At 36.0% G+C, this 72,089-nt stretch overlaps 3 protein-coding genes across 4 annotated transcripts; 2 read left to right on the top strand and 1 right to left on the bottom strand.

Moving 5' to 3' along the window:
* Positions 1-1,334: 1,334 nt before the first annotated feature.
* Positions 1,335-4,712, top strand: LOC100370119 (G2/mitotic-specific cyclin-A-like). Of its 2 annotated transcripts, none has more exons than XM_006820447.2 (8): positions 1,335-1,765; positions 1,896-2,130; positions 2,633-2,784; positions 2,940-3,163; positions 3,356-3,560; positions 3,758-3,877; positions 3,993-4,126; positions 4,248-4,712. In XM_006820447.2, exons 1-8 carry the CDS (start codon positions 1,556-1,558, stop codon positions 4,297-4,299), a joined length of 1,332 nt encoding a protein of 443 aa, XP_006820510.2. In that variant the 5' UTR covers positions 1,335-1,555; the 3' UTR covers positions 4,300-4,712. The 2 variants fall into 2 exon arrangements, with proteins under 2 accessions (XP_006820510.2, XP_002738046.2); XM_002738000.3 differs by having other exon boundaries at positions 1,348-1,765; positions 2,636-2,784.
* Positions 4,713-6,295: 1,583 nt separating this feature from the next.
* Positions 6,296-40,205, top strand: LOC100370861 (polypeptide N-acetylgalactosaminyltransferase 10-like). The gene is made up of 13 exons (XM_085498063.1): positions 6,296-6,451; positions 11,788-11,985; positions 17,943-18,066; positions 19,499-19,643; positions 21,660-21,826; positions 22,161-22,346; positions 23,790-23,979; positions 24,820-24,937; positions 33,621-33,725; positions 34,451-34,672; positions 35,920-36,030; positions 36,916-37,059; positions 38,091-40,205. The coding sequence occupies exons 2-13, from the start codon at positions 11,848-11,850 to the stop codon at positions 38,262-38,264; spliced, it is 1,824 nt and encodes a 607-aa protein (XP_085354189.1). The 5' UTR covers positions 6,296-6,451; positions 11,788-11,847; the 3' UTR covers positions 38,265-40,205.
* Positions 40,206-45,828: 5,623 nt separating this feature from the next.
* On the bottom strand, positions 45,829-54,751 carry LOC100378311 (transient-receptor-potential-like protein). Its single transcript, XM_002733719.3, has 7 exons — positions 53,708-54,751; positions 52,862-53,228; positions 51,788-52,274; positions 50,688-50,886; positions 47,471-47,680; positions 46,846-47,024; positions 45,829-46,241 (listed from the first exon to the last, which is right to left on the bottom strand). Exons 1-7 carry the CDS (start codon positions 54,749-54,751, stop codon positions 45,866-45,868), a joined length of 2,862 nt encoding a protein of 953 aa, XP_002733765.1. The 3' UTR covers positions 45,829-45,865.
* Between the last annotated feature and the right edge of the window lie 17,338 nt (positions 54,752-72,089).

The following is a 72,089-nucleotide window of genomic DNA, read 5'->3' on the forward strand; positions in this document are numbered from 1 at the left end:
ACTGCGATGAACGAGTGGTTCTGCCATTTCTCGAAGAACGATATGATCCCGGATATCACTCCCCCAAACTACCTCCAATTTATGTTCAATTATCAATCACACGATATGAATGCCTGAAAATGTTACATTTTCAACGAGAATGTCATGTTTCATTTTATGAATGTGGGGGATTTTGTCCAGAAAACTTGTGCTGGGTTGTACTCGCCTGGATTTAGCACAAAATGTTGATGGCGCTTTTGACTAAAAAAAATGAGTTTTTCGCCAAAAATAAAAAAAACTTCTATAAATATTGCTAAAATGACCGAAAAGCTTAAAATTGGAAGGTCAAAAAGACTGGGCCATGAAAATCGGGGAAAATACAGTGGCACATACCCGTACACTTGGAACCATGGAAGCATCCTGGGTGTAATTCCATTGTGCGACCATGGATGTACATCCATGGTGCGACTGAACTGTATTCGCTCCTAAAACGCAGTATTCAATTCAAGTTCCAGATTTCAAACTTTTTAGCAACCGATCTGGCATGTACAATGATTATACCCTTGTGTGATAGCTCCATGTTCCACGAAATGAAACATGCTTGAGAAATGAAAAGCTGCCGCCTGGGCTTTCGGCGACTTGCCCATTAAATGAACGGTTGGTGAAACCATGGATGTACTAAGAACATACTTAGTACATCCATGGTGAAACTATCGTAGATTTGGATATATATGTACCGTACTTGAAAAAATAATACATGTATTTATTACCAACAACGCATGGACAAAAACAGCATTTAGAGAGCGACTCGTTGGTACATTCATGGTGAAGTGAGTTCTTCAAGTTGGACATTTCCGGTCCAGTATGTGGCCAGACTGTAGAGACCACACTTTCAGTCAAAGGGACATCGAAACTACAAACTTCAGAATTGGCAGAAATATGCGAAGTGAATAGCATTCCAGGTGGTATTTTCGAATAATAAAAAGAAACAGTTGCATAATTCCAAAATTCCATCCACCTGTTGGTTACGTCATGCCCACAGCGTCTGTGACGGTTACGTTCATTTTTCGGTCAATGGGTAACCGATCGATGTTCGGCTAAACTGTGTCGTATAGTAGTATAATACCACATAAAGTCAACAGAGTGGCATAATTTATATTTAAAATATTTATTCAAGCGTCGTTAACAAAACTACAAATTAGTTCTCATGTTTAGGGAAGTGATCCCACTTTATGACAGGCATGACCCCTGCTGTGGATGGTATTCACCATTCACCCACGTGACTACGTCCTGTAATCTTATTGGTTGATGTCAGTTGCAGCGGGTAAATTGAATGATTCCACACTCGTTATAAGCTTCAGTGTAATCAACAGTCATTGCTCAGTTCGAACCTTGTAAATACTGTACCAGCTCTCGTTTTAAAATCTTTCGTGGCACGTTACCATCAATTCGTGTGCACGTTCAGTAGATATTCAAGCAACTATTCAGGAATTTTCCATCGACTTCCTTCCCGGGATTTTCGAGCATAATATAAGTTATTCTACTTAGACTAGAGCCGTTACGATCTTGGTGCAACATGTCCTATTTCGGAGGTGCTAGTTCCAATGCCAGTGGTGTTCTCGCAAGTTCAACAGCGACGTCGTTCGAAAATCAAAACCCCATGGCAAGGAAAAACAAGCGAGAAGATGGACCAAGCAGGATTACCGCCCCACATGCAAGCAAACGAGCCGCTTTGGGGACAATAACCGGTAATACAACAAGAGTACAACCGTTCCGCGCGGCAAAGGTCAGTTTGAATTGAATAACAATAAACATGGCTGCCCAGCTGTTCACATTTCGTGTATTTTTGTAGTTATCGTAGCTCGCTAAAAACGTTAATTTTAAATTCATGTTAACACGACTTGTTCTTTTTACAGGCCACAACGTCAGATGGTTATTTTAGTACTGTACAAACTGAGAACTTGGCAAATCGTGCTGGAAAAGGAGGAGCGTTTGAAATAGCAACTGCTGATCAAGGATTTTCAATTCATGTCGACCAGGACTGCTTTGGATCCGACCAAGTAGACAGTGCTCTTCATTTGAATCCTGCGGTAGTAAATCTAAGAAACGGAGACTCGTTACAATGTGCATTCCCGCCAGTGGAGCCAGAGGGTAAGGTTTTATTTTTGCTAACTTGTTGCGACAAAGATTCGAAGTTGTTGTCACTTTGTTTCAATTTGCGTCACGCAACGTAATGCGTAAAAATTAGTTTTTTTTTCCTCTTCTAGATTAAACCCTATCTAATGTCAGTTGTATTTTATCGCATTTTGAAAACTACGTCTTCCTTGTCGAATCCTTTCAAGATTACAAGGAAAAAACGTGTTGCGAACATGCTTGAGTCAAGTGCAATTGTTATGGTAGCACTAATGTTTGATAGCTAGTCTATCGATAACTAGCACATAATTAAAAAAAATAACGTTTTGTGTTATGAAAAATTCAATTTGTTTTCTAGATCGTTGACCCCCAGACGTATGATTTGTCAAAACGTGTACAAGTCGCAAGGACTTTGTCCTCGTGAATAAATTTGCACGCCTTACTTTTGACAAAGACACTATTTTCTAGTGTCTTTGCTTTTGACAACAAATTGACACCTTTTTCTGTTCTTTCCTTGAAGCAGAGTCGCCAATGGTATTGGACACCTCCATTGAACAAATATGTGAAACTGACAGACTAGGAATTGAATTCGATCTTGACGCAAAGGCTGATTCACAACTTTTTGTACCAGACTATGCAAAAGATATATTTAGTTACTTGAAAGAAGCAGAGGTTGGTATACTGTAAATGCACAAGTTTTAATTTTAACGAGAGTACTCACTTCCTGTTAATTCTTTAATTTCGGTATTGGTCAATTTAAAATCAAAAGCAACCAAATACAGTAGTAAAAAAATAACCTTAATAAATTCTTCATTTTTTTTTTATAGCAAAGAAATAGACCTAAAGCAAATTACATGAAGAAGCAACCAGACATCACCACTAGCATGAGATGTATACTTGTAGATTGGTTGGTGGAAGTAGCAGAAGAGTACAAATTACACAACGAGACTTTATATTTAGCAGTAAATTACATAGACAGATTCCTTTCTTCAATGAGTGTTCTCAGAAGCAAATTACAACTAGTTGGAGCTGCCAGTATGTTTCTTGCTGCGTAAGTATCTAAAAGTGTTTCCACAAATATCACTAGACTGCTCAGTATTGTATTACAACCATCTTAAAAAAGAGTAAACAGTTTATTTCTAGTATACTTTTATTGAAAATGATGGCAACTTGAAGATTGTGCATCTTTCATTCTGGATCAGCAAAAACTAATTTTTTTTCAATGTTTTTGTTCATTTTGTAGCAAATTTGAAGAAATTTACCCCCCAGAAGTTGGTGAATTTGTGTACATCACTGACGATACCTATACTAAGAAACAAGTTCTACGCATGGAGCACCTAGTGTTGAAGGTCTTATCATTCGATCTTGCTATTCCTACCATAAATGTGTTCCTTGATAGGTTCTTAAGGGCTGCAGAGGCTGACAGTAAAGCAGAATGTATGGCCAGAGTAAGTGTTTAAACAGGACCTTGCTATCCGAATAGTTGGTCCCAATTAATACGACCCAGTACATTCAATGCACTTTAGTGAGAGTTAAAAACTTTTCTGCCTTTATTGAGAAGGCCTAAATAACGCGTGTACATGCTTAACATCACTATTTTATATGCTTATTTTTTTTAATTGCCTGATTTTACTTTTTTCCTCAGTTTTTGGCTGAACTAACACTTCAAGAGTATGACCCTTACATTAGGTATTCTCAATCTACCATCGCAGCATCTGCCGTTTGTTTAGCAAATCATACACTTCATCCCAACCAACAACCATGGGTAAGTACTTGTGTTTTTGATACAGCAATCGAAGTTTTTAATTTTATAGTAAATGTATATTGCCCAAGTAAATCCAGTTGGTCCTTGTACTAATTTTGTATTTGGTTGGTTACAGACTGCTACATTAGAACACTATACTAGCTTTACCTTTCAAGACATCCTACCATGCGTTAGAGATCTACACCATACATTTGTCAACTCTGTGAATAACCAACAGCAAGCAGTTAGAGAGAAATACAAGACTCAAAAGTAAGTAATCTATCAGTCCAACAATGGGTAATTAAATTGCCCCAATTTAAAGTTCACAATTCTTCAACCCAACTCCAGCAGTTTTTCAGTATAACAAATGTGATTTATTTTCTCATTTCAGACTTCATCAAGTATCATTGATCCCTGCTCCACCAACGATACCATCTCTATAACTAGCAACGTAAAACTTGTTAGTTCCATTGCAAGTTGATGGGACGCGTAGCTGTAGATCATCCAATCATGTCTGCATTAACCAATCCTGTAGATAGAAAAAAAATTTGAGTAAATTTGAAAATAGATGATAGTGTAGTTTTAAGTACAGGATGCAATCAGCATGCCTTGTTGTAATCATGCTTTGTGCAATGCTATAATTATTCCTAAAGTTCAAGGTTCATTCTGACAACATTATCTAATGAATTTAGACAAGGCCACGACTTGAACTTGCTTTATGGCATTTTTTAAAGATTTTAGTTCCAGTAATTACATGTTTTTAATTGTATATCTTTTTATCTGTGTAATTTAGTTTTATATGTAAATAATATCTTTTTTGTCAGTGACAACTTATTAAATATTTTACAATAATGCACTTTTCTTCAGTCTTATTTTAATGCATGTATTTATTTTGGAGATAGTTGGACCTTTTTAAACCCCCCCCCCCCCAAACGAACAACTAATAGTTGCATCACTGAACAATAGGTTTTTCAGAGCATGACTTGGCTACTTGGTCTTCCTGCTGTCCTAAACTGCTTAGTATGCAATCTCCAGCCCCACACACGCACTATGCAACTTTTTGCATCTAGTGACAATTTATAAACGGCAGTTCTCTCGACAAATTGTCCCCTTGTGTATATTGTTTTATTCTTGCATCCCAGTTCCCAAACAATATTAAAATTTCACTATTTTGTGAAGATTAATTTTTCTCAAATTTCTGCCACTCCTAAATGTTGAATGATCAATGTTAATGAATATAACATGATCTTCTTGCACACATCAAGATTAATTTGATAAAATGTACATTCTAGGCCTTTTAATAAAATTTAATCTGCAGCATTGAACAATATTAAAACTGCCCTTTATCCACAGCCTTTTTAATCACAAAATAATTCCATTTAGTCTGCATTTTTGAATATTGGGACAAACTAGCCAAATCTTGAGTAAAAACTAAATTGTCTCGTCTCCAAAATTAGGGTAAATTCCCAAAAATATTGAAAGTCTGGTGGTGAAAAGTTGCTTAATATTTTCTCCAAATGGATATGCAAGAATTGACATGTAAAGACATGTTCCATCATTAAACCTTTTGTAACTTTAATAAGGTTTGACACACATGAATAATTAACTATCCTAAAGGACCACTAGTTTATGGATTTTGGTAGTCCTTTCTAAAAGTTGGTCAAAAAAAAGATTTTATTTGGTGTGCTGGTGACTGCAGTAAAATTCCTCTCATTCGAGTGCTGAAAACAAAACTCATTCACAATTATCCCTCAATTAAAGATTGCACAGTAAAGTATCCCCCTTTAAACCGTTGACTTCGATTTTATTTTTCAAAATATAGTTCCAAAGACATTGTTTCATTTCTTGTAATTTGAAAAGATTTGTTGCCAATAGGCAGTGTTTTACTTTCCCCCATAGTTCCTTGTATCATCAACTTTGTGAACCAAATCTGTTTTATAAAAAGTAAAGACATTTAAAGGAATTCAATTTTATTCACAACGTAGATGAATTAGATAAGCAACTTTTCAATAAATTTTGGTAGAATTTTTTTTTTAAAATTTATGAGAATTATGTAGAAAAGTTTGGCTGTTTTTTTCTGTAAATTGTTTATGGAATATGGATAGGCATTAAATAGAATTATTCAGTTTTGGCCTCTGTTCGTTTCCATGGAAATTGTATTAACTGGTATATTTATATAGAAATGCAGTAATATCAACTTTTCAGAGAAATGTTATTTCATTTAGACGTCTGCAAATTCTGGTTGTCCAATACATCCATCTATTGTTTTTGATACGAGTCGGGAAGCCCACACATGACTTTATCTTACGAAGTTCTTCAGGTCTCGTCACAATGATCCCCCCCTCCCCTTTTTAATTACTGTTTGATTTTGCCTGTCCCCTCGATGAATATACGGCTACAAATGTTTACCCACGTGACATATCACGTGTTTGGTGACCTTTGACCTTATATGCGATTTTGAAAGGATCAGCGGCGAATTTAGAGGAAAGAAGGTTTTTTACCATCTGTTATTGTGTATCTGAATATTGCCCTCGTGAAACCTGGTCATAAAGAGTATGAATTAATCCGGAACACGGTGGGGGCGTTGACTAAACGGTAAGTGCAACGTGTCTTTGTTTTGGAAGACCGTATTTTCTGACTTTGTGACATTGCTATGGATAAACACTACACCGGTAGTTGCACATCTTATATTGAGAGGGATCTACGGTACATTCATTGAGGATGTATATAATTTTTATGCGAAATTATATGATGGATGGATCATTATTTGTTTTTGCATGATTGGTTATCTGGGTACATCAAAAAACTTGTTATGTTTTTGTTGCTAATGACGTTGATATCCAATCAAGCCTATATCATGTACTACACTCTCTGGCCACTTATCAGACATTTATGTGAAATTCACAAATTATATGATTCCATAGATCCATAAATCCATGTATGGAAAATTCTTTCCAATATATTCCCATTCCTAACTCTAACCCTAACCCTCAGCTTTTAATTCAGAGGCGGCGACACCACATTTTGCATGAAGGGGCGAGATCTGCTCCACGAGTTCATTTGTCCATGGAGGTAAAAAGAGAAGGAGTCACAGCCAAAATAATCCTCCTTAACTTCTTTTGTTTTAGCCAAGTTTAATCCCATTTAATCTCTTTTTACCTCCATGATTTGTCCAAGGGTTCATTAGTCTGAGGGTTCATTAGTCAGTATATTTTTTTATTCCAAGAAAATCATCAGACTATTTTAGAAGTTAGCTTGTTTTTATGTGTTTATTTTTCGTGCGTTTGTTAGCTAAATTAGTAAAATATTATTGCCCTAATAATGTGACCAAGCTGAATATGACCGTGGGGAGATAACACTGGATGAGTTGTGGAATGCTATGAGATACCATAATGCTACATTCATTTAAAATGTTGCTTATATTAAGGTAGCAAGACTATTATTTGTGTTGAAAATTACGATTTTCACATTTATTTATTAATTGATGAAATGCACTATAAACTTTCATCTATCATATCTATGGATCATATCATATCATATGGCATGGATCATATCTATGGAAATGAAATACCCCCAAATCCAAAATGGATAAGAAGTTTTATCAAAATCAGTAAAGAAAATGAAATAAACATGTTTACACAAAATTTAGAAAAGATGAAATCATTAAAACACTACTGTTGGATTAAAAGAAACATTAAAAAAGAAAATTACATAATGGATCCTTATGATCATCATGGTATCTCCCTTGTCTTTAAAACTAGGTCAAACTCTTTAGATCTTGAAGGTAACAAAATGGGATGGAAAAATTACAGGGGTAATGGAATTTGTGGAGTCTGCAATCAGGGCAAAGAAGACATTTACCACTTTCTTTATCTTTGTACGTCATCTAATCATATTAGAAAGGAATTTTATTTAGCATTAGAAACCTCACTGAGAAACAATGTTGAATCTTCATCACTAATGAATAGTTTTCTTTCAGGGGGGTTGAATTATAGGTTCAATTTCCTTTTTGGTGATACACTATGGAACATAAATGAAAATGTGGGAAATACCTCATCAGCTTTAATTAGGAAATATGTAACTGATTTATGGCAATATAGAAAAGAAATGATGAATGTCATTTAAATATATGTATTACTGTTTTCATGCTGCCGATACAAAGGTTGAATAAACATTATTATTATTATTATTATTATTATTATCTGACAAAGTCAGCGTAACCTAGAATGTCATGTAAGTTGGTTAAAATGTAGATTTTCTGAAGGGAAGCAAGGCAGCTTCAGTAGCATTTTCTAAAATCAACAACACAGGTTTAATTTGTGTGCCTATAAGTTTCAAAGATAAACTCAAGACAAAGCATTGTTAGGATGTGTTATCAGTAGCTATCTGACACACAATGAGTGTTTCCAAACATTTGAGTGGTTTGTCTCTGCCCCTGTTTATTTCCCAGATTAGTCATTTGCATATGAATGTGTCAGACACAAGGTCACACAGCCACTGAAAAAAATCATCGATTTTAGTGTTTTCATCTGGCGATTTTATCGAACTATAGCTATCCCATTCCTTTTATTTTTTTGGTTTCCAATAGCCTTACACATTTGGATGCCCCTACACATGTTAAAACAGACCTTGATGGGAAAACAAATCGCTTGTGCAGATAAATAAGTTTGAAAATCTTTGCTGTGACTTCATCAACGTTTTCTAGGAGTTTATGTTTTTCAAAATGCAAGGTCTTTAACAAAAAATAACGTATACTTATTGTCGTCGGATTAACACCAAATTTCCACAGCTTTAAGGTGACAATGAGAGGAACTTGAATGTGTCCAGACAAACTATTTCATGGATTATTTACCAATGTGTTGTGGTTTGAGTTGGGGTCAATGCGACTAAAACAGAAATTAAAATTCAGGACACTACTTTTTAAAACGCGTTACTTGAATAAAACTGACCAGACACATTCAATTTACCAGACTATTGAACAACTAGGAAAAGTGAAAACAAAACTTCTTATCACCAGCATAAATGCGCAATTATTTTTTTTCCAAAAAAAGTAATTTTTCACTTTTGATTAAGTAACGCACCGTAGAATGCAGATACGGGAATGACAAACACACCTTTGTAAAGCTTGAAGTCTGGCGATTCCAAAAATATATACTTTCCTGGGTCTATTTGTAGTCGTTTGGTCCCAATTAGAAGATAAAAACAAGTATGCAAATAATAGTCCTGCTACCTTAAACTAGATGGTATGACATAGTTTTGCAAAGATAAACCACATAACCGACTCCACAGTGAGAGCAGTTCAGTTCAAGTTGGGAAATGTCTAAGTTACGCATCAAACTATGGCCACTTTTGCCCAAACTTCAAATCAAAGTTTACTGAGTACTTTGCACAATTTTGAATTAGTTATATCATAGAGATGCTGTTATAGTAATATACTGTACTGGCAAATTGTTTATAATTATTGCGGTGCATTTTTCTTTCAACTTATTAATGCATCCAATCGTGGGTAGGCGCATTCGCCATAGAACTGAGTGTGAGTTTGAATCTCACATTTGAATGTTTCTTTGTTTGTTGGGTATGTTTCTCGCACCTGGTTATATATGTGTTTTTTTCAGCACAGGCTCAAACATTCTGAAATTGGGCATGAGCAACCTTAAGCCACACGTAGACCATTTATCACACCAAAACTGGCACGGTATCATTAAAACTCGCATAAAGTTTCAGACTTATTGTGCACAAAATCTTGTATCTAACAAGGAAGAAATATTAATTTGGGGTATATACAAACTAAACACACTAAAAATACTCGAACCCACCCAAAAATTGCATTAGAAGTGACTGAATCGATATGGCAATTTTTTGCCATTGCGTTTTTTTTTTTTTGCTTTTTGTTGGGTGTAATGATAATCACATTACACAATACTGTATTACGTCATTTGAGAAGTTAATTAGAAAATTAATTAACATAAAGTACTTAGATTATTTAACCCTTGGACAAATGAACCCTCGGAATATTAACCTGTAACCTGCTCACCATCCCTCGTGCCAAAGGAACAATCTTACTATGGGGTCAGGGGTCAGCATTTTAAGGAACAAATTTTGCTGACACAAGGGGTTTCAGCTTGATTGGGGGGACATTTTTTTCGAGGACGACGACTTGCCTCAAATAGGAGTAGAGGTAGAAAATTATCCCATGTAGGTCCATAATCATTCAAAACCACTCATTTGAATTAGAAAGAATGTTCCACTTGCATCGTTTGCTTAATATTGTCGAAATTGATTTTTACTGGCAGTCTATATATACATTTACATTCCTATGTTTGTGTGATTTGACTAGTGAGGGATTTGTTGAGTCACATGACTTGGAACTATTTATCACATGATTGCTATATTGAAGGTTCTATGGTATGTTCCTTACCATACAAAAACCCTCTGAAGGTTTTTAGTAGTGTAATGAAGTTATTATTATTATTATTATTATTTTATGTAAACAATGTTGTTTATTTATGTTTTGTTTTATTTATTTATTGACACAATACTGACTTTGGAGAGAACAGCAGTAGGGTTGCTAAAAAACAAAACATTTAACAAAATATCACCAACCATGTCTTGTACAAATAATATATCCCAGAAATGCCCAGATGTCAACAATTGTTTTTCTTTATTTTTTTCATATCCATTATGCTTTGTTTTTTGATCGCGGACATTTCGTCTGGTTGCTGCATGCTAATTGAGCGGGGAAGATTAGTCAAGGTCAAGTTTTTTTTCTAATAATGTATGGTTTGACTATTTAAACATTTAAGAAAATATTGAGCAAAATAGTTAGTTCATTAGTTATATATTCATTTTATTAGATGCTGAATTCTGAATAAGGCCAAAAAAACAAACAAACTTACCAGTATGTTGCCTTCAAGTTGGAAAATTGAAAAATAGGGTCACTCGGTCGGTCAGATTTTTTTTTTTTTTAACTCGTGAAAACCAAGGGTATCATAAATAGTGGAGGGGGTATATGGACTTCATAGTATTCAGAACATGTCAGAGAAATACAGATCAACCCGACTTTCAAAGTCGCCACTTATCCCCTGGGGACCCTGGGGATCAAACAACAGTCTGGGATCGTTAATTGTTAGAGGAAACACTTTTTTACTATTTTACTATATTTTAATATTTGGGCCTATTAAAAAAACAAACCGCGACCCGATATTTAATATTTTTCAAATTCTCCATCATGACCTGGAGCACTGTGCGTTATTGAACACCAACATTATCGTTCTACTGTCACCGCCATATTGTTCCAAACACCAAAAACAGCAACATTGAGGTCATAACATGTTTGGAACAAGTTGGATCAAACCAACTTCAACAGGAGACATCAAAGTAATAGTGGGGACTCGGATACATTGAATATAAAAACATGATGCAATTAATTGCCTTTCAATGTATTTCATTCAATTGTATAAATTTATCAAGTTATTATCACAATCACTGGGAGTAATATCTTGAACATATAACCTACAGAATAGTGAAAAATAAGCAGAATTGACATTCTGTGCATTATGTTACATGTGTCAGTTCAAAAACATGAAATTGATTGGTGTGTGATACAGCATACTGTACATACATGTACATCAACTCATCCATTAAATGCAAATAAACATAATTTTTTCCATATTTTTTTTTTTACAAAAAATTAGGAAATTATGTATATTTATTGTAAAATTAACTTAAAATAAATGGTATTTTAGTACAATATCTGATAAAAATTTATTTTATATGAATTATTTTATTCATTAATTCTGAAAAAAAAAATTTTCATTTCAGGATTCAAAAATTGTGGCGACTCTGCTGATGATGTTTTCAGCTAGTGATGCTACTGATGCCAACATTCTTTTGTCTCACACTACAGCGTTATTTTTTCTTTTTCATCTCAGGTTTGCTGACTGTAAAATATTCAGAGAATGTAATGCCATAAAAAGAAGACACTATTAATTATGCGAAAATCAACAAAGTCTATTTTGAAGTACACGTTGGTTGTTGTGATATTTTTGACGTGTGTACCAATACTTCTTCAACGGTTGTCACCAGACAATGGTCAACTCCAACAGATTGGAAGGGAAACTAACATAAAGGCAAGTTGTATGTTAATTGAATCTTTTCAAAAGCATTTTCCAACAAACAGTATAATCAGTTTTTAAATAATGTAAAATACTTATAATACTTGAATAATTTTTGCTATTTTTACTGTATCATTCCAGCGAATATACCTTGTTACCTACACTTTACATTCAACTGTTCAAAAATCAATGAAAATAAATTCCATACAAAGCACTCAAAAAAACTTTTCAGCGAAAATTATTTCCAGCTAAAATAAAGTATTTTACAGCAACCTTGAAACCCTGTTTACTTCATACAGGAAATAATTTGCATGGGTGTATAAGTCATACAAAGTTGTATTTCCAAATCACCATTCACCATACAGTAATGGAAATCCAAAACTATAGTTCCTACTTACAGTGTTGATGAGTTCCATTGTGCCACCATACAGAGTAGGATTTCCAAATACAACTCTCATCATATGCTAATTTACCAAGTTCAAAATTTTATACCGGTATTTGATAATGGAAATCCAAACTAGTTCTGATTCACGGTGTTGATGAGCTCATTCCTGCCATCATCCTTATTTAATTTCAGTAATAACTATTTCATACTGGCCCAATTTTTTTACCATATACAGTCAGAATTCCAAGTTTTTCTAGTCATACTGTTGGAAATCCATGTTGTCCGGTATGTGGCGAGATAAACTAGGCCATATTTTATTTAGTAGCCATAACTGCCTGGATTTCCAGGAATTTTTTTTCCATACTCGTCTGGATTTCCAGATTATGTTTCTCCATATACAGTTGGAATTCCAGGGTATTTTCCCCATCATACAGTGCTGGAAATCCGACCACATCAAGGGGGGGGGGGTGCAAATATAAACTGGAATGGCCCAATGTTTTGAATCACTTGACTAATATAGCTGATGAATCAGCATTCCACAATGATCACTTTACATGAATGCCCTCTCGTTACATATTTGACCATTAAATTACTTGCTGCTAGTCTTTGCTTATGGAATAGAAGGGAGGAACCTGTAAACTATAATCAAAATTAAACTAAATTATTGTTGTTTTTTAAAAAAAGGATTTAGAAAATGAAAATTCAGTCATTGAAAGCTCAATGTCATTAGAGGTTGGAATCATCAGCTAGCTGATGTTAGCACAAAAATACATTGCAGACCAAACAAGTATATGTATATTTCCTTTAGAAACTCATAACACAACATTTAATATTTTTATGCAGCATGGACTTTTACAAATGAGATGCTGATTGTTTGAGTTACGGACATCGAGTTACGAAAACACTGAGTTACAAAAAAGACCACGCCAAAATTGTAACTTGATGTACAAATAACAGCTAACCGAACTTAAAGTTATGGGCAACATGGATTTTTTTGTTTTGTTTAATGTCCACATTAAGTAACTCAAACTTTACAACTTACAGTTGACCAAACTTAGATTTTTTTATTTTACTTTTTATGTTGCCCGTAACTCTGAGTTCATTAAATTTTGAATTACTAAATGTGGACATTCAACAAAAACAAAAATGTATGTTGCCCGTAATGCAAAGGTCTGTCAACTGTTATTTGAATATCAAGTTACAATTAGGGTGTGGTTTTGCAAAAGTGGGCGTGGTTTCAGAAATATAGATGTGGTCATTTTTGTAACTTTATGTTTTTGTAACTCAATCCTCATAACTCAATGTTTGTAACTCAAGCATTTTAGCATCTCATTTCAAATTTGGGCAATGTTCACATTTACATGCCCAGGTGAGTGGATCACACCAACAAAGTTATTTAAACAATTTGGTTGAAATCTATTCCATGGTTTTAAAATTATCGTCTCAAAAGATGTACATGTTGAATTACCAGTACCACAGGGTATAATAAAACTAATCAAAATAGCATATAAGTGAAACACAAAAAACATGCGGAGCAAGTTTGGGTAAAATTCATTGAATGGATCGCAAAGTTGTCTGTAAATTAGAAAAACAAAATATCATTTGCAAGGAAGACCAAGTTCAGACTGGCAGCCGAGTGCATCAGCACATAAAGTCAATAACATATTCCGTTTTGTCTAACAAACCAATATAAGTTTTATAAAAATGCAATTTAATCTCAATTCATATTTTATATAATTCTATAAAAGTGATTATACCCTGAAAATGTAAAAGGAGAAAAAAAGAATTATATGCAGATTTTCAATAAATTAAAGTGTAACTGAATTGGGACAATTGACTTTTTTTGTGTGCAAAATTTATTTATAAACAACATTATGAAAAAAAATCAAGTGAAAAGGGTATATAAATTGGGTAAACAGTCAATGATATTTCGAAATCGCGCCACGCCCCCCTCTCCCATCACCTTCAAGTTTTTTCGGCATTACGAGTGTAACCGAAATGGCGCCACCAACGGGAGCATAAAGCATGAGCTAGCTAGCAGACAGGATTGTTTATCATTTTCCATACGCACGCGTTTCGTAAACATATACAACGAGTTACCAAGATCGAGAATTCTTACGAGTTACCATCATATACAACGAGTTACCACGATCGTTTTCATGGGGAAACGCTGTGTTGTTGGCGGGTGTAGTAACACACACGGCGATCGCGTAAGTCTTTATGGGTTCCCAAAAGATTCGAATTTATGACATCAGTGGACCAAAGCCGTCAAGAACACCAGGAAACATTGGGATGGACCTTCTCCATATACCGTTATTTGCAGTGTCCATTTTACGCCCGAATCATTTGTTGATCCACCATCTGGATTCGTTATGAATTATTTGGGTTTCGGGAATAACTGTGTAAATAACCAGAAGAATAATATTTTCCATGTAGAATATGAATATTAATTTGCTTGAAAAGTTTAGAATGTATTCATGTTATTATGCCAGAGTCGAAATAACTAGATCGATCGTGGAACAACAACAACAAAACACAAAATGGCGATTGGAAAATGTAAGCACTGGACGCATTCACCGTTCACGTACTTTGTGTCTTTACATGATTTCTTCAGAAGATCAAGAAACTGAAAATTGCACACTGATATGTGTTTAGAATTTGGATGAACAAAAGACAGAAACTGGAAACCAAGCCGGTCACGATGTTCAAACTCTGTGTCACGGTCATTTTGGGAAGGTACACGATCACCCACATCGCGTACTTTTCTTGCAGGTTCAAACCTGTATGGGCCAATTTGTCCCTGGCACTCTAAAACAAAATCGTGACATCTCTCATTGTCATCATACTCTTCGATTTCATAACTCTCGTCAGACGATAACATAGATTCCGTGTCGCTTTCCGAGCACTGCATACGTATAGCGGCCATTGTGAGACGATGACAAGTTCCCCCCGTGACGTCACAAAGTACCCTTGTATGCTAATTAGGTACTCTAGTTGGAGCCTCGCTCTGAGTCGACCAAGAAACTGAACGTGGGCGTGTCCTTATCCAGAACATTATTATTGATCGTTTACTTAATTTATGTACATTTTTCACTTGATTTTTTTTCATAATGTTTTTATAAATAAATTTTGCACACAAAAAAAGTCAATTGTCCCAATTCAGTTACACTTTAAGTCATTTGAAAATGATGGTATTCTCATGATGCACCTTGATTGTGTGGAACAATAGATAAGCTCTCGGCATTGAAAGACAATGGATTATTGTTTAAATAACAGTGCAATATTCTTTAGACATGATATGTAAGAAGCATCATGGGAGTTCTATTACATACTGGTTATTAATGCAGTATAATGAATATTTTTTTTTGTAAAAATACATAAACTAAAATCAGGTATTTCGACAACTTACTAGATCACAAGCCGATGTTGATTTCAAAATGTTATTGAAGATGTCTGACCTTTTTTTTTTTGACAAATTCTATTTCAGACATATTGAACATTATTTCAGTTGTTAAAAAAAAATATAGCTTGGTGGGAAAATTAACCATTTTAGGTAGTTGATGTACGTCTCTCTGATTTATAAATTCAACTCAACTCTATTCTATAAATGGGCATTGTATGCCATTGACAAAAAAAAGATTCCATTATAGAAGAGAACTATTTAGTTTAATATATTTTTTTAACAATATGTTGTTCCTACTACCTGTTGTACTGGTAATACTTTTTATTATCAATCTGACCTGTACCAGTCATATCAAGTTAAATAAATAATATGAATGATACAGCTGTAAAGAATTTACAATAATATAGAAGTAACACCTGTTAGATACATATTCATTCCCTAATAGCTTTCCTCTAATGCCCTGCCCACTGATTCGGTTAAGACACACCCACCCTTTAGGGTCACCTCTCTATAGTGGTCCACTGGGTGGCCATTATAGACAGGTTGGACTGTACTTTAAATGTCCGATTATCTATATTTCAAACTCATGTAGGAAACAAAATATATGTAGTTTGATTTTGGTGAAAATTACTCATATTACATCATTTCAATAATTTCTATCAGGTACATGTGTTCTCATCATAAGTTTAATATCATGCATACAAGCTGTAAGCCTTGTGTACTGTAATAAATACAACAGTTAGGGTATATGATTCACTGTTCAATAATCCAAGATTGGATTATATTACAAAATCAGTATTCAAATCAATATAAAGTAAGGGGTGGGCTTATACTCAAGGACTGCTTCAGAATTATTGGGGGGGGGGTACCATTGTATTCATCTTACCACCCAACAAAAATATACGAGTTACATCTTTCGTTTACCATGCGTGGCTTTTGAGGGTTATTATGTCCTTTTGAAAATTTGAAAAAAAAAAAAGTGAAACGAGTTGTCATTGAATTCCACATTTTATTACAATACGATTTACATACTGTCTGAATTCATGGTGTAAAATGGCACGGCCTGCGGGAAAACAGTCAAAGGCAAGATTATCTTTTTTGTGGGATGTTTTCGATGGTATGCAAACTTTCTATGCAAAGCAATTTCTGCTGTGATGTTTTTCAGCATGATTCGACCTGAAACAATGTCAAGCATTTCATTAACCAATCAAAATGCTGTGTCAAAGTTTCACTGTGATGTCAAGCATTTCATTAACCAATCAAAATGCTGTGTCAAAGTTTCACTGTGAAGCATTTTCTATTTAGATTAGTCTGAGATGCACATCACAATCTTGAGTTATTTGCTCAATAGCCATTAGGATCCTCACTTTTGAATTACCGCAATGTCTGAGTGAATGTGGAACATTACCATTATGTACTTCCTATATAGGTTAGCTGTATTTAGTGTGTACTTAAAGCAGAATTCAAAAAGCAGTGCATCACAGGATTTATTGAAGTAAAGACAAAAAAATAACATCTGAATTGATAAATCAAAACCTGATGCATTACATCATTTATTGATTAATTTGTCACATTTATCACAGAATATCACAAACTACAATATAACCTATGAGTATAGTACTTGTATGCAAACTTTCAACTGAGGCAATGCAATATGTTAGTGATGAATTGGCATTGGTTATGAATAAAAACAAAATGGCTGCCCATCTGCCATTTTTGTTTGAATTCTAAAAATAAATATGACAGGCATCTGTGACCCGGTAATTGGGTATGCATGATGGTACAAAGTTTGAATGATATCGCGCCAAGTTGATCTCCAAGAAGTGGCTCGGATATGATTAAGTATCAGAATTTAGCAAATTTGGGGAACAAAATGGCCGTCACTAAGCCATATTTGAGAGGTATGGTAATGAAAATCGACATGCATATGTAACACATCATACATAGTTTGATGTAACCCGTTATAGCATGTCTGAGAAATGACACCAGACAATGTACATATAGACACTGGTCAATGATAATAGAAACATTCCATTCTGTAAATAGGTGGAAAGAGCAATAAATAAAAAAAAAGTATTTGCATGTGTGACCAAGCTCATTAAATATGAATAGTTTGATTTAAATGTATGTATGTATAATAAGTAATTAATTTGCATATTGTTTATGGTTTTTTTTTTCTGTTAGGACCATGCCATAGCTGCGGTAGCTCCAGTAGCACCTCATCTTGTCCAACATATTGACTATGCAAGCCTACCCAAGAAAGACTGGCATGACTATGCAAGGATAAAATCTGATGCTGCTAGAACTGGTAAATAATGCGCTATCATTAACCTGATATTAGTGCAATATTCTTAATATACTTTGTTATAATTGTTGTTTTGGACAAAATGAATATGCTATTGTCAACATATCATGATTAAAATTACTACTGTGCAGGTTTATTATGTAAAAGGTGAAAATTTTACTTTGACATTTAGTATTTTCAACCACTAGAAATATTCACATTTTGATAATTCAGTAGGGTGATATTTTGTAAAGGCACTGTAACTCTCTAGGACCCCAGTGACAATCACTGTGACTCCCTAGGACTCCAGTGAAAATCACTGTGAATCCCTAGGACTCCAATGAAAATCATTGCAACTCAAGGGCTGCTGTCCGGATATATAAAAGGAAAGATGGCCGCCAGTTTTCAGTATGCAAATGAAACATCGCTTTGTTGTGCTCTGCAAAATCACTCTTTTCAGAAATCTTAACGCCTGTGGTGCTTTATTTTCATGTCATACACAAACATGAATACATCCACAATACAATTTTGACATTAATTTACAAGTTCAAAGCGATGTCAGTGTGATTTTGATTGCTCAAAATGACTGTCTGTCATGGGTTTATGCAAATGTGAGGTGTTAATCCCGAGTTGTTTGTTCAATCAAAGGTAAGCTAGGTCGAAAAGATAAAATGGATAGTTTTTAACCAGGCTGTGGTTACTGCCCTAGATTAGTTTATTGGCAGATGTAACTGGCCTGGCTGGTCATGATAATAGCGAGGTTCGTTCAAGGGGCTTGTCAACAAATAATTCTCTGACAAATGTGTCTCAAAATATTTCGCAACAAATGTTATGTTCCCTGAACTATATCCCTGCAATGAAATGATTGTTGACAAACAACATTGCGTAAAGAAAGGTATGCGTGTCCGTGTTTTGTAACATATAAGCTGCACATATATTCATGTATATTTGGCATCGGGCAACTGGGTATGCCGTACACAGCAGTATCAATTTTTTTTTTTTTTTTTTAATTTGTTGGATCCTTTTTTCATGTTGCATAATGTCATTATTGCCTAGCAACAAGACATGTTACGGCACATGTTGTAGTATGCGATACTATACATTGCATTCAAATAAATTTTCTTTGCAAGCACAGAACTAAATAAGGAGCTCTATGATGCAAGTAAGAAAACTGCTTTAAAAAGATGGCGGGGGCACCGCGAGCGTTGAACTTGATTCAATAAGTCCTTTCAAATCAGAATTAACACCTTCGGTTGAAATGATAACAGCTGTGTACCAAGTAAACAACTGGGCGGACCATGCAAATTACATTTCCCATGACACACTGGTACAATCCCTGGTATTGTGGAGCCGCGCTTTAACCTTCAAGCTTCGTCTCTCAAAGTTAATGTCTTTTTTTTCTATATCCAAGTTTTAAGAACTTCATATGACAACATTGTCATTTTGTGTTATTCAGGACCCGGGGAACAAGGAAGACCTTACATATTGAGTCCAGAAGAGAAAAAAAATGAACACCAAGATTTTTCTAAACATGGTTTCAATAAACACATCAGCGATGTCCTTTCTGTGGAGAGAGCATTACCCGATATACGAGACCCAAGGTAGGCACCAAACGTCAAATTTGAAAGCCGAATAGGAAATATATATGAGGCAAGATGTGGTGGGTGTGCTGTTATGAAACTATGACTGAGTTTAAAGATACAATTCAGTTTTAACCTTTATGCTTTCTGATTTGCCTTGACTAAAACTTTTTGAAAACATCTTTTTCTGATTTCAATCCCTCTGCTGTTTAAGAAGCTTTAAAAAGAATCAACTTCTGCAGATTGCATGAAGAACAATGTTCCATGGATATCACCAAATTACACAGATGAAATACTGCAGCGTAAAAAACCACTGCAAATAAAAGTGACATCATCATATAACTCATATTAGACACACTATTCTGCCTAAACAATTATGTTATATCAAACATGTACATTTTCTCTGGCTGTATTGGAATATTTTCATATTTATTTTGTTTTTTGGGGGTCATAATTACTCAGCAAAACATACACATACTACTCTCATTTTCTCTGCAAAAATTATTCTGGTAATCAATGTTTCTCCGCTGTCTTATATAGTTCTAGCTGACCCTTTTTGTACCTACCCACGCTCACTCTGCAATTTTTTGAAAACTGTATAATATTCTGCTGTCTTCTCCTGGGTTGTCTGTTCATTGTGTATTTGACTTTTTATATTTTTGTCAACCCTCGATTATCCATTACTAGATAGGTGCATGCAAAAACAGTATTATACCATGTTTGTCGCCTCTCGGTAATTCAGAAATTGATAGTTGACAAAAATTGAGAACTGCAAATGTCGATCCTCATTACTTACCCCATCTATTGTTCACGACATTGACCATAACATCCATTCAATAGAAACTGTCGATTGTTGTCACTGTTTTTCCAGAGCAACAAGTGTTAAAATCCTCCATTCATGTATCCAGCCTAAGCTGTTGTCTTTTTTTCCTTATTTTGTCAAAATGAAGTAGGCTAGATCGACTAGCAGCAGCCATAAAAGTAGTTAATAAATAAACGCTGATCAGACTGATAAATATTATATAGAGTAGATAATATTAGGTAATCGTTGTCCTAAGTAACTATTAAAAATATAACAAAAATTTTAATAGTTACATATATAGCAATGGTCGTATGGAAGACGCCTTCTGAATTGAATTATAGCAAATCTGTGTACAGTAATAAAGGCGACATACCTGACCAATTTTAAATAATTAGCTTTTTAAAACTGTAGTTTTTAGAAAACAAAATTATGTTGAAATTTTGAACTGATTAAATTTTGAATAGAGTTAAATCATTTATTACAAAAACATTAGATGGCATGCATGGTGCATCAGTTTTTGCCAGATAACAAAATTTCTGTCAAAACACAATTATTTGCGATATTTATGACATTCATCGCCAATACTCAAAATATATTGGTAGTACCATGCAGTATTCTGATTGGTTAATGGCATTCTTGACATGTATGGTCAGAGGGCACCATGGTAGGTCAACTCATGTTCTAGAAAACAGAAATAAAAACAGAACAATTCAGTGATTGGTAAAAATTTTAGAGAAATAAAAACGACACAATTCAGTGATTGGTAAAAGTTTTAGAAACCAATAAATTATTGAATTCTCAATGGGCAAGGTTGTAATAGTTGCACTATGTTTTAAAGATTTGTTACTGTAAAATACTTTATTTTAGCTGTAATTAATTTTCGCTGAAAAGGCTTTTTGGGTGTTTTGTATGGAATTTATTTTCACTGATTTTTGATGAGTTGAATTTGAAATATAGGAAAAAAAGTATATTCACAGGATTTTATTTTCACGGAATCATTCGTTCAGCTAAAATAGCGAAAATAAATTCCTAGCGAAAATAAAGTATTCTACAGTATACAATTTTTGTAAATGATTAAACATAATTGTCAATTTGAGTGATGTTGCTTTCTCTCATTTATGCAATTTTTCACATATGCATGACATGATGACCACCTTTAAAGCAAACTAAATGAGGTATTTTTATAAATTTGTTTGAGCCAGCTCTCACAGAAAATTGTTCTTCTTTTTGTTAAGGTGCAAGACAATGGAATACCTTGTAAAGCTCCCCAACACTAGCATTGTGATACCATTCCATAACGAGGCATTGTCAGTACTTAAACGTACAGTTCATAGCATTATCAATCGATCACCGCCAGAGCTTCTTCATGAAATCATATTAGTGGATGACTTCAGTGACCATGGTAACACTGCTATCTTATTCTAGTTAATTTTTTGCTTCAAATTATGGGTACAATATTTCCTGTTTTTCTATAGATGAGAGTCTGTAAAGTGGTTTATTTTTTCTTACCAGTGAAACTTTGTAATCATAAATATTTCATTTTAAATTTTTTCCCATGCGTGCTTCCAAAGTATCAATTCTAGACATTGGTAAAAATTCAATCGTTCATAATATATGCTAGATGTTGAATGTGTGTAGCAATTCCCTTTACATATAAAATGTCAAAATAGTATTCTACTAAATCACTGGTTATTTTGAATCATTATATACCCAGTAAAATGTTGTTTTCTCCACAGATGAGTGCAAAGAACCACTCAATGATTACATGGTCACTGTCCCAAAAGTACGAATAATTCGAGCAACTAAGCGAGAGGGATTAATAAGAACCCGTTTGTTGGGTGCGAGTAGAGCTACTGGTCAAGTTCTTGTGTTTCTTGACTCTCACTGTGAGGCCAATGTGAATTGGTTACCACCATTACTTGGTAAGTCAGTCTGTAGTTTAAACAACCATGTACATTTGTTATGTTCACACAGCAGTATTCTATCAGAGTCGAACTACCACTCTTTCCACCGATTAACTGGAGATTCTGCCAGGGTTCGTTTCAGTTCCGTCAGAGCCAAACGAAACAGTGCCCTCAAATAATTAGTATGAAAAAAAACTTGGCTGGAAACAATTTTGTTGTCATATGCTTGTGTTGTTTATTTATATGGCACGATGCTGTTGAGCTGGGAGGAAAAAATAAACAGTCACGAGTCTGAGTATGAAGGTAGAAATGACAATGCATTGGTGTTTTGATTTAGGGACTAGTATCTTGAATAAACAGGAAACACGGCAGCTAAAATGTGTTACAGCCTATTCGCTTAAGTTATTGTCATGCAAAATTACCATTTTGTAATTGTTCAACTGTTGTGATATGTGTAACAGTTGTCAATCTAAACCTATTAGGAACACGTCACCGTACCGTGACTGCTTCTACAATTTTTATCTTTGTTGTCTTTAAAAAGTTTCTTCAATTTCCATTGAATCTGTTCAGTCGTTTTTTCAAGTTTTTGTCGCATAATTTCGTACACCGTTTTTCTGTTTTCTGTTGAGCTATCAATCTATCGCAGTATTTCTTTAATTTGCGAAATAGATATTAGGGCGTGTACCTCTTTGTCAAGGCAGAAATTGCGTGAAATTACGAATGATGTTGTCTTTGCCATAATTGAAATACAAGATTACTTAATTGAGGGTGTTATTTGGGCTCAGATAGTTGGGATCCGATGCATATACAGAGTCAGGGCCATGTCAGGGCTCAACCCTATCAGAGTTCATTCCCGAGGGTTTATTGGAGCCAAACTTGGCTTGAGCCAAATGCGTATACACAGCCATTTTTGCTGGCTCGAGTCGTAGGACTTGGATAAAATGCTGTTGTGTGAACCTAGCAAGTATATATATGCTTCTTTGGTACCACCCATAAAAACACATACAATACTGAAGAGAGAATATTTTAACACTCGCCAAAATAATCTCATTGTACATGCCTTGTAGAAATGTATATGTAGCCACAGTACCTCCTTACCAATGTAGTGTACATGTAGGTCTATGCTTTATGGAAGCTGTACACTGAAACACTATACACATGCTTTTAGGTGTGACATGTTATCGGTTTGTAAATAAACTATGAGGGGGTTCAATATACAGACACTGTGTACTCATTAGTTTAGCCACACCTCCAATAAACAAGTCATTAGTTCCAGGTGCAACTGAACACTAAACATTCAAATTTTGTGTAAACATCAATGCATTTTGTGTAAACATCGATTTCACACATGTTGTAATATCGTGTGGGACCCATACCGAACGGTACTTTAAATTTGTTCCACCCTCTATGGCAGTATTTTGTTCCTATTATTTACAAAAATATTACGTCTCATTTTTTTAGAGAGCATTGCCCTAAATCGCAAGTGTATAGCATGTCCAATGATTGACGTGATTGGGAATAATGACTATCATTATGAGACACAGGCAGGTGACGCTATGAGAGGAGCATTTGATTGGGAACTGTTTTATAAACGAATACCTCTGACTGAAGAGGAACTGAAACGGCGTAAACATGCCGCTGAACCTTTCAGGTAAGACTTCATTAATGCAGCAATGGCATATGCTGACTTGCCGTTGAACCATTTAGGTAAGACTTTGCGTTAGTATCGTTAAACAACAATGCAATCTATGCTGTCTGTAACTTCAGATAATTGCAAATTAAAGTTTGAGTTACAAAATATGAATGTTACACATGCAAACAAATTTATCTTGCCCGTAACTCAAAGTTCCTTAACTGTTAATTAAATATTAAGTTAAAATTTCGACATAGTTTTGCAAAAAATGGCTTGGTTTCTAAAATATGTATGTGGTCATTTTTGTAACTTGAAGTTTTCGTAACTCCATGTCCGTAACTCAAACAGTTCAGCATGTGAATTTATTTCAACTATGTTATTTTTCCAAACAATCACACAATGTGAATTTATTTATAATAGCTCAATAAAGAAATATAAAAATCTACACTATTAATTATGATTGATTGAGTTTAACAAAAACATTGAGAATTTTCTCAATTTTTGTACAATATGGAATACTTGTCTGTGTTGGCGCTGCCCATTAGCCACATTAGCCAATTGATGCTAACTAAAATATGTTGTGTCTAATATGATTTATATGGCATAAAGCTAGCTTATCTTGTTTTAAAATCACCATATATTTTCAGAGTAGTCTGCCCAAATATGTCTAGTTTATACTACAAATAATAAGTTGAAATTATTAATACAACTGATACTCACTCCAGAATGTTTATGTTAATATAAAAAGCCAGCTGATAGCCAATATTGACGAAATTCAAAAATTGATGATTTTGTATTCAGAACTTCACCGCATATTTTGTCATTTGCATACCCAATTGTGTTGTGATTTATTAACAGAACACCTATTATGGCTGGTGGACTCTTTGCAGTAGATCGTTTGTACTTTAATGAGATCGGTGGATACGATGCAGGATTGGAAATCTGGGGTGGTGAGCAGTATGATCTATCATTCAAGGTATGAACCTATTCTCAGCTCTTCTCAATATCTTAGTGCACAGGGGAAAAAACTTTTCGAACTTAATGCATTTCTTTTTACACTGGGGTGTTTGGGACAATTGTATCTAATTCAGTGTCTTCAGGGAAGTAAATCATTTGGAATCCAAGCAGTCTGGGCATATTTCCCTGTATAGTGGTCTGATACTATATGTGTCTCCAGGGGAGAGACATCATCAAACTATACCCCTGGCAATGATCTGAATTAATGGCCAATTGTGATATTATTATTACGATACTCAATATTTTAGGATAACTATGGCAACCTTTGACCTTATTTCCCTCTATGTGTAAGTGCACATATTTACTCTATGTCACTTAGGAGTCACAAAACACAGATAAATCTATTGCTAGCTTCTTGTAGTGTAGAGTCTAGAATCTGTACTCTGAGACCTCTACAACTGACACCTAGAAATGGTTTATCTTATTGGCCATTCTACTTTTGAGACCTCTACAACTGACACCTAGAAATGGTTTAGCTTATAAGCCATTCTACTTTTGAGACCTCTACAACTGACACCTAGAAATGGTTTAGCTTATAAGCCATTCTACACTTTGAGACCTCTACAACTGACACCTAGAAATGGTTTAGCTTATAAGCCATTCTACACTTTGAGACCTCTACAACTGACACCTAGAAATTGTTTAGCTTATAAGCCATTCTACACTTTGAGACCTCTACAACTGACACCTAGAAATGGTTTAGCTTATAAGCCATTCTACACTTTGAGACCTCTACAACTGACACCTAGAAATGGTTTAGCTTATAAGCCATTCTACACTTTGAGACCTCTACAACTGACACCTAGAAATGGTTTAGCGTATAAGCCATTCTACACTTTGAGATCTCTACAACTGACACCTAGAAATGGTTTAGCTTATAAGCCATTCTACACTTTGAGACCTCTACAACTGACACCTAGAAATGGTTTAGCTTATAAGCCATTCTACACTTTGAGACCTCTACAACTGACACCTAGAAATGGTTTAGCTTATAAGCCATTCTACACTTTGAGACCTCTACAACTGACACCTAGAAATGGTTTAGCTTATTGGCCATTCTACACTATGAGATCTCTACAACTGACACCCAGAAATGGTTTAGCTTATAAACCATTCTACTCTTGAGACCTCTACAAGTGACACCTAGAAATGGTTTAGCTTATAAGCCATTCTACACTTTGAGACCTCTACAACTGACCCCTAGAAATGGTTTAGCTTATTGGCCAGTCTACTTTGAGACCTCTACAACTGACACCTAGAAATGGTTTAGCTTATAAGCCATTCTACACTTTGAGACCTCTACAACTGACACCTAGAAATGGTTTAGCTTATAAGCCATTCTACACTTTGAGACCTCTACAACTGACACCTAGAAATGGTTTAGCTTATTGGCCATTCTACACTTTGAGACCTCTACAACTGACACCTAGAAATGGTTTAGCTTATTGGTCATTCTACACTTTGAGACCTCTACAACTGACACCTAGAAATGGTTTAGCTTATTGGCCATTCTACACTTTTAGACCTCTACAACTGACACCTAGAAATGGTTTAGCTTATAAACCATTCTACACTTTGAGACCTCTACAACTGACACCTAGAAATGGTTTAGCTTATTGGCCAGTCTACTATGAGACCTCTACAACTGACACCTAGAAATGGTTTTAGCTTATAAGCCATTCTACACTTTGAGACCTCTACAACTGACCCCTAGAAATGGTTTAGCTTATAAGCCATTCTACACTTTGAGACCTCTACAACTGACACCTAGAAATGGTTTAGCTTATTGGCCAGTCTACTATGAGACCTCTACAACTGACACCTAGAAATGGTTTTAGCTTATAAGCCATTCTACACTTTGAGACCTCTACAACTGACCCCTAGAAATGGTTTAGCGTATAAGCCATTCTACACTTTGAGACCTCTACAACTGACACCTAGAAATGGTTTAGCTTATAAGCCATTCTACACTTTGAGACCTCTACAACTGACACCTAGAAATGGTTTAGCTTATAAGCCATTCTACACTTTGAGACCTCTACAACTGACACCTAGAAATGGTTTAGCTTATAAGCCATTCTACACTTTGAGACCTCTACAACTGACCCCTAGAAATGGTTTAGCGTATAAGCCATTCTACACTTTGAGACCTCTACAACTGACACCTAGAAATGGTTTAGCTTATAAGCCATTCTACACTTTGAGACCTCTACAACTGACCCCTAGAAATGGTTTAGCGTATAAGCCATTCTACACTTTGAGACCTCTACAACTGACACCTAGAAATGGTTTAGCTTATAAGCCATTCTACACTTTGAGACCTCTACAACTGACACCTAGAAATGGTTTAGCTTATAAGCCATTCTACACTTTGAGACCTCTACAACTGACACCTAGAAATGGCTTAGCTTATAAGCCATTCTACACTTTGAGACCTCTACAACTGACACCTAGAAATGGTTTAGCTTATAAGCCATTCTACACTTTGAGACCTCTACAACTGACACCTAGAAATGGTTTAGCTTATAAGCCATTCTACACTTTGAGACCTCTACAACTGACACCTAGAAATGGTTTAGCTTATAAGCCATTCTACACTTTGAGACCTCTACAACTGACACCTAGAAATGGTTTAGCTTATAAGCCATTCTACACTTTGAGACCTCTACAACTGACACCTAGAAATGGTTTAGCTTATTGGTCATTCTACACTTTGAGACCTGTACAACTGACACCTAGAAATGGTTTAGCTTATTGGCCATTCTACACTTTGAGACCTCTACAACTGACACCTAGAAATGGTTTAGCTTATAAGCCATTCTACACTTTGAGACCTCTACAACTGACACCTAGAAATGGTTTAGCTTATTGGCCATTCTACACTTTGAGACCTCTACAACTGACACCTAGAAATGGTTTAGCTTATTGGCCAGTCTACTATGAGACCTCTACAACTGACACCTAGAAATGGTTTAGCTTATAAGTCATTCTACACTTTGAGACCTCTACAACTGACACCTAGAAATGATTTAGCTTATAAGCCATTCTACACTTTGAGACCTCTACAACTGACACCTAGAAATGGTTTAGCTTATTGGCCAGTCTACTATGAGACCTCTACAACTGACACCTAGAAATGGTTTAGCTTATAAGTCATTCTACACTTTGAGACCTCTACAACTGACACCTAGAAATGATTTAGCTTATAAGCCATTCTACACTTTGAGACCTCTACAACTGACACCTAGAAATGGTTTAGCTTATTGGCCAGTCTACTATGAGACCTCTACAACTGACACCTAGAAATGGTTTTAGCTTATAAGCCATTCTACACTTTGAGACCTCTACAACTGACCCCTAGAAATGGTTTAGCGTATAAGCCATTCTTCACTTTGAGACCTCTACAACTGACACCTAGAAATGGTTTAGCTTATAAGCCATTCTACACTTTGAGACCTCTACAACTGACACCTAGAAATGGTTTAGCTTATTGGCCAGTCTACTATGGACCTCTACAACTGACACCTAGAAATGGTTTAGCTTATAAGCCATTCTACACTTTGAGACCTCTACAACTGACACCTAGAAATGGTTTAGCTTATAAGCCATTCTACACTTTGAGACCTCTACAACTGACACCTAGAAATGGTTTAGCTTATAAGCCATTCTACACTTTGAGACCTCTACAACTGACACCTAGAAATGGTTTAGCTTATAAGCCATTCTACACTTTGAGACCTCTACAACTGACACCTAGAAATGGTTTAGCTTATTGGCCATTCTACTCTTGAGACCTCTACAACTGACACCTAGAAATTGTTTAGCTTATAAGCCATTCTACACTTTGAGACCTCTACAACTGACACCTAGAAATGGTTTAGCTTATAAGCCATTCTACACTTTGAGACCTCTACAACTGACACCTAGAAATGGTTTAGCTTATAAGCCATTCTACACTTTGAGACCTCTACAACTGACACCTAGAAATGGTTTAGCTTATAAGCCATTCTACACTTTGAGACCTCTACAACTGACACCTAGAAATGGTTTAGCTTATTGGCCAGTCTACTATGAGACCTCTACAACTGACACCTAGAAATGGTTTAGCTTATAAGCCATTCTACACTTCGAGACCTCTACAACTGACCCCTAGAAATGGTTTAGCTTATAAGCCATTCTACTCTTGAGACCTCTACAACTGACACCTAGAAATGGTTTAGCTTATTGGCCATTCTACACTTTGAGACCTCTACAACTGACACCTAGAAATGGTTTAGCTTATTGGCCAGTCTACTATGAGACCTCTACAACTGACACCTAGAAATGGTTTAGCTTATTGGCCATTCTACACTTTGAGACCTCTACAACTGACACCTAGAAATGGTTTAGCTTATAAGCCATTCTACACTTCGAGACCTCTACAACTGACACCTAGAAATGGTTTAGCGTATAAGCCATTCTACACTTTGAGACCTCTACAACTGACACCTAGAAATGGTTTAGCTTATAAGCCATTCTACTATGAGACCTCTACAACTGACACCTAGAAATGGTTTAGCTTATAAGCCATTCTACACTTTGAGATCTCTACAACTGACACCTAGAAATGGTTTAGCTTATAAGCCATTCTACACTTTGAGACCTCTACAACTGACACCTAGAAATGGTTTAGCTTATTGGTCATTCTACACTTTGAGACCTCTACAACTGACACCTAGAAATGGTTTAGCTTATTGGCCATTCTACACTTTGAGACCTCTACAACTGACACCTAGAAATGGTTTAGCTTATAAGCCATTCTACACTTTGAGACCTCTACAACTGACACCTAGAAATGGTTTAGCTTATTGGCCATTCTACACTTTGAGACCTCTACAACTGACACCTAGAAATGGTTTAGCTTATTGGCCAGTCTACTATGAGACCTCTACAACTGACACCTAGAAATGGTTTAGCTTATAAGTCATTCTACACTTTGAGACCTCTACAACTGACACCTAGAAATGATTTAGCTTATAAGCCATTCTACACTTTGAGACCTCTACAACTGACACCTAGAAATGGTTTAGCTTATTGGCCAGTCTACTATGAGACCTCTACAACTGACACCTAGAAATGGTTTAGCTTATAAGTCATTCTACACTTTGAGACCTCTACAACTGACACCTAGAAATGATTTAGCTTATAAGCCATTCTACACTTTGAGACCTCTACAACTGACACCTAGAAATGGTTTAGCTTATTGGCCAGTCTACTATGAGACCTCTACAACTGACACCTAGAAATGGTTTTAGCTTATAAGCCATTCTACACTTTGAGACCTCTACAACTGACCCCTAGAAATGGTTTAGCGTATAAGCCATTCTTCACTTTGAGACCTCTACAACTGACACCTAGAAATGGTTTAGCTTATAAGCCATTCTACACTTTGAGACCTCTACAACTGACACCTAGAAATGGTTTAGCTTATTGGCCAGTCTACTATGAGACCTCTACAACTGACACCTAGAAATGGTTTAGCTTATAAGCCATTCTACACTTTGAGACCTCTACAACTGACACCTAGAAATGGTTTAGCTTATAAGCCATTCTACACTTTGAGACCTCTACAACTGACACCTAGAAATGGTTTAGCTTATAAGCCATTCTACACTTTGAGACCTCTACAACTGACACCTAGAAATGGTTTAGCTTATAAGCCATTCTACACTTTGAGACCTCTACAACTGACACCTAGAAATGGTTTAGCTTATTGGCCATTCTACTCTTGAGACCTCTACAACTGACACCTAGAAATTGTTTAGCTTATAAGCCATTCTACACTTTGAGACCTCTACAACTGACACCTAGAAATGGTTTAGCTTATAAGCCATTCTACACTTTGAGACCTCTACAACTGACACCTAGAAATGGTTTAGCTTATAAGCCATTCTACACTTTGAGACCTCTACAACTGACACCTAGAAATGGTTTAGCTTATAAGCCATTCTACACTTTGAGACCTCTACAACTGACACCTAGAAATGGTTTAGCTTATTGGTCATTCTACACTTTGAGACCTCTACAACTGACACCTAGAAATGGTTTAGCTTATAAGCCATTCTACACTTTGAGACCTCTACAACTGACACCTAGAAATGGTTTAGCTTATTGGCCAGTCTACTATGAGACCTCTACAACTGACACCTAGAAATGGTTTAGCTTATAAGCCATTCTACACTTCGAGACCTCTACAACTGACCCCTAGAAATGGTTTAGCTTATAAGCCATTCTACTCTTGAGACCTCTACAACTGACACCTAGAAATGGTTTAGCTTATTGGCCATTCTACACTTTGAGACCTCTACAACTGACACCTAGAAATGGTTTAGCTTATTGGCCAGTCTACTATGAGACCTCTACAACTGACACCTAGAAATGGTTTAGCTTATTGGCCATTCTACACTTTGAGACCTCTACAACTGACACCTAGAAATGGTTTAGCTTATAAGCCATTCTACACTTCGAGACCTCTACAACTGACACCTAGAAATGGTTTAGCGTATAAGCCATTCTACACTTTGAGACCTCTACAACTGACACCTAGAAATGGTTTAGCTTATAAGCCATTCTACTATGAGACCTCTACAACTGACACCTAGAAATGGTTTAGCTTATAAGCCATTCTACACTTTGAGATCTCTACAACTGACACCTAGAAATGGTTTAGCTTATAAGCCATTCTACACTTTGAGACCTCTACAACTGACACCTAGAAATGGTTTAGCTTATAAGCCATTCTACACTTTGAGACCTCTACAACTGACCCCTAGAAATGGTTTAGCTTATAAGCCATTCTACACTTTGAGACCTCTACAACTGACACCTAGAAATGGTTTAGCTTATAAGCCATTCTACACTTTGAGACCTCTACAACTGACACCTAGAAATGGTTTAGCTTATAAGCCATTCTACACTTTGAGACCTCTACAACTGACACCTAGAAATGGTTTAGCTTATAAGCCATTCTACTCTTGAGACCTCTACAACTGACACCTAGAAATGGTTTAGCTTATAAGCCATTCTACACTTTGAGACCTCTACAACTGACACCTAGAAATGGTTTAGCTTATAAGCCATTCTACACTTTGAGACCTCTACAACTGACACCTAGAAATGGTTTAGCTTATAAGCCATTCTACACTATGAGATCTCTACAACTGACCCCTAGAAATGGTTTAGCTTATAAGCCATTCTACACTTTGAGATCTCTACAACTGACACCTAGAAATGGTTTAGCTTATAAGCCATTCTACTCTTGAGACCTCTACAACTGACACCTAGAAATGGTTTAGCTTATAAGCCATTCTACACTTTGAGACCTCTACAACTGACCCCTAGAAATGGTTTAGCTTATAAGCCATTCTACACTTTGAGATCTCTACAACTGACACCTAGAAATGGTTTAGCTTATAAGCCATTCTACTCTTGAGACCTCTACAACTGACACCTAGAAATGGTTTAGCTTATTGGCCATTCTACTCTTGAGACCTCTACAACTGACACCTAGAAATGGTTTAGCTTATTGGCCATTCTACACTATGAGACCTCTACAACTGACACCTAGAAATGGTTTAGCTTATAAGCCATTCTACACTTTGAGATCTCTACAACTGACACCTAGAAATGGTTTAGCTTATAAGCCATTCTACTCTTGAGACCTCTACAACTGACACCTAGAAATGGTTTAGCTTATAAGCCATTCTACACTTTGAGACCTCTACAACTGACACCTAGAAATGGTTTAGCTTATTGGCCATTCTACACTATGAGACCTCTACAACTGACACCTAGAAATGGTTTAGCTTATAAGCCATTCTACACTTTGAGATCTCTACAACTGACCCCTAGAAATGGTTTAGCTTATAAGCCATTCTACACTTTGAGATCTCTACAACTGACACCTAGAAATGGTTTAGCTTATAAGCCATTCTACACTTTGAGACCTCTACAACTGACACCTAGAAATGGTTTAGCTTATTGGCCATTCTACACTATGAGACCTCTACAACTGACACCTAGAAATGGTTTAGCTTATAAGCCATTCTACACTTTGAGATCTCTACAACTGACCCCTAGAAATGGTTTAGCTTATAAGCCATTCTACACTTTGAGATCTCTACAACTGACACCTAGAAATGGTTTAGCTTATTGGCCAGTCTACTTTGAGATCTCTACAACTGACACCTAGAAATGGTTTAGCTTATAAGCCATTCTACTCTTGAGACCTCTACAACTGACACCTAGAAATGGTTTAGCTTATTGGCCATTCTACACTTTGAGACCTCTACAACTGACACCTAGAAATGGTTTAGCTTATAAGCCATTCTACACTTTGAGACCTCTACAACTGACACCTAGAAATGGTTTAGCTTATAAGCCATTCTACACTTTGAGACCTCTACAACTGACCCCTAGAAATGGTTTAGCTTATAAGCCATTCTACACTTTGAGATCTCTACAACTGACACCTAGAAATGGTTTAGCTTATAAGCCATTCTACACTTTGAGATCTCTACAACTGACACCTAGAAATGGTTTAGCTTATAAGCCAGTCTACTTTGAGACCTCTACAACTGACACCTAGAAATGTTTATATATAGGTGTGGATGTGTGGTGGTGAGATGGTTGATGTGCCGTGTTCTCGAGTGGGACATATTTACAGAAAGTTTTCACCATATTCATTCCCTGGTGGGAGCGCCAATAAGGTATGTTGTTAAACTGACAGCTAATCAGAATGAATACATCTCTATTTAGTGTTTGTATTCTGTGTCACTGCTGCAAAATTTGACTTTGAAATTCACACATGTCACTTGATATTAAAGCTGTTTACATTATTTTGATTAAAGTTGTATTATCAACAAAATGTTGGTTGCAGCCTTTGGTAAATTGCATAATATATCTGCATCAGAAGTTTGTTTTGACAATTGACGAACATCTACGAACTTTTGTCATAGAACATTAATGTATCCTATGTTGTTGTATTTAGGACACTTCCATAACATAATTTAAACACCAGTGCATGACAGGATTTATTGTAGTGAAGAAAAATAATAATTTAGTTGATAAATAGTGCAATGTCGGGTTTAGATCAGTTAACTCATGAATGTTGTAACTTTCAAATTTGATTCATGAACAAGTTACTCAAAATTAAAAGGACTTTCAACTACATTGTTCTGACAATACAACTTCAAGAATAAACTTGTATACAAAAATTGCTCAAAATTTGTGTGACCAAGTCCTCTCTCTGTATATCTATTTGTGTGACCAAGTCCTCTCTCTTTATATCTATTTGTGTGACCAAGTCCTCTCTCTGTATATCTATTTGTGTGACCAAGTCCTCTCTCTGTATATCTATTTGTGTGACCAAGTCCTCTCTCTGTATATCTATTTGTGTGACCAAGTCCTCTCTCTGTATATCTATTTTTTTTAGAATTTATTGAGAGTTGTAGAGGTGTGGATGGATGAATATAAGAAGTATTTCTACAAAAGACGACCTCACCTCAAAGGTCAAGACTTTGGTGATATCAGTGCTCAGCTAGCACTAAAAAAAAAATTAAACTGTAAAAGTTTTAAATGGTTTCTTGAGGAAGTAGGACCAGATATTTTGAAGTATTACCCACCAGAGGAGCCAGAACCTGCAGCATGGGGAGCGGTGAGTTTTTTTTTAAATATAATTGACTTTTGTCTTGATTTTCCAGTTACTAAAAACAGAGCTGACTTAACTATAGTATGTATTTCAGTTCTTGAAATAGATCGTGCAGCCAAATCTGTGTATGGGTATAGCCCAACTACATTACTCTAGACACTAATTTGTGATAGTACCATAAGAATCCTAATATAAACCGCATATATACGTAATAGTAACCGCACCCCCAATTCAGAAAACATGAAAAGAGTACCTATTACTAACCACACCCCAATTCAACAAGGCTATGACTGACTTCATTGTTTCAACCAGCTGATCTAAAATGGCATTGTTCATAATCCTATTCATTTATTTCAATGACATGCCCAAAAAATATTCACACCTAATTAATTGTTCAGTGGTGATAAGGTGTCAGACACGCAATGAAACTGATTTTGTTCTGGCGACAACCTCTGTCAATACTCCTTATGAATACGTCTGTGTTTTGTGAATTGTTGACAATGAGCTGTTATCACTGTAAAAGTGTTAAATTCTACTCTTCGATGCCACGGTTTATCTTTCAATAAAAAATCATGTCGTTTCCCAATCAAAATCAAAACCAAAAGATCGCACTACAACATCGGTAAATCTCTTGCGTGTTGCGTTCACCATGAAATGACTTATGTTAATTTGAACACAAATTTTGATTAGTTACTGTAAAAGGGTTAATTATTCACTGGGTTTTAATTTTGCTTATTTCGCTGACTGGAAAATGAGCCAAATTAAAACCCAGTGAATATGTAAAATTTAGCATAGAACACATTATCTAAATGATAAAACCGTGAATTTAAAACCTAATGAATATGCCTGAGATGCTAAATCAGTGAAATTTAAACCCAGTGAAAATTAATAATTTTACAGTAATTAGCGACTTGACCTATCCGGTCAATAAACACAGTTTCAGGTCACTCGTTTGCATGGAAAAAACATGGCGGATATTGTATCGCATCATGCATTTACATGTGACAGAAATCATTCATAGCATCTATATATGGTAGTGATGAACTTTCAACCTTTCAACATCATGATGCCAAACTCACTCACACTGAGTGGTGCTTTGTGTTGATTAAAAAAATGTAACAATCTATGTGCATGGCTTGTTTTAAATCACTTTTTTCCTTACCACATGCCACATAGTTACATTATAATAGATAAATAAAAAAAGATAAACTAAATTAAAATATACTGGTAACACAATCATTTTTTATTTTCAGATTAAGAATGTTGCCAAGGATGTTTGTTTAGATGGTAGTCATGGCAATGAAGGGATGAGACTGAAAGCAAAAATGTGTCTAGCAACAAATGAGAGAGAAAGCAGTGATCAGGTTTGTGTATAATCTGAACACCTCTCTGATCTGAACACTTCAAACTAAACACCTAATCTGAATACCTGATTATTTTGAGCAACTGTTTAGTCTGTTACATCTTCCTACATTCTATATAGACCCGAACAATGTTCTCAGTCTCTTTAGTGTTCGGTTTAGTCAGGTATCACTACAAGATTATTATAAATTGAACACCTCTGTAAACGAATCCACTTCCTCACTTTCATCAGCAAACTGAATACCTGAATACCTGAATACAGTGTTCAGTTCAAACAGGTTTCAATGCGATACACATTAAATTAAAAAGTTAAGGGGCCCATATGACATTTTCAAGAAATTTAAAAATTGAACAATTAAGGGGCCCATATGACATTTCAAGGAATGTAAAAATTGAATAATTAAGGGGCCCATATGACATATTCAAGGAATGTAAAAATTGAGCAATTAAGGGGCCCATATGACATATTCAAGGAATGTAAAAATTGAGCAATTAAGGGGCCCATATGACATATTCAAGGAATGTAAAAATTGAATAATTAAAGGGCCCATATGACATATTCAAGGAATGTAAAAATTGAACAATTAAGGGGCCCATATGACGTATTCAAGGAATGTAAAAATTGAACAATTAAGGGGCCCATATGACATATTCAAGGAATGTAAAAATTGAATAATTAAAGGGCCCATATGACATATTCAAGGAATGTAAAAATTGAACAATTAAGGGGCCCATATGACATATTCAAGGAATGTAAAAATTGGTCAATTAATTGGCCCATATGACATATCAAGGGGTACGTAAATTACGTTATTTGTTTACATTGAATACCTGGTGTGTGTCAACTGTGTCCTGTTAACTTGTATGTTATAACTTGATATATGTAGAATTTTCAACTGACTTGGCATGATGATCTGAGACCTGGTAAGAGGAAGAATTGTTTGGATGTTGCTAGCTCTGCAGTTGGGACAGCAGTTACATTTTATCCATGTCATGGTCAACATGGCAACCAGCATTGGAAATATTATCAGGTAAGTCTGTCTGTGTTCTAATTCACAAATATCACATATTACCAGCAGTGAAATAATCCTGTGTTTAGCACAATGGGAGGCTAATGTCATATTGATGTTTCTCTGTGTCAGTGTTCTCCCCAGGATACAAACAGTGTGGCAGTGCCGCAGTTTCTAACAGTTTGCTCAAATGTGTTAAAACTTACATACTATTTGTGTAGTTAGGATTAAACTGCAGATATTAATTAGCTAATTTGAATATTAGTTAATTAATTCAGTTTTGAATCAATCATAAGAAAGCACTCACAGGCACTTTAAGAAGTACAGTAGCCACTTTTAAGAAGTACAGTAGTCACTTTTAAGAAGTACAGTAGTCACTTCACACTGAAGTACAGTAGTCACTTCTCACTGAAGTACAGTAGGCACTTCTCACTGAAGTACAGTAGTCACTTCTCACTGAAGTACAGTAGGCACTTCTCACTGAAGTACAGTAGTCACTTTTCACTGAAGTACAGTAGTCACTTTTCACTGAAGTACAGTAGTCATTTTCACTGAAATACAGTAGTCATTTTCACTAAAGTACAGTAGTCACTTTTCACTGAAGTACAGTAGTCATTTTCACTGAAATACAGTAGTCATTTTCACTAAAGTACAGTAGTCACTTTTCACTGAAGTACAGTAGTCATTTTCACTGAAGTACAGTAGTCACTTTTCACTGAAGTACAGTAGTCATTTTCACTAAAGTACAGTAGTCATTTTCACTGAAGTACAGTAGTCATTTTCACTGAAATACAATAGTCATTTTCACTGAAGTACAGTAGTCATTTTTCACTAAAGTACAGTAGTCATTTTCACTGAAGTACAGTAGTCATTTTCACTGAAAAACAGTAGTCATTTTCACTGAAGTACAGTAGTCATTTTTCACTGAAGTATAGTTATCACTTTTCACTGAAGTACAGTAATCACTTCTCATTGAAAACACAACTTTACTATTTTACTTTTCATAATCACATAATCTTTGGACTCAATTGAGTATTTCATCTCTCCGACAGGACAAAGGTCAATTATACCATCCAATATCAGGGAAGTGTCTTGAGTTTAGCAGTAAAAGTAATTCAGAGGATGTCTACATGGCAAACTGCAATGAACAAGAACTCAATCAACACTGGCAGTTTGCACATTTCAATTCTTCCAGACTTGATGAAATTAATAAAAATTCTAGGTGAAATCAGTTCTATTCTTGACTTTGTTTGAATTTGTAAATTATTTTTCTACTGTGTCTTATTTTTTTCAAATCAATTTGTACTTTGAAATGGCAACAGACGTGAATATATATTCATGAAAACTCTAAGTGGAAATTATTTTCATTGTTTGAATTATTTTAACTTTTATTTCATTATTTAATTGAATGGAAATATTTTCACCTTACAACAGTGATACACGTAAACCTATGTATCAGGTCACATAAGAAGTGTGTGGTATAGGGAAAAATAGCATGGTATGTGCACATTTTTAAAATTTACACTTTTTTCAGTAATGGGTTGTATGGTAAAGAGTTGTAGTCAGCTGGACTCAGTCATTTGTTTTAGGAATAAACAAATTGAATGCATTTTGTTTTCACTAGAACAGTATACCTAAATACCAATCATCTATATTTTGATAAGAATGAAAAAACATGTTTGTGAGAGTTCTACAAGTGATGTACCTCAACTATTGCAAACATAGTTTTTCATTCAAAATATAGATGACTGGTATTTTAAGTACCGGGGGGGAGGGGATATAATATTCTAGTGAAAACAAAATGCATATAAAGCTACAATTACTGTATGCTGGATCAGATCATTAAAATATGACTTATTTTGACGATTGACACACCTCTGTCATTTATGTAAACATAGGCTCTACTAATTTGTGAAGATCAATTGTAAGTGTTAATTCAGTGAACACTGGGCGAGCCTGTATTATGAAGCCCAGTTTTCATTTCTATGAAATTCACATTATCTTTAATTAAATAGTGTCTACATGATGGCCTTTGAATACAAATGTTTCTTGCAGTGAAAATTGAAGGGAATTAGATGCATTTTTTTTGCAGAATTTTATTTCATTTTCTAATCTATATAATATTCAGAATAATCTTGGCGGTTCAAAATAAATAATGACGTAACTTTTAATGGAATAAATAAGTAAACATCACAGATACAGTTGGAATTTTTTTATTGGTCATTTAGGTTATTTTTATTCAGTTATACATGTATGGAAAACAAAAAATTACCGGTACCAAATTTGCCAAAAACATGGAATGTGATTTAGTCTTATGCTACTGCTCCAATATTCATGGTGTTTTTATTAATTTTTGTATGTATGATAATTAATTTCCAGTTTTCTATTACCCCAGAATGTATCAGTGGTATGGTTAGTGAAACTGTCTCAAGCTTGACTGATTCCATTGCCCTGTGATCATAAAATACACATGGGTGGCTATTTAAATGATTGAACTATTAATGAGATGTCAAGCATGAATTATATTTAATGGTGAATTGGTCGATCAGGTGATTTTACTGAAATATACTTCATTCCAGAATTTTCAATAGAGCTGAACGTTGTCCTATTGCTTCAATAGAGGTCCATGTGATAATTTGTTAAAGTTGAAAAATAAAACAAAAAATGAAATGAAAACACATGAATGGATGTTCCTAATAAATGACAACATTACATTTACTTACTTGCTCACAGAGAAAATTAAAGGAAATTATTATTTTATTTTCTAATCTATGTAATAATGTATGGAACACAAAATACTACCGATAACAAATTTGCCAAAATTATGGAATGTGATTTAGTCTTGTGCTACTGCTCCAATATTCATTGATTTCTTTTCAAAATAATAATATGGCTTGTAAATGTGATAATGATTATTCCCTAATATTTGTCTTCAAGTAGTGAATTGATACATCTTTTACATCATATGTATTTTTCTCAAGTAAAGAAAAAACAAATATTAGGAAATACTATATAGTTGTGATTCTACAAAACAATTACTTTTTCACTTATTTATGACTTATTTTCAAGTTAAATTATGCAAAGTATGTACACTTTATGCAAATCATTTGTTCTAAAATGTCAGTTTCTTTCACATGATTAATAATAATAAAGAGGTAGAGATCTAATTTATTGGTGCATTGCTTCATCCTGTTTTACCCAAAATTTGCTCCCTTACAAAAAACAAAAAATTTCTGTAGAATTTCTATAGAATACTTTTGTAAAGTTTTGTGGAGTTTTAAGTTAAATGGAGTTTGGACCATTATTGTAAAAAATCAATAGTTGCTTTTATTTATTGTATTCAGATTTTTATTGACTTTAATGGAGTTTTTTTCCCTTGTTCTGTAGAATTGTTATAATGTGTCTGGAGAATTTCATTAGAAATGCTAAATTTTAGAAATTTTGTGAAATATTTAAAAGATATACTATATTGGCCCTATGAGAAGCGTATATAAATCAAAATTGCATTTTAAATATAACTTATCATGTAATTTAAATATCACTTATCATTAATTTTAATTTTATATTAATTTACATAAATGCATGTGCTACTAATACAGTATATATATATATATATAATAATACTTCTTGTGTCTTTACTATTGTTCTAACTTTCTGCTAACCTTGAATTACTCGCAGGCTGCCAAGTTTAGTTAACACTTTCATTAGTGTGCTATTAATTTAGCTGTTAGAAAACTGTGTAGCTGTGCTTCATCAACTCATTCAGGAGTTTTCTTACTTGTTCATGTTAGTCAATTGACCATTTCAAGATGGCTGACACACACCTGTTTCTGTGAGAGAATAGGGAAGTAAGAGAAGATATTCTGGCCTTGAAATCACTAAAAATAGCACGTTGATGTTCTGGTTGTCAACGATATCTGCGACATGACGACCTACATCCTGCGTGTTATGGATGTGGTCGTGAGTTTGAGCATTTCTCCTCTTGTGAAATTTGTTTAGTTGAAATCCCAATGCCTGGAAGGTGGATGACGATTGTTATCGCAGAGCTAGATTATCGGCTGAGGAAAAGCTTGCTCGTTATCATGCTTGTGTTGCTAGGAGTCTGAAAGGACATTCATCATCAATTCAGCATTGTTTATTTTTTGAATATGACTTGATGACTACTACACATTTCTGTAGCATTATGAAGAAGGTGTCTTTTGTTAAACAAAAAGAGACCCCTGCAGATCATCATACTAGCGGTTTCTCCAGCTCTGAAGATGGCCAAGTACTTAGGTTGGATTTTGACTTGATTGAAATGCCTACCTCCAAGCCAATGTTATGTTACACTTCTTTATGGTGTTCAGGCTCGGAAGGCCTTCATCCATAAAATAAGAAGTCGTTATAAGTCACTTTGAGCTAAGTCGTCAAAGCAGATTACTCCTTTTGATCAGGTGAGGTTGTACTTCCCTGTGACCTATCTTATTCAGAAGTTGATAATTCTATGCCCATTTGTGTGTGTCCTGCAAAATCATAAAATGAACAGTGTAGTTGTGACAAAGTAGTGTCGGCATATGGGCTGTGAAAGTAGTTATTTCTATATTGCCTGGCCTGGACAATCCGTCAGATCCCTTTTCTCGTGGCAAAGACAGACTGTTGATATAATGACTTACTGGCTTTGAATACCCTGGGCAGTTTGTTTGGTTTTTACTGCGACTGCAACTCAACATGTTTCAGAAGGTGGCACTTGGGATGCTTGTGATTCACATCGATTCAAATAGACTCTGTCTTAGATCTTGCCAGACGTGGTTTGATGTTGCAATCAAGTCTTGTGGTCGAATTATGTGTCTGCGGATGATCTAGCCTAATTGGTAATAATTCATTGTACTTCTCTTACGCATCTGCCCCACCAGTGATCGAATTAGATGAAATACTATAAACTGTGGTCAAAGGCATGTACCATTGTTTATAAGTTGGAGGAAAACTTGTGCTATTCCTCGAGATAAATGGTGAAACTTGCATGGAATGAGACATGATGTATTCGTCTGTGGTCTCTCATTTGTTGTGCTGGAGAGTTATTCTCCTGCATCACGTGGATTACGATTTTAATAACTTGAAACATCGGAGATATAGAACGACAAAGAAAATCTACTGCCATAGAAGGAGGATCATCAGAAGGCCAGTTTTTGTAATCATGTGTCAAGCATTGTTCACAGGAAGTTTGAGATGCATGTAGATAACACCATGTATTATAGACTTGAATTTGGTATCCAAGCATCTTCGCTGTGATTTACAAAACCCCAGGATGCTTAGTGTGATGCCGCATTACTTGTAAATGCCAAGGTAATGTTAGTCAACTATCCATAGAAAAGGCCTGTTTTGCAGCATTTGCTTAACATTTATCTGAAGCTATTTGTCAGTCACTAACCCGAAGGGAGAACTTTCAAAAAATATTTTAAAAAGGTGCTTGGGTGTTAAGCATTCTTACAATGAAGGTGTCTTCATTGCTGCAATGAAACGCTTTGGGACAATGCTAATACCTGATTAGTTTTGCGCTGAAAGGCCTATTTTGCTGCATTTGCTTAGCAGTTGTTTAAAGCTATGTCAGTCATGAATCGAGAACCTTTGATATACCTTCCCTCATGGCAACACCAGCTGGAATTCCAAATACTTGCACTCATCGACTGCACACCCAAGACATTTATGATAGACTTACTGGATCTCAACAAGCTGTTGTTTCAGCAGGACAGTGTCAGCGTATCATGATGAAACCTCGCCAGCACAGGCATGCTGCAAGATAACAATGGTTTTTGCGGTAAAGGTAAAAGCTATTCTGACCTGGTTGACAGTACAGTGCTTAGTTTGTTTGCCTCACACCTGGGAGATTCAGGGATTGATTCCCAGAGCCGATGATCACTCGGCAGTATAAATCCGAGTACACTCTTCCCTGCCTTCAAATAACGTGGTCCTTCAAATAACGTGGTACTAGGTTTGGGAGACTGGTTCAATCACTGTATTTTTACTTTGCCAATCATCCTTACTCTACACCTAATTGAAGTTATCAGTTGAAACCCTTGGATATTATTCAATCATGACCCCATTTCGAAATATATATTTTTGCTAGATCCAACATTGTGTTTGAAAACACCCCAACGGTCAGTTCGATCATTTTCTGAAACTACTTTGGCACGTTCAAAATGTTCTAAATCCCTATTGAAACCACAAAGCAGGATGAATAGAAGGCTTCTGGTTGTCGGTTGCCGCTTTTTATAAGACTTGTGAATTGAAGTTCAGAATGTATGCACTTGGTGCCATTTCGTCGTGCATCCTGAACAAGCTCCTGATCATAATATTACGTCTAGAATTAGCATGTGCATATCAAACCCGACCGTGTTATCATCAGCAATGCTGTCCAGAAAAACCATGCAATGTATGTAGCTGGAAAATATTTGTTTTCCTAATGGCGAGAAACGTGATAAACAGCCTAAGGCCAAACCCAAAGCAAAACAGGTTTCAAGCAAGGGGTAAGTAACACAAAAAATACGAAACGACCCACATCACGAATTTAACATGCATTGTGATTTTTTTGAGTGGAAGAGATTTATAGATTCACAAAAAAGTTCATGCCGGCTGTGGCAACTCAACAATAGTGGCATACATGGAGGGAAATACAGTATGCTAAGTCAACTGGTCGAGGAGATGTTGCTTTGATTTGTATGACAAATCCCGTTAGTGGCTTCTAGGATTGATTTCCGATTCGTGTAAGTTTTACAATTTTTAGCCAAATGTACGTGATTTTCTATTGCATACAGGTAACTAAATTTCCCCAGTACGTTCCGTAAATGAAAAATGACATCACATTTCTAAACAGTCGTACTGAATGGTCAGAGTGTATTCACTGTGGTATTCCTGTAGTGTTCGCTCCGTGGTCAGCATTCAGAAATACTCACTCCTCTAGCACTTTGGTAGTACTATTGATGGCAGACGTCGGAGACGGGTTCTTACACAACGTAAATCAAGATTCATTTTGTAAAGGTTACATGCATCGGTATAATAAAGTTACTTCGGTGGTCAGTTATATTAAGTAACACATTATTCACCTTTCCTACGCCTTTGTTAATTCTTGATCAGTTATTTTGTAAAGTTCGTCATATGGTAATTTATATCACGTGGTGGGTCAAATTAGTGTTGTGTAGTGAACTTCACTTTGTGACTGAAGTTGATTCACAGTACTTGAATTGCAATTACAACTATGTCCTGTACGATGGAGTCACGCTTGTGTTTTAATTTATATGTTTACATACCTAAGTAAAACAATTAGTTATCAGTTTATTTCTAATAATATATAATCCAACGTGGAATCGTTATTCGTTAAAACAAATTTATTTAAACTCACACTGCCTTTACATTAAATAACAAATACAAAACCAATAAAAAATAACTTATGACAGTCTGATCCCTGAATTCTGCAAAACAATGTCATTAACATTGTACCACGTGATCACCATTCATTAATACGCAGTGTTTAATCTAGTATTAGATTTATTATAAGAAAGTCCAGTCAAAAAGTAACTCAACAATTTGCATATTGATTGAAAAGTGTAATTTTAATTGGTGAGTTGAAAAGATTATAGTATTAGCATAAAGTAAAGAGTTATTACCTGCTGCACGTTGTTCAATTTTTCTGAATCCTTTGATACTCTATTTCCAAATGTGGCATGTATTTATAAAATGAACAAAAAACGACACAGCAATTGCAATTACGTCATAAATATTAAACAATACTCTAATATGTAAGAATAATTTGATGCCATTCTACTCAACCGGAAATAAGCGGATTGAAATAAACCAAACAAACCACACAATTCTGTTAGGAATTATTGATTGGTAAATACGAAAATCAATATTGCTTTTTATATTTGTGATACAATATTAAAACCGTGAATTAAACAATTTGTCACGTGCATATCGACAATTAATATATACATCAAACATGTCTCCAAGTTGAAAAGCTCAACAAAATTAAGATTCTTCAAAAATATATTCTTATCTAAAAAAAACATTATGAGTTGTTGTTGTAATGTACATGCATTCTCCTGGTGACTTACATAAATAATTAAAATATCCAATGATTCTCATTTGTAAAGTGTTAGTTAACTGAATAGTAGATATCCGTGATTTAATCATATACATATCAGCGAAGTTCAGCGACAACTTCGGTTTCAAATACCACGGAAACGTGTTCTCGGTTCTGTGATTAATGTGGTGTTATGGTTATGTCTGTATGTCACACTGGAAAATGTGCGTCATTTTTTCTTCACATTCAAACACTTCCCCTCATGTACAACGAACGCAGCAACAATGTAGCACATGCCTGAATAGAATATCGTCAATGAACGCAAACGATCGCGCAAGCGGGGACACTTTTCAACGGCATTTTGGTCTACGCGTTTCCTGGTATTAAGCGTCGGACAACACGACCAACCGTTCTGTACACACTATTATATGGGTGTCGTCAGCCCATGTTACAATCCGAATTTTAAATAAATAAATAGTATTCACATTTTCAACCTCGAATTAATAAATAACAAACAATTTTGCATTTCGTGAAGATGTGAATCTGTTTGATAAATTTATAAATGTTTTATAAAATTTATACGACTGTTGAAAACCTCTAAACCAATCACGCGTTTAGAGTGGCCACTGACTGAAGTAACCTCGCAAAGACTCATGGGTAATGGGCGTTGCCAAATGGCTTCTATAGCCAATGAAATATAAATGTGGTATAATAAATTACTGAATCTCAAATCATTCGAATCAAATAAATAAAATGTAATTGTACTATTAATTACAACTGAGTATATAAATGTGTGTGATACAAGTCAGAGCTCGTCGGCAAGAGGCCATTGACACTGCTCTCTTGGGCTGCACTGTTCAACGCACGTCGTAACGACTCTTGCAATTCTTCTTTGATTTCACTGCGAATCGTATGGATTAGGTCGTCTTTCAGCGACTCGAGTTCAGATTTATCAAATGACTGGGAGATGAACGATGGAGGGTTCACTGTTGACAAACTGCGTCGCGGGGCACCCACTATAGTCGTCGACTCGTTTTCGGGAGCACCCGAGATTCCCCGTAACTCGCCGATGATCTCGTGCTTCACATTCTCTATCTGTGACGTACCACGCATTTGTTCCTTCTTCCGGTCTGCTCTCAACTCGTATCTGCAAAAAAGGGGGTTCGTAAATTACACGGCACCTCGAATTGGTAGATTTAAATTATGTATGTAATATACTGTACACTATCTATAGTCAAAAATGCAACATAACATCAAAACAACTTAAAATAAATACATAGATATAGAGTATTATAGTTATATTGCTATTACATTTCACCAATATACTTTGCTGCAATATTAGCAATAAAACTATCATCTACACTTAACAAATCATTTTTAGATCAAGTTTTCGTTGTAAACTTAGCTTTCTCTCGTAAAAAGATACCCTTATCTGTTGCACTTCAGCACATTGACATTCTGACAGGACATGAACTTCACTGCAAACGTAATGGTTGTCACACAAACTTAATAACATTTTCTCTCTAAATTTTTGCATCTTAACTTTTCTATTGACAATGCTTTGCCTGCATCGGTTATATATATTCATTTTTTCCTGGTTGGAGTCCATATGTTATCAATGTAGCACTATTTTCATTATTTTAAATTAAGTTTAAAGTGCGGCGGTCGTCGCACCGCGTCCTGTTCGATATGGGACTCATAGCGACGTATACAAGTGTGTAAAATACATTGTTTGTTTAGTGCCCTCTCACCTTAGACTCGATATATCCTGTTTGATTTCATTCAAGTCATCCTCGTTGACGCCATCCTGTTTTTGCTCTGCTTTTTGTTGGTGTATATATCGACTGACCAATCTTTTCATTACATCCTGGTATTTGATATTTTCTTGTAGCGGAGGCCCAATAACACCGTCACTGTTTAAATGCGTTTTCTGAACATTAAAAAAACCGGAACACACACATTTATTCATACAAAATGTGTTGATAGATAGCAAGGGTCTCATTTTTGGTACCAGATTTATAGAATTGAATTGCATGAACAAATACACGTGATATACCGACATACACAAACTAAGTAATAAGTCACATGATTGTCACACAGTAAACATCAGTCGAATCTTACAAGATGGTGGACAGCCATTTTATTAATAATACACGTGTTATGATGACATCACATATATTGCGTAATGATAGCCTCGATCGCAAAGTAATGTTACTGGCACGTAGTACATAGCTCGTATATAGTATTTGAATAATAACATGACAATGATCGCAAGTGTCATAACTTTCAACAGACAACTCGAATCTGTGTCGTCTGCAAATATGCAAATGATTTGCACACGTCATTCAAAATATGTCATTATCGTTTACATCTCACCTTTATCGTCCCTTCCAATGACTGCCTCTGTGGTCTAGATTTTGTCTTTTCACAACTCCCGCACATGATTCTCTGTATTGCTTTGAAAAAGCATACCATCGATTTTGGGCTTATGATTAAATTGAATGGCGGCGGCAGTGTTGACCCCTCGTCAAAATAACTCATCCAGAGTTTTGTACGCGCGAATTTCCACTCCCTATCTGCATGGTCCTGTCATAAAAGATAATGGTTAGAGAGGTGTGTATGCTTATGCTACAATTATATTACATTTATACTCCCATATTCGAACGATTTAGATTTCGCTTATAGTCACTGGAAATAACGAAATCAGAGTATATATATATAAAGCGTAACATATCTTAAGAAGTCTTACGTTTTTCGATTTCAGCGAATTTAAATGTGACTGTCATTTTTTATTTTTTAACATAGGTGAGCATTTTAAAATAATGCTCTGTGAGGTAGAACTAAAAGTGACACGTTGCTACTGTACTCCATTTGAATAGTTTGATGCAACATAGGATATGCATAAATTACTCAAATATATGGTTTTGCATTATTATACAACGTAAGATGGGATGGTAATGAGTAAAATAAAGATCTGGACATTTATGAAATTTGTCATAAAATATCTCGCGACAACATTTTGAACACAACGTTAATGATTTTTTTTCTATTTTGTTTCGGGATATTGGAATTTACGTGATTCGCCATATAATAGTGTGGTATTCCCACACAGTATTGAATTATACAGTGACTTAATCGTGTGGCTGTTTGACGTGGAAAACTCGAATGGCGTTCAAGCAAGAAATAGGTATTATTCATATCACTCCCCGGAAAACTAGACAAACGTGGATTTTAGGATATTTGAAGTGAATCCAGTGTTTAATGTTTTTCCTAACTATATACGTAAAAAAATTGTTTTCCCTAGTTAGCATGTCTTTTTCGCGAATTTAGCGAGAGAACTGATTCGCTAATTCAAGATGTACGGTCGCTAATGACTTTATTATCAATTCAAAATGGCCACCAAACAAAGAAATCAAGGGAGATTCGCTAAATCAACATTTCGCTATTACGTCATTTTACCACAATTCGCTAAAAATTGCATGTCGCTTTTTTCAACATGTTTTACAGTATATTGGGCCCATGTGTCATTTCACTCCAGTAATGTTTCCTCGCACAAGAGTTCCTACTTAAAATTGTTGTACAAACACTACGATAAAGACTTTCCGTTTTCGACATTATGAAATTCATCCGGAGAAAGACCCTGAAACTGATTCTGACAAGATAATTTTAAAAATATATATTAAGAATAATTCATAGCGAAATGTATTTCCTATACACCTATAAAGAATTTTCATAATTACCGATTACACAAGAATATTACAGAAAAAAAAATAATTTGCTATATTCTCTATGTTTTTGCCTGAAAATGAGTGAAATTACATACAGTGTGTTCAACAACTCATGTACGAACAATAACGTTTTTAAATAAGATTTTACTTGGCAAAAATACTGTATTTTTCTGCATAAAAGAATTTAACAATGTCGAAAACGGAAAGTCTTTATCGTAGTGTTTACAGAATTTATTCATTGATAAATTGTTCGGTTTTCACAAACAAACTGTTTTACGTTTTGTTGAACACTTTCAGATCAAACTGCTGATGGTACGTGGTAAGGTAAGGTTTCGTGGCTCTCGTTCTCTACGAGATCTCGGTTTAACTTTTATAATTGAAGGAATATCTGCGCACGTTTTAAAAAGCGACGAATGTAGTGTCCTATTGTCTTTGTGAATTAATTTCTGGGAAGCAATAATTCGTATTTTTTCTCCAAAATAGATAGAGGGATAACCCAGTGCTCTGAATTCCTCAGTAAGTTTTAGCGGCTCGGAAAATGTAGGGCGCCCTCGTTTCTGAGGTGTCCACAGCTGACTATCGTTAACATCTGATCCGATGGTGAAATTGACCACTGTGAGTATCGTTCTAGTGAGCCACTGGGTGTTAGAGATATCAGCAATTTACTACCAATATGAACTTCAGGTGTAAACCTATACCTATGTGCTAGCCATGCAATTGAAAACATTGACACCCCCTGGGATGTGAGACTCAAGTATAGTGAGCTTGCAGAATGACAGACGATGTAATCAGGTCTGTGGTAAATTGGAAAAAAACCCGGGTACGATGTCATTGTTTTCAAAAGGAACAAATAAGGACTAGTTGGTTACCCTGACTTCATTCAAGTCATTCTGCAAGCACACATACCTCGGTCTGCTGGTAAGACTGGCTCATCATGGCGATGATCATATTGATTAGCACAATGATGGACGCCATATGCCAAGCTAGCAACAACACTTCTCCGATACGTTCAGTAAAGACGAGGTTCGACGACAGAATTATCGTTTCTTTTTTGACCAATCCAAAGACCGCCCAGAACAGTGTTACGCACGTGTCCGTCAAACTGTTGGTTAATTAAAGGTCTTTGCGTTACAACATGCCTGTCTATATGGTGTTGATAATTACAATCACAGATATTATAAATATATAAAGTCTGTGATTTAACATGTGAAAGGATATCTATTATTTCAGTTATACGTCCCAGACATATCACTATCCCGCTGTGGTTTAGATTGTATTTTGATGGGAACATTATAATCTAATGTTTTATATAATTAGAAATAACAGTATTCATTTAGCGATGTAAATGATGTGTGTTACCAACACAAAGTTGTTTACGATAAATTATGGCTCCGCGCCAAAGGTTACAGAGATATAATACTCAAAATGTTCACTTTTAAAACTCGGAACAGAACACAGAAAACAAGTCCTGAGTGATGTGGGGCGGGAGGGGGGGGGGGGCAACAACAATACATTTTCGAAAACCAAAATAGGGCTAATGTGTCTGTGACGTGATAAAAGAGTAGATACCCTTGAATAAATGATGTCATGGAATTGTATCAGATGTAGTCAATCTTATTTTAAATGAAAAACTTTTAGAAGTTATAATAATATATGAATATTTATAGTAATAAAACATGCATCATATATCAAAATTAGAATATGTGATCAAAACATAGAAAACGGCATTCGGGTTCTTCTCGGCAAAGCTATTTCTTTGCTAATTCAATTTAGACATTTGGTAATCGGTTCTGCAACTATATTCGATGGTTATTTACCGTTTTACTACATCTGATACAGGCCTACAACATTCAACAATCCCCTACCTCGATTTCTTGATACGACTTGCTCATCATAGCAATTAACATATTCAAGAGCACAATAATTGCCACTACGTGATAGCAGGCAAACAGAATCTCGCCGACGAATTCTGTGTAGTTATGGCCTTGTGTCGGCAATTTAATTACGTCTGTTCCGACTAAGCCAAACAGGGCCCAGAACAAAGTCTGCATGGATCTGTCTAGACTGGAAGGCAAAATAATAGTTGCGTCAAATATGGAACATGTAAGTATGTGTCTATATTGCGAGCGAAACTTCCGGAAGTTATGCATTGTATACATGATCAAATAGTTGTAATATATGTTCCCAACTACAATTTTGGGGAAATCCGATCATAACAAACAAAACTAATATCAAAGAAAAATGGCTGATGAGCTTCCCTTCAATGAGCTGACAAGTACTGAAAATGAACATATTGATTGGCGCAGTGTGTAATCTAAACCGATGAAATCGACGTTGTCAACGTATGTTGCCTATATGATTATCTATGTCAACGAAACACAGCAGTGAACGGCGTACAGGCTAGGGGTTAAAACATTCTCTAATACGTTGCACTGTACTGACTTTTATAGTATAGACTTTTATAGCGCAGCCCCCTAGTTACTAGCAGAAATCAAGTATATACGACTGGAAACTTCCCATGTCAGGGTTTATTTTAACGTATCTTTCTCAAGTAAAGTTGTGTAGTCAACGTTGATTATATAGAAATTGACAAGGAGAATTGCTACATTTCTCAGTACATCCTGGAAGGTTTGCTCAAATTCAACGATACGATAGTACTAAACATTCTAAACGAAAGGCATTCTGGGTACGCGTTTGATGTTTCACTATCCCACATTGCTAGTCTGAGCAGCGTACATAAACATGGGGAAAGAATGTCTACGTATCTGGTCAGTACCTTAAGGCGAGTAAGGACATTATCGTTCACGCCACCAACGGCGAAATAAATATAAGCAAAAATAGCTCTTCACGCCATCAACGTCGGATACATGTATAGTGTGCGTTGAGAGAATAATAAATCATCCACGATTTGCAATCAGACGACATAAAAAGCACAGAAAAATATCTAGGATTTGAATCTTCCTACCTTAGAAATGCATCCGGATTGGAATTGGACGGACAATCGGCGTCTTGAGAATGCACGGGCGAAGAACTGCCGTAGTACCAATATAGTTGATTCAAGCCACATGCGAACGATAATAAAACCAAGAAAAATATAAACAAGAACTTGGCAATGTCAATAAGCATACATCCGAGTGATATCTGCAGAGGTCCTAAATACGGGTTGGCTTGAAACAAGTAAATAATTCGAAAGAAGCTAAATACATTGGCGACAGCGAACACTCCTTCTGATATGAGAGTCGGGTCATCGCCAGGCCAGGTAGCTCGCTGAACCTCTCCATCGGTAAAACTAGGGTAGGTGCCGGATTTTTTCAGCCACCAAGCCGTAAAGCGTAAAGATATTGTGCATAGATAAAGCGAGAGCATTATGAAATCCAACCAATTCCACCATTGTCTGATGTAGGCTTTTAATCCCTCTTCCCATAATTGTTTACATTCTCCCCATATAAAACCTGTGTGTACAACGAAACAAGTATATTTTAGTAAAATCAAACGCTGTAAGCTATGTGAACGCCATAAATGTACGCGTATAGTCATGGTCCTAGACTATTGTAAATTTTACCATTTGGAAATGTAAATAATAAAACAAATAAATAAAACACACATAGAGTTTCTAATGGTCCATCCCTGAAACTTTTACATTTTCCATATTACAAGTAAATCATACATCACTGCGATTACAGTCAGATAGACTTAAAGATGAGATTCGTGGCTTATTTTTGACTATTTTGTTTTGTTTTATGCAGATTTCACAACAATGATATAATACTTGACATGGAATGTTCTATAGAGGATACTTAGTTTACGCACGGTTACTAGTAACCGTGGTTTACGCGAGTGATAAGAAAGTTGTTCCACCATGTTTACTCAGATACTGCACCCAATGGTTTAAGTTAAATGTTGAAAGTTTGTTGCATCATTACACTAGGTTTATCTTCACTGAAATGAAATGTTGAATGTTCAAGATGTTTCTAAGCAACTACTGTATCTTTTTAATTTTAAACCATTGGCAAAGCCATAAGTAATTGTTACTACTTACCAAATACCCATAAGGCAATTAATACTTCTATAAAATTCGGCTCTCTACCACGCGGACTGTCAACCCAAGTGTCGGACGGGGACGCTGGTCGTGTGCCTTCAAACCTCACAGTCGACGCGAGAACCAACAATAGCAAGAAGAACCCGAAAGAAATGCTATGGTTCATGAATTTCATAAATGGCGTCCGGAGAAGCTGTCCGATTTTGGTATGAGGGAAAAGGAGATAGCATAGCGCCATCAACGGCAGTAATAGTATGACTGCTAAACAAATCAATAGCTTGACAAAGGCATTGTGTTTCCGCCAACCAGGTAAACCTTCGTACCATATCGAGGTTAGTAATTGCTGGGTGTGCGCATGAGCAACAAACTGAAAAACAAGGGGAAAAGATGGCGGATAGTTAGTATAGCAACGTAAATGACGTATAACAACACTGGTTATTGACGATCACTGTTTTTAAATTACATTTTTACATGCAACAATATGATTGCAGGACATCCCTTGTGTGTTTAAAACGTGTTCATGGAAATAAGCTGCAGACAAATAATGGTGAAGAGTGAATTACTAGTGGCGGGAAAAGAGACAGCAACGAACCGGTTGACATGTATAATCTCAGTAGGTCATATTACACTATTTTGTATCTGCTGCGAGAGTGTTCTGACGCGAGCCCGATTTCTACGAGAAATCTAACATGGATATTGTATTGAAATTAAACTAAATCGCATGCTATTACATAATTATACGCCATGTGACCGACCACTCACATTTTCGCCCAGTAATTGCCCTACAACGTTAATGAACTGGTGACCATTTTAAATATACCCCCGGGTATTACCCATGATGCTTACCCGTTTTTGTTCAAACTTCAATGCTAGTTTTAGTCTTATTAACGTGATTTTTCCACCCATGACATCCTCTTCCGCAAACCCATCTTCGGAGTCGTTGTCTCTGTTTAAAACGGCGATAACCTCCTCCGAGCTGCGACACTGTTCAAGTAAATCCACGGCATAGGTTTTAGACTGATGACTCAGTTGTTGGTACACGTCTTTAAACTCGTTTTCCCTCATAGCCAAATGTTCCAACTCCCAGCTCAATTTAAAAGCTGTCAATATGGGATCACTACTGGTGAGGGATATCCATGCTGGGCTGGCCAACGCCTTGTAGGTGTTGATTCGATGTAATGAATGGCGTAAACTGTCTTCATGCTGCTTCTCGGTGCAGTGTTCGCAGCCACACGTCACGTTATGCGGTGTTGAAATCGTAGCACCTCGCGTTAAAAGCAATTGTAAAATCTCAAATTGGTTACAATGTGCAGCTAATATAACCGGGGAAATATCCGGAGAATAATCGCTGCTTTCTTCTTGAGGATCTTTGGTCATTTTACTCCACTCTCCTCCAAGCATCTCTCTGCTTATACTGGGGTGGTTCACCATCATCTCCACCATCTTATAGACCCCTTCCCTGATAGCGTACAGAAGTGCGTCGCCGATTTTGACGTTCGGTTGAGCCAATAATAACTCGACAATTTCAATATTTTCATTGTCAACCGAAATCTGTAAAGCGCTTCGTCCCAATATATTTGTGACGTTTACATTCACCGGGTCTGGGTGTTTCAGGCATTTCTGTATCGTAGCGTTGTCTCCTTTCTCTGCAGCTTCCATAAACATCCTCTCTTTCGCGGTCAACCTATTCCCTTCACTAAAAAGCTGCAAGGGAATACTGCTGACGCCTGAAATAACGGACGCCGACCGTCTCTGTGTGAACGCCGCATTGAGAAGACCGGAGGCAACACCGCGGTTTTGATAATTGGCATTACGAGGAAACATCATCGGACTGTCTCCTCTCGTTGGTGGCGTCACCAGCTCTAAGGTCGACGAAGATAGCTCCATCATCGTTACCTTTACACGTATGTCAGTGGCTCATAGCCTAGAAGAGTAAAGAAAGTATATGTTTATTGAGATGCATTGAAAAGCAACAACCGACTCAAATATTTTCTGAGCGTACCTGACGAGCGTAGACTTAAATAGCTGGATTTATACAACCATGTAACATAGAGACGAACCATTGCGAAATTCTGCGGTAGAATGAGCGCCTTCAACGTATCGCTTTCAAAGACGCTGGTCGATAACAATAACAAATTCAATTCCAGCGGAACTGTCATTCAATATTTTCAGAACTGTTGTTTTAATTGAGAACAACTATCAGAGTGGCGTCACGCTGTGATGGGTGGCGATCGTCTCGCAAAATACAATGAATAATAATGTTGTAATGAAATCGCTATTTGATGCGACGTATTGTATCGCTCATTCAGTTAGTGTATGGTTATATCAGGGGGAAATTCTTTTCCTCTGGGGTCTCCACACTTGTCAGGGGGGAATCTCGTCTCGTCTCTCTATCGCATCCCCTTGAGGTACGGGATCGGGAAAGTCACTTATACTTTACAGTCAAATAAGACACACACAACGAAATACGTTTCAGCTCTCGTCTTAGTCGATCTGTGGAGCACTCTATAAGACACAGCGCCCTGGGGAAAAATCCCCAGGACTATCACAAGGCTGACCCAAGACTCTTTTAGACTGCGTCAAGGCTCGCCCCAAGTCTCTCCAGGACTCGACTCGACTGCCCAGGACTGCGTCTATCGTGGAGTACTTGCCAAGACCAACTCAAACTCTCTTTATTCATTTTCAAAACTCTAACCAATTACAAAACAGTAAAAAGACTCTAGGGCGTAACCTTCAATCATAAAGCCAATCAAACTAAGTACTGAATACGTCATATCTTTTGATTAATCGTTCACTACATTAATAACTATGAATATAAACTGTCAGAATCGCGACGGTTATCTGGTAATTAGTTCCAAATCACTGAGCCAAGTTCCGTCCAAAACTTCAAATAGGCCTAAACGATGACAGACATAACACAGCAATTCAGCTAATAATCAGGGCTAATAATCAGCTAATAAAGTCGGTTAACAGATACGCAAAAACAAATTCATGACAGTTATAAGTATGTGGATGAATGCACAGCCATCGATGGGGCCGTGTAGACGATGACATCATTATATGTAATAACCTGAACTCTCAGGGGCCTGATACTAAGTTAGTATAAAGTTGCTTTGTCGAACACGTCTCATGAAATACGGTCTTCTTTAACGAGTTTTTCAAATTACAATCATTAGGAAACGAGTTTACAATTTGCCAAGGCGGGATACTCAACCCGGGAGAAATACAGAATATTTGCCAAATGAGTTTTTCTCATTAATAACGATACACAAATACAGCTTGTCACAAACACGGCAATAATGAAGCACAGCAGTTTATTAAGCGACGTATGGCGTAGGCCGCGGATGATGCGTGCAAACAAACATAGTTCAGACACACATGAGTTTAGGCTTGTACATTGACCCGACGTTGTGAGGAATCTGAGTAACGTTGTTTCAGCATTTTATTTCAAAACCATATTTATCACAAAATATTACACCATGGTGAATTTACATGTATTTGTAATGCAATGCGCGTGCGCATATTCGTAGTTCTATCAGGGGGAAATTCTTTTACTCTCGGGTTCTCCACACTTGTCAGGGGGAATCTCGTCTCGTCTCTCTATCTCGTCCCCTTGAGGTACGGGATCGGGAAAGTCACTTATACTTTACAGTCAAATAAGACACACAACGAAATACGTTTCAGCTCTCGTCTTAGTCGGTCAATCGAGCACTCTATAAGACACAGCGCCCTGGGGAAAAATCCCCAAGACTATCGCAAGGCTGACCCAAGACTCTTTTAGACTGCGTCAACACTCGCCCCAAGGCTCTCCAGGACTCTCTAGACTGCGTCTATCGTGCTGTGCTCCCCAAGACCAACTCAAAACTCTCTTTATTCATTTTCAAAACTCTAACCAATTACAAAACAGTAAAAAGACTCTAGGGCGTAACCTTCAATCATAAAGCCAATCACACTAAGTACTGAATACGTCATATCTTTTGATTAATCGTTCACTACATTAATAACTATGGATACCAATTGTCAGAATGAGTAGTCTAAATAGTGGCGGTTATCTGTTAATTAGTTCCAAATCACTGAGCCAAGTTCCGTCCAAAACTTCAAATAGGCCTAAACGATGACAGACATAACACAGCAATTCGCTAATAATCAGCTAATTAAGTCGGTCAACAGATACGCGAAAACAAATTCATGACACATCCCTTCACCCAAACTGAGATTGTGCCTCCTAGAATAACACGTTCACAAATCAAAGATACCGTCAGCCACTCATCGTCATACAGGTTAAATACAATACTAATAAAAGATATAAATCAAAAGAGTAAAACACACTAATTAAGTACAATGATTATAAAGTCCAAAAACAATGGTTATAAAGTCTCAAATAACAACGGTTATAAATCAAAAACAAGGGAAAGGCTACCAATCGACTCACTTTTCTCAAACAGTTCGCTGAGGTAACCCTTCACTGCACTGTCTCTCGTTACTAAGGTTACAAACTCTATATTAAAAGGTCAAAAACAACTAATGCGTGGCGGTGTAACCAAGCGATCAGCCAATCGCTGCAGTCAACAGCATGATCACGTGATTACCAGGGATGCGTCTCTCGGTTAAAGCATTGCAAAGCGGTAACTAATAAACAATGAATAAAAAGCTATTAATCAAACTCCTGTCACATACGCTTATAAACTTCAACTGAACTCACAAGTCGTTAATCTAAACACAAGTCATACGGCGTGGAAACAGAATGCAAAGACAAAGTCGCTTTCATAACACATTACTCCTCTGGCAAAAAGACGGGGAAAAGCAAAACAATAGAAACTACTATGTTACATATAATGCTGTCAATCATGAACAAAAGCTTGCGTTATCAAACAATACATATATAGGCGCACCAAACTCTCATCTCAAAAAGACATTAAAAAACGTTACAAAGGTGCTATCAACTCAAAAAGCGCCAGAAGTATTCCGGAAAACAACACATAAACAAAAACAACTCTTAAAACGTCGATATCTCTGTATTCGACAAATCTCAAAACTCTTAAAAAAAACACGTGGGGGCATCATTCCTCCCATCATATTCCGTACTCATGAACTCATTAAAACACCATAAAACTTCACAAAACTCAAAACACTGTGTTGCAAATACTTTTCCACTGAGGCGCGTTTAAATCGTTATAAAGGACCTCGCACGTCACCAAATATCATTTCAAAACAAAGATCTGGGCGCTCACATACATACAATTCAATATCACAAAAAAACAAACGGTAAAAACAATAGAAAAAACCAGCAATACATTACATTACTGAGCAATAGGATTAGGATTGTGGAAAAGAGTTCAACGTCCTGAGTTACACAGTGTCCGTTACAGTGTCCAACGAGCGGTTCTGTAAGCAATACACAGATAGCTAAAGTTCTAATTCAAAGTCTATAAACGTCTCTTCTCTTGTCGTGTTAGTCCGGGTCGTTCTTTATCTTCATCTTCTTGTCTTTAATGTCGCTCAATTCTTAATTATACAGTCCTATACGATACTCGTCTTTCATAAGGGGTTCAGAAGTCTTCATCTCTTCAGCGTCGTTCATCGGTGCCATACTGTTAACGGTGTTAGTCGTCAAGCGCGGTTTCGTCTCTGCCATCGAGCCAGTTAGTTCGGGTCGCAAGAAAGACACTTCTTCGCCATTTCACTTTTCTTCTCAGGATGTCAATATGTGTTAAACACCTGCCCGGGATCTCCACTCACATATCAGGGGGAAATCCTCTTACTCTCGGGTTCTCCACACTTGTCAGGGGGGAATCTCGTCTCGTCTCTCTATCTCGTCCCCTTGAGGTACGGGATCGGGAAAGTCACTTATACTTTACAGTCAAATAAGACACACACAACGAAATACGTTTCAGCTCTCGTCTTAGTCGGTCAATCGAGCACTCTATAAGACACAGCGCCCTGGGGAAAAATCCCCAAGACTATCGCAAGGCTGACCCAAGACTCTTTTAGACTGCGTCAACACTCGCCCCAAGGCTCTCCAGGACTCTCTAGACTGCGTCTATCGTGCTGTGCTCCCCAAGACCAACTCAAAACTCTCTTTATTCATTTTCAAAACTCTAACCAATTACAAAACAGTAAAAAGACTCTAGGGCGTAACCTTCAATCATAAAGCCAATCACACTAAGTACTGAATACGTCATATCTTTTGATTAATCGTTCACTACATTAATAACTATGGATACCAATTGTCAGAATGAGTAGTCTAAATAGCGGCGGTTATCTGGTAATTAGTTCCAAATCACTGAGCCAAGTTCCGTCCAAAACTTCAAATAGGCCTACACGATGACAGACATAACACAGCAATTCGCTAATAATCAGCTAATTAAGTCGGTCAACAGATACGCGAAAACAAATTCATGACAGTTCCCTTTTTAACAACGTTTGTTGTGAACACATATTGACTGGATATACTATGGCAACACCATACGTCTATTTTACGAAGATTTTTTGTAGCCCAACAAATCTGTTCTAGACTAAAATAGGCTGATTGTGTGGACGACTCGAAATCCCGAGGGGCACACTACTGCCCGAATAAGGCCATTCAAGACCATTATTACACACTATTTAGAATTCATTTATATATTTTATAATAATTCATAATAATTCAATTCATAATAATAATTGTTGCCCGTATTCCGCCGGTATTTCAGCGTAGACGCTGCGTAGAAACACACAAACACTTTTGGTTCGACTTAGTACGCACTGTATGCCTCCCATGGGAGTGCCAAATTTGATGTAGTAGTTTATAGTTAAAGCCAGGGATTTAAAACAAATATTTGACAGGTTCCCATTCCGGATCCGTTATTCTCTGCCTGCCAAAGGCAGGAAACGTGATTCGCTTTCGGTATGTGTATGCAAGGCCGTCAGTGACGTCACGGTCACTTTAGGAATCAGTGTGAGTGATAGCAAAATTTTATATAACCCAATTTGACCACGTATTGACCAGTCATGGCACACAATCTGGATGGGGTGTGTTATTTTTCACGATACAGTAATTTATAATCTATAATAGTCGCACAATATCGAACTAAAACAACCACTAACGATTGAGTTACTTGCAACGCTGTTTGGAAAAAAACAAAACAACAACTCCGAGATCGATAGTAATCTTTCGCATTTTGTTTCACGTATTAATTATGAATCGCATCTTATTATTAGTATTCAAATATATGTAAACATCTGTGAAACCTGGGAACAAATATAATTTGATGTACTACGTCTAACGTTCTCAGAGTCATACCAGGTCACAGTGGGTATTGGGGCATAGCTTGAATTTCAGTACCATGACAACCGATAACTCAATTAAAATTAAAAAAAACTAATATACTAATTGAATTATCTTGTGAAAAGTCAAATTTAGAAGCAATACAAGTGTATGTACAGCAAAGAGGAATGCCAATCAGTTAGATGTTTAGTTTGTTCGACCAATCAGTTGGATGTTTAGTTTGTTCGACCAATCAGTTGGATGTTTAGTTTGTTCGACCAATCAGTTGGATGTTTAGTTTGTTCGACCAATCAGTTGGATGTTTAGTTTGTTCAACCAATCAGTTGGATGTTTAGTTTGTTCGACCAATCAGTTGGATGTTTAGTTTGTTCGACCAAGCGAACAACTTGAAGGAAGTCGGGAATATTTCAGTCGGTGTAGTAGTATTTGATGTGAGGAAAGAAAAAAAAAGTCACCGAGTCTTCAACTCACAACGAGGCTTGACTTTCATTTTGCCCTCCCATTTTTGGCACATTTTTGTGTAGTTTTTCTATAATATCGAATTTTTTTTTTGAATAAAATTATTTTGTAAACGGTGACACACGCTGACGTCGATTGTTTGTTGCCCTTTGACCTAAATGAACGCCGTTATCGCGTACATTTTTTTCAATTACCATGGTTACATACGTAGGTCGAGCCGCGGAAAGGAATAGAACACCTAGACGGGTTATGTTTGTAACATTTTTAAAATTCAAGCCGCACTGCTTTGCGTTAAACTTATATCAATGACAGAGAAATAATTAAAATACAGTATACAATAAATGTAAATTATAACATCGTACGTATTACCACGTGAATGTTCCGTAGTTTATTTCTATCATAGACTCCATGATAAATTGGGGGGAAAATGTGATTGCGCATGCGCGTTGAATGCTTGCCTGACGCCTGAACATACTCAGTTTTTTCCCCTTATGTCCCTGTTAACCATACTAGGCTGAGAGCACATGACCATATTATTTTATAGCGATTTGCAAGACCGTAAATGTGTTCTGATAATAAAGTCAGTGGTTCATATTATGTTGACAACGAACTTTTTTATCAGCTTATTATACAAGGGAAATAAAATTGACATCCTGGGAACACCATGTTATATTTAAAGATCGCAATAAAACAGTATTTGTGTAAGCAACCTTAGTAATCCTAAAGAAAACGCATTCACCCACGCAAAGCTTTTTGAAACGCACGATAAATCACATTTTCAATTTCAACCATCGGGAGGACGGCAACTGCAATTTTATTTTTTCGCTATATTTCCACCGTCAAACGGCGATATCCAAGAACATGTGCAATTTATCGCACCAAAATACAGATCAATATTTTTCAAGTTGTTTTGACGCCAATAGTCCTTGAGATTCCCCTGTGAAATCGAGTCCGTGTTCCAAGGTGCTGAATAGGTTGATCGCCCATTTAAATTACATTGCATTATTTGCGCGAGGTGAATTGACAGTTCTCTCTTGCTCCCTTCGATTCTAACGTAATTACTCGTCAATCTCCACGCCAACGAAATAAAAAAGAAACACATGGGAAATCTAAGAGAAATTGACGATCTTTTCGAATTCAATTTTAACTTCTTCGAGGCTGAGCCGAGTAAGCCGGTGCATTAAACACACTATTGTAAATTCTCAAAGTTTATTGACGCTTCACGTCGTGTTTCATACGAGTTCCATGCAACATAAACAAGACGTGTAAATGCATTGTTTGTTTGATTACATTCGAGCGCTACGTGGCGACCATGGTTTAGTTTATTGAAACACTTAAAATTCTTCAGAAGGAACTGCTAAAACACATATTTAAAACATACAAATTTTACAAAAAATACTATCTAAAGCACGACAATGAATTAAAAACAAAACAAAAAAACAAACTACAATTAAAAAACTGGTAATACATGTAATAATAATAGATAAAAAAAACAATATACAGTAAATCAATGATGAAACATGGAAAAAGACTAAATGAAAGAAAAAAAAAACATTTTAAGGGAGAAAAGTGTATATGTTAATTTGCCAGATTATGTTGATACTTGGTACTCGGGTCGGGTTTTTGTTCATGAAAAATCAACAACTAATACACCGAGAAATCTTGAATCTTATTGGAAAACAAAACAAATCACGATATATTTAAAAAACAACACGAATACAAATTTGACAGTTGAAAAAAAAGAAACATCATCATTACCACCGGTTCGACCACACACAAATCTACAAAGGGGGTCACGTATGTACATTTCTCGGCACTTTGAAGTCCTGCTAGTTTTATACTCGAGTTTACACTCGTGTTTACTCTTTGCTCAATTTATGTCAATTACCTCCCGAACCCACTGAACGCCACATGTTCTGCGCATGATCGTACAATGTCCCGATTTGTCAGAAGACGATATCTTAATACATGTAAATCAAAGGGGTTCGTTGACAATTAGATGAATTCTGGGGAGGGGGGGGGGGGTGATTTCAAACAAACAGCAACAAAAATAAACTTCTACATGAAGAATCGCACAAACAAATCCCACATACAATGACTTGCTGAAACCTAAGTGAAACTTGAAAGAAAAGACGTTCACAGTTATTTTGTCACCCCTATAACTTCTAATGGGTAAACCCTAAAATGCATTTTCACAGCTGCAAAACTAAATTTCAACCAGTGAGTTGACGGAATTAATACTTAACTAAGGAGTGACTATTATGGTCAATTTGTCGCTAATCACTTCGATAGGCCGTTGATTACGCGTTGTCTTGACAACGTCACGAGAATAACTCTCGCTTTTCTCCTTTGCCAACACGTCTGGTAATTCAGGGATCGGACGTCAATTATAATTTGCAAATGTTGGAAAATGAAGTACAAATAATATAATTACTCCTAAGCAAGGTCCCTGAAGGTCACACATCCGGGTACAAAATGTCCGTATTAGACGTCTTAGTTTGATTCACAATTTTGTTTTCATGAATGCAACGTACACTTGGTGTACGCCACTAGTGTCATGGCAACGCAGGCTATACTATTTTAAATAATGGGTGTTAATAAGAACGACTCATTCATTCATTCATTCATTCATTCACAGATTCACTGCCTAACTTTATTACACTACTATGCCATCAGAGGGCGCAGTATGGTAAATAAAATAAAATACAAATCATAACAAATACAGTAGCTAGCTAAACTATAAGATAAAATTAAAATTAAAAGACGTTAAAAAATAATAAAACCCGATGCAAAATCGGACTAATAACACTGAATAGTGGTCGACCGTTTCTATTTGAACGGATGTGTGATATATAATTAGTCGTTAAAAATACGATTGTTTTTGCACGAATGTGATAATTTGGCGATAATTTGCTAATTAGAGTAATTTATTTTGTACATAGAAATTTAATAATTGTTTACTTATTGTATGGAACATGAGTACAATTTCTGTAAGCTTCGTCATAGTAAATTGGAAAGTCACGTGATGAAGTTCGTTACAATACCTTCTCCCTCGACGGGGTGTTTTTTTATTTACATTATGTTCACTTTTATAATTAGATATACTAGTACTACAAATCAAACAGCTGTCATTGGCTTTAATTATCACCAGACAAATAAAACGTATTATGTTCGGTTTATGTCACTGTGTTCGCACAAAGTCTCGCATGTGTGAAGTCAGTCACACTGTACAAGGTACGAGGTTACGAACTCGTCGTTTCAGTTTGACAACGCCCTTTCACATACACTACAATTGCATGATCACAGACAGCTGTGATACCCCAGGGACATCTTGCCAAGCCATCCTCATTCTGGATCTAAGCAAACCTTTCTTTACGTTTATTCTACGAGGTGAATGGAAGGTGAATCATGCGAGGCGGAAATGGAAAGTAGATCGATAAAGTGCACATACAGGGTGATCTTATGTTTAAGTTGAAACAGAGGTCTATGATTGAAGCTATCCTCGGGGGCGGAGCTACGTCACAGACGTTCCAGGTTGGTACGACGCGCACCACTGTACATGCATTTCTATGGGCTCTGTGCGCGCTGCTGTGGAACGCTGGTCGAGCCGGTGAAAATTCGGGAAAACAACACAAACTCAACTTTGAAGTAATCCCAAACAACTAAATTTATATATATTACACACGTAGGGCTAATCTTGTTACACTGTTCAGAGGAGTCTCAACAATCATCCCAAAGTACCGTTTTCTGCGAGTTTTGGGCCTTTGTTTTCACCGCCGCGGGTTGCCAGGCGGTGAAAATGCCCGGATGTCCGCCCCCGAGGATACATACGAGTTGCGAAGACCCTAGTTATTATGAAAACTCACAGTAAGGTGACACCCATTTTCGCTCAAACTATTGAGATTTTACGTCCATAGCAAATCATAGATGTAACCAGATATCTCGGGTGTCTAGTGAGGTCGAATTCACGCGACCATATTCAGCTTATTTGTAAAAAAATTATTTCAATCTGAAATAACAACCTTCACGAGAAAGATGTTATGTGACAATCAAATTGTAGTTCGAATGTTACCATAATTTAATCTTCGTAACTGGATCACCTAATGTTTCTTATTGTGTCCCACGTTTTCCATTTTTACGCCGTTTTTGCAATTCAGTCTGTCCAGGCATTATGATTACGAATCCACGAATCTCATATTAAAAAATGCAATACACCAGCAACAGATGTTCTAAATTTAAAACAAACTATGCCATCCCTATTGCTGACAAGTAATTGTGAAATGATTGAAGAGGGAATTAAATATCACACATAAGTATATGTTTTCAGATTATATATCTATTCTCAGATGCCAGTGAAATTCTCTCCGCTGCCAACAGCGACTATCTGTACCAGTAGCAAGACATAACTTCTTGCCATAAACCTCTCTCGCATCTCCACTTCACTTAAACAAAATGTGTAAGTTTCAAAAATGTAAAACGTTCTTTTCAAAAAATGACAAACGTGCAAGGCATTTCCAACCCAAATTCAGGTATTAAACATTCCCAACGTGCATTATAAAAATGTAAAAAGTGCATTTCAAAAATGTCAAATGTGTAAAAAATTTTTTAGATAAATTGTTACCATAATTTCAGTTTTCAAACGCGCACTGCACCATACTGTTACACGTGGTAGATATGTACGCAAAAATATCAAACTTTTCAATACTCGAACTTTTCGAATCTTGAAAAACAAATTCCAACGTAGAATATATCTTGAGAAATGAACCAAATAATTTTGTTGTTGAAAAAAAGATATTTTTCTGAACATATTGTTTGTGGTTTGTAATATATCACTGGAATAAACTTGACCTGAATGGGCAATCATATTGCGACGCTGGTAATAAATAAATGATTCAACATATTATAGTCATTGAGTAGACTTACATCGACTTCTTTCTGCTTTAATCACGTATTCGGTAAGATTTAATGTCTAATGGGACCACACCTTGATATCTGCAAAGATTTTCATTTTACATGTTTATGGGTATATGACTGAGTGCATTACGATGTTCTGTGGTTATACCTAAGTGAGTTGTCAGTCTTCTGTGACCTTATATATACCTGAAACATCTGTGTTTCGTCTGGTTATAGGTGGGGTAACTCTCAATAGGTAGTTACTAGAAAGCGTGTGGGTAATACACGCTCGATAGATCTAAGAAATACAACGGGTGTACAAATAATTGACAGTATGGGTCATACATTGGAGTCGCAAGGGTCGTAACAACCTCTCTACTTCAAATCGGCGTGGCATAGAGTTCACATGCTCCGTTTTTGTTTCTGCTAGTATGGCATTTGGTCAGCTCTACCCCCAGAAGCACTATCATTATATACTATATTATGTATTATATTTGACACATAACCAAATGAACTTTATACATCTGAATAGAATTTGTTAAATTTGAGAACAAATCCCGAAAAAAACTAATACATCCAATTCAACAAAAAAGTGACCGATCACATTTTAAACAAATATAATTCTATATTTCAAACATAACTTTCCTACCATTTATATATTTTTCGTAGTGCCACCTAACCAACCCATCTAGGAGTCAATTTCTCAAGTTATGCGTAATTCCAGTTGAACAGGAATTTGCAAGTAAGTATCACGTTGGCGTGACGAATTTGTAATTTGTTGTCTGTTCTACTTCGTGGTTGTCCGTCTCGGAGAATATATCTACAGAAACGTGGTCAATGAAAACTTCAGAACACGCTTGCAGTTTTCACGATTAGCGTTTGATTGGATGACTGTGCGGAAATAGCGACATATTGTGAGTATGTATAATTATCAGAAAATGGAGAATACTAACTAGCGAGGTAAGCCTGGGTCCGCATGTGTTGTGATATAGCAGATATAGCATAATGTAACCAATGACGTCATAGTGCGACAACTTACAAGTCGCGCCCTCTAAGGGCGAAGAGCTTCACTGACGTCAACATGACGTAAATGGGTGTAAACATGGACCTACTTGTGTAAGCAATGTCACTGAAATTGACATCACTAAAATGCAGGGTTATTCTTTGACTACGAATGATAAATATAGACGTCACGCAATGCTGTGAACGGCGTCCCAGAGAAGACTATACGTCACAAAGTCCCTTCGTCACAAGAGGGCACTGCTTATATTGTTTAGCGTGAATTATAGAAACGGTGATTTTTTTTTGTTAATTGTCCCGGAATTACTCCTTAGATGTGTAGTCAGATTCACAATCATTTCTGACAATGACAGTCCGGCTGCCCTTTTTACCATTCAACTGGAGACGATTGTATTACTCTAATCTCATCAATGACGTTGAGCGGCGGAACCTTTATCACGTTAGAAGTGTCGTGTGTGCGATTGACATCCAATATTATCATCTTAAGCCAAAGGATCCGCTGCCTGGGCGTTCATTCATCACGTGATTTACAATGTATTATGTATTAATGTAAAACATAACTCCGTTTTCTTCCACGTGATTTCAGATGAGATACAATACTGTATTATTAAATCAAAGAAACACGCAGTGATAATACTCATATGTAACGAAGAACATAGTCATGAATTTTTATATATTTCCGGCATCTATTAATGAAATATGCTCATATCGGATGAGCTAGTTTATTAAAAATGCAGTAGACGCGTATTGATTTGTAATGCATTCAATTATTCAATATCATAAGAAATTTTGTTATCTTCTTCGTCCCCATATGTGACTCACAAGAGAGAATTTTTAAGACATTCTATACATTGAGGTCGTACAGTGAGATTTCCTACGTAATTTATGGGGCAGAATTAGAAAATGTGTTGTTGTACGCACCGAATATTTATAAGTTTCGTATAGCGGGGCGCTAGCCCGAGGTTGTACCGTCTTTACGCACGTCGGCTATCTGAAAGAGGCATTGTGCATGGACATTTGGTTTTTATACGTCACCGTCGTACGTGGGCGGTTAAAATAGCGATAAATGCTCGCGGCTGAGCGATTTAAAATAAATGACATCTGTTCCTCATGCATGTTAGTTGTGTTAGAACACACGACATTATCATCTGTATCTGAGTCAGTATATAGACCATTTTGTATAATTATTCAATCTACGTTTGCAATTGTATGCTGAACACTGCATGTAGCCATCTTGCCTTAAGTGACTGTGAGTACTGAAGATAGAACCGTAAATAATAAAAGTAATAGTAATTGCACATGCCCACCGCCGACCGTTTCCATGGTATCTAGCGGTAATATAAGTATCACGTAAAATGGCGTATAATAGTAATGACGGGGCAGTCAGGTCAAACTGTTCAGAGTGCGTGTACGATTATACTGCGTAAGACTAGGAGCACAGAATACTGACTCCGTCAACTCTAAACCACGGCACCACCGTTGTTTAAATATAGTTACGTAACTAACACTGCGGCGTTACCGGATTATTCTTCATTCAATCATGGAGGAAATTACCTCCATGATTCAATGAAGGCAGGGTTACTGGATTATCCATGACACGATTAACAGTTTCATAACAAAGGTGAACTAGAATGGTAGCGTAAACAAATTGCAGATAGTCGTGATGAATGAAATTTATATGACAAACAATTTCATCAACAATTAGCTGTTTTCAAACAAACAAAAGACGGAAAGAAACATTTTGTTTTGTATATGTTTCCTCAGGGTGTTCCCGATAGTTATGTATTATCTCATATGAAACCCCCATATGAAGACCATGTACAAGATGAAAATACGATTTCCTGCGAAAATACTAATTTCCTTAGTGTACGTATAACAATACAGCGTCATGCCTCTTATTACTGCAGTGGCGGAATTACATACAGCGTTTGTCGTCACTATGAATGTCCGTATCTCACCTCATTGCCCCACACCTCATCACAGTGTAACCACGAAGCGTAACTCACATCGCCACATCGTAACTCATCTTATTTCAGAATGCATGGACGCGTATTTTAAACGAATGTAGACCCGCGACATACACATTGTAGTGTAGTGTTAATCCGTAATTTCAATAAATGTCCCACCATTTGAAAAAAATATAATCTTACATTATTATTTAATGCTGACACGGACAAATTAATTTTCATTATTATCAAAGAGCTGCATATAAAGCTATTTAAACATAATTAATAATCTGGACGCACATTGTCCTGCCTTAATGCTTTTATTCACTACCATATTCTCCAGTTGTTGCCTTTCCAGTAACATGGCGTAACTCCACCGTCTCGCCACTACATAAAAATGGTGATCGTTCCGTTGTGAATGAATATAGGGGTATCTCCCTGCTATTTACTATAATAATTGCATTGACAATGATTTGTAAAAGAAGACGTAGCCGGGGGTTCTGATATGCCAATACACACTCAACGAATAAAGTTTTTATTTATAGTAAGTAGTAAATAATATTTTTATTGCAATCGAATCCACTTTGGGATATTAATGTGAAGGAATAAAAAAAGTTTAAATAAATAGAAATAAAAAAAACACAAAAAAAAACACAAACATTGAAATGATATTTATAAAAATATACATAAAACGTTTATCTAATGCATGTAATAATGTGCGTGGAATTATTATTTTGTGGTTGGAACTGCGGCAGCTGTTAGAGTGTTTTTAATGCATCCTCTCTTTTTGTGAAGCAATTATGAACATATTTTGATAACTCAATTAGTGTTTCCCTGTTCTTATTTCCTAGAATGAATGTTATTTTACTTCTTCTGTTTTGTTATTTACACGAATTTAAAGCTTATTTATGAATATGTTTCTTTTATGTTTGTAAAGATCTCATTTCATGCCTCAAAAAATATGCCTCAAATTGAACAAGTTCAGAATCAATTTTGTGAAATCCTACTCGGTGAAAGTAATAGCTCAAGCGATTTATCAGCTGTTGGCGAATGTGGTCGATTTCCTCTCTATGTTATTTACTATAAAAGATGCATTAGCTACTGGCTGAGATTATTACAAATGGATGCTAATAGACATCCTCATGAATGTTATTTAATGTTAAAAAGATTCTCCGATCAAAATGTACGTGGGCGTACAATGTAAACAATTTGCTTTTTCGCTTTGGATTCGGCCATGTATGGCTGAACTAACGCGTATAGTCAAATATAGTCGTATAGTTTATTTCACAGTTCGCACAGGCAATTAAAGTTTGTGCAAAAGTCTGAAACGACGACAACGCATCTTAAGTCGTCACTTGATGAAGAAAAATATTTATCTTCCATTCATATTTTCAAATTTAGAGTTGTGTTGTCAAGGTTACGTTGTTCTTCCCACAATTACTACATTAAAAAGCGGAGACATAAAATGCCCCACAGATTTTGTGAATACTATGTTGAACCAAAGACAATTTTTTCTAGTGTCTTTGGTTGAACGCAATCAATTTCATATCGAGGATGAATATATTGTTGTGGCCATTTGCCCTCGCCATCACCGTATTAGAAAATAATTTCGGCATGTGTGGTTTTGCACTAACCCCACTTACAACAAATTTATGTCACTTTAAACAAGTTAGCTATTTTTTTAAATTTTACAATGAAAAGCAGAGTATGAATGTGTTTCATTGTTACCATTGTATAAACTAAATACATGTATAATTAAATAATATTGTATTTGCTCTTCGGGCAAATGGGCATTTCCTTTTTGTAATAAACTGTAACAATAAACACATGTGTATATTATAATATATCGCGCGATATATTTGATATGGTGAAGCTCTTAGTAAACAAAAAGTATTTCTGATAATTGATTTGAACATGCCGCAACATTGGAAACAGTTATCAGCACCCTCCAAACGGCATATATACATGTACTGCGATCTTACCACACACACACAATTACTTGTAATATATCTTCTCCAATAGGTAAATTCGTATTAGTTAAAAATAAAGCCACATATTACTGATACTTTAATAATTATAAATTTGATGTTCTTTACCATGTAAAGAATAATCTAATAATTTCTGATCTGTTGGTAAATGCACCATTAAACACATAAATAACAAAAACATTCTTGTAGCAAGACCACTTCCCGCTTATCGAAACAAGACCTTGTAAATTTGACAAGGTTGTATTTTGGAGGGGTAGGGTGTCTAAACCAATCAAATTCGATCGTTTGTCAATGTCGCAGTTCCTCAATATCTCACTTCGAATTATAACCGTAAGGAACTCTGGGAAGTAGAATAATGTGCGTGAATTCTTTAACAAATTCACTGAGCTGGTGTTTCAAAGTTCACTATCATTGACTACACATAAATTGTATGAATTATCAGAGAATAACTGCATTTACTGCATACTGTAATGTTTGATAGGTGATATTCAACAAAACGTTAATATTGCCGCCTATGAAGAGATCGACTAGTGATCTTTTGTCTATGCATGCAGCTTGTTTTACGACAGCTACCAGTTTTATTGTTACTTTTCACACTCATCCAGCAAATATCGAGGTCATTGATGTCTGACCCGTGTTTATAGTCAATCTCATTATTTTGTTTTTAAATTAAAATTTGCTTTTTCCGAAAAGAACTATTCTAGTTGATTGACAAACTGTTTACACCCAGGTCAGTTGTCACATACACCATATGACGGTGATAATTATGAACATGATAATGATTGGGAAATTGTGTGTGAATTTATTACTAATTATTATTACTATCACTAATTACACTAAAAGCGTCAACCGAACAAAAGAGAAGCAGCCTTCACAAAGGAAATCGTCACGTGATCACCAATAATAATAATTAAGTGAGACATTGTGAACGGGTTACATATATACAAATAAAATACATAAGCGTTCTAATAATTTTACCGATTCCCAAACATGACTATTATTACAATGATATATTCTACATCAATCGATACAACAAATATATATATTTGTGAAATTAGATGAGTTTTATCTCTTCGCGTAAAACCGTAATGAGGAGACTCGTGTCTAATGGACATTACCCAATTATATTCGAACGTAATACAAGAATTTTCTGGGGTATGTTTTTAAACAAATATTTTATAAATTTTCATAAAAAAAAATGTAGGCGTTACGTACGCGACTTTCGTATTGACCTTGACATTGTGTGTCGTCTGTTGTTTTAATTCATAATCTGCGACATTGAACAACAATGTGAAGTAAAATAAAACGGGAGGTTACATTCAGCAATATTGTACATCTCAATAACACCAATCGATCAACGTAACGAGGCTCAACACACACTATAAATTACTACGGTTTTCTATACTTCTTCTAAACTGTCTATTAAACCTGTGTTGTGTGTGTCCGGAGGTATCGTACTCATGAAATAGATTCCTTTTCGTTGCCATGGCAGCAAATAGCAGTGACTTTGTGTTCGGGTCATTTCTCCCGATAGTATATTAATATCGGGTATAATTATAATGTCCTAAATAAAATGATGAATCTTGCAACATGTGATTTGTCTAGTTTTGTAGATGATGAGACAGTTACGGGCAGTACATATACTGTTAATGTTA

This window comes from Saccoglossus kowalevskii, chromosome 4 (assembly GCF_978046115.1).
Source record: "Saccoglossus kowalevskii chromosome 4, keSacKowa6.1, whole genome shotgun sequence".
NCBI lineage: Eukaryota > Metazoa > Hemichordata > Enteropneusta > Harrimaniidae > Saccoglossus > Saccoglossus kowalevskii.

Coding starts and splice junctions, on each gene's coding strand:
- LOC100378311 (XM_002733719.3), bottom strand. CDS start 54,751: ATGATGGAGCTATCTTCGTCGACCTTAGAGCTGGTGACGCCACCAACG. Junction 52,275..52,861: donor AATTGCCTTATGGGTATTTG/GTAAGTAGTAAC, acceptor TTGTACACACAG/GTTTTATATGGGGAGAATGT. Junction 50,887..51,787: donor AATCCGGATGCATTTCTAAG/GTAGGAAGATTC, acceptor TTTGCCTTCCAG/TCTAGACAGATCCATGCAGA.
- LOC100370861 (XM_085498063.1), top strand. CDS start 11,848: ATGCGAAAATCAACAAAGTCTATTTTGAAGTACACGTTGGTTGTTGTG. Junction 18,067..19,498: donor ATCTGATGCTGCTAGAACTG/GTAAATAATGCG, acceptor TGTGTTATTCAG/GACCCGGGGAACAAGGAAGA. Junction 33,726..34,450: donor CTGGTGGGAGCGCCAATAAG/GTATGTTGTTAA, acceptor TATTTTTTTTAG/AATTTATTGAGAGTTGTAGA.
- LOC100370119 (XM_006820447.2), top strand. CDS start 1,556: ATGTCCTATTTCGGAGGTGCTAGTTCCAATGCCAGTGGTGTTCTCGCA. Junction 2,131..2,632: donor CCCGCCAGTGGAGCCAGAGG/GTAAGGTTTTAT, acceptor CTTTCCTTGAAG/CAGAGTCGCCAATGGTATTG. Junction 2,785..2,939: donor GTTACTTGAAAGAAGCAGAG/GTTGGTATACTG, acceptor TTTTTTTTATAG/CAAAGAAATAGACCTAAAGC.